The following is a 72089-nucleotide window of genomic DNA, read 5'->3' on the forward strand; positions in this document are numbered from 1 at the left end:
ATAGTTTCTTGCCACTTGTCCTTAAGGATAAGGTTTGGAGACTTTAGCAAACTTGGAGGCTAAGTAAGATTTTTGGCCAATCACGCAATGCCACATCAGGGGGTCATTATGAATCATCGTGTGACCTTATCTTATCTTCCAAGTGACCAATGGTTTCTTGCCATGTGTCCTTCAAGATAAGGTTTGGAGACTTGGAGCCTAAGTCTTGGATTTCAAAATGATCAAAAGGTGGATTTAAATGTTGTTTGAAATTCAAAGCTAAATTGAAATATAAACTCACGTACGCACCTTCTCAGCTATTTACACCTTTGCCCTGCCACCTCATGCTTTGATTTGTGTGCCTTATCATGACATCTAATGGTTAGTTGGCTTAGTTCATTACTCCAATGATCTAGCTACAGGTTTTAAGAACTACACCTTGGCCCAAACTTTTCAGGTAATTTGCACTTAAGCCCTTGCAACTTGGTCCCCGAGCCATTTTTAATTGCAATTTTTGGCCCTTGAAAAATGGATAAATTATGCTAATACCTCAAGATTTTAGGTAAATTACATTTTTTACCCAAGCTTTAATATTTACGATTTTTCCACTGACTCAGAAATTGAACCTTTGTCTCATGGCTTCTATATTCCCTTAAAAGGACCTATTTCCTCAAGTATTAAAACCTAATAATCTCAGGTGTTACATCATATTTGAGTTTAAAAATCTAAGGTATTGCACTCACAACTAACAAGGGATTTGAAAAATCAGGCTGGAGGCATGGATGAAGTCAGGATAATGCATGATGTCCTCCCTCCGTCCACCCTTGCCACATGCCCTAGCTTTCGATTGTAAAAGACGACAAAAAGATCACGTATTCGCGACTTGTGCAACATGAACGATTGATCACTCGTAAGGAGCTATCAACCATTTCTCTTAGAATCGATCGATCGGTTCCCCAGGCTGTCGACTATTTTGGTCCCTTATCCAAAATTTCCAAAAATTGCATCTAGGCCCCGCCAAAAACACTTAATGACACTTTCACGATCTCATGATGAAATTGAGGCCTTAATTAACTCTTAATGGCATGCCTCCCAACTTTTGATGATTGCTCCTTATTAATTTGATCATTGAACCCAATCTATTAACTCTTAAAGGTAAACATCATTAACTTTTAATGATGGTTCCAAATTTAATCACTCAATCAACCATGACATCCGAATATGTGTATGACCTTCTAGGTTCACTACTAAGTAACAATCAGGACACGTCAACCACCTTGACGTTGACCAAAGACTTTTGGTTTACAACGAGGTTCTCTCCATCTCCTCGAAGTACCCTAAGTGACAACTAGCATTATGTCAGGGCGATCTTGCCAGTAATGAAGTCTTACTTCAAAATAGAACCTATGTACTATAATCCCTCCATCTGTTATCATCTCAATCGAGTGAAAGTCATGCACTAATCAAACTCACTAACTTGATGACTATGCCAAAATTAGTGTGGTGAGATTGAGATGACACATCGAAACTCTTTCCGACATTGGAACACTTTCCAATTAAGTGTACACTGGCTGTGGGTTTCTACAATCGAGATCACCACTAATCGCATAGAATGTTCACCTCACACCGGAGGTCGATGGATCCTATTAGTAATCACCTGCCTTCATATGCCACTACACAGGGACCACATAGTGCATCTCCCACCCAGTAACCAGATGGTTCTTAGCAATGGCAAATCCTTGGCACTGACACACAAGACAATTGTGTTGCCTCTGGTCAAAGGACTAGTAATACAATCGAAACCTGTGATAGACCATAGATTCTTTAAGCCATGTGATTTATCACGTGCATCATATTCAGTAAATGCTCCACTTGTTAGAGTTATGCCCCACAAGCCAATTATATTTACATGTAATTAATCATACTTTACATTTTAATTCTTTATCTTCAATCAATTATTATTGCAAGGCATTATGTTTATTTGTCATTGATGGTTGTCATCATTATTTATTGTAATCCATACTTGACAAAGTCCATAGATCAAATAGGCTCATGGAATATGGTCATGCATAGAGATGATGATCATGAAACATATTCCTTTCAAGCCTTGATCTTAAATGTTCCTAGTCATAGAGTTATTAGGATTGGACACTAATAACTCGGATAGACTAGCACATATGATGCATGCTCAATTAGGAGAATGTCTCGTTTCATGGACATTGGTGTGAGAACACTAATGCATATATGTGGGTGCTTATTATAAGAATAAATACACTGAATTGACCCGCTACAGAATTCCTAATGGTTATTATTTAATGTCGAATTGAAATTCTTGTGTTGCAATAGTGCAGATTGATCCTTAGACTTGAGACATCATGGTAGTCTTATATTTGACTAGTTACGCTTTGGTTCTTTTTTGGATTCTAATGGAGTCATTAACAAATTATCACTAGGCATAATCTTATCACATATGAATGCTTGTGAATGTCGAAATAGGATTCATCACTTATCGATAAGATGAGAAGATGTCCTATGTATTCCGATGATTTCATGACTGAGAAAATCCTTGGCCAAGGTGAGGTGAAAATCAAAAGGTGCTTTGATTTCACCTATCAAGTCATAAATCTGGAATAGATACATAGTTATTGAATTATTAGAGTTTCGTCATAAAACCATACCCTAAGTTCAATCGAGACATAGATTGATGAAAGGATTTTACTGCACGGTAGCTACAATTGAAAAGATTCGTGTTTTTCCATTGTTGGCTAAGTATTCATGGCATGTTGCTAAACGTTAACCATGATATGTAGGGTTTTAGAACTAATATGATTAATTCTAAAAACTACTAATTAAAGAGTTTAATTAAGAAGCCCATGAAATGTGCTAATTAAGAAGCTCATAAGTTTAATTAAAGAGTTTAATTAATATAATAAGTTGGGCCTTGAAAATATCCCAATAGAATTGGCCCTACATCTATCCCAATGGTGGACCTAAGGGGTCACACACTTAGGTCGAGCCCGTTCCACAATTTAAAAGAGAGATTCGGCCTAATGTGATTAAGGGCCGAGTCTAAAATGTTTACGGGTTTTCCAAGGCACGATTAGGGTTTTTTAACTCTATAAATATGCCACTTAAGAAGCTGGAAAAAAAAAAAAAGAAAAACAAAATCCGGATCTTTCTCAAGTGGCACTTAGGGTTGCTAGCACTACTCGAGGCGTTCGTGGAAAGGGTCGATTGTGTGGACCAACGTGGAGGAGTTCGCGCTTGCGACTCTACGGATTGAATAAGGCAGAATCGAAGCTACGCGGTCAGCTGGTTTTCTAACACCACTAACATCCACCCACATGCGTACTATATCCATCTCATAGATTATGGCATGCAACTCACCATCATTTATCATTAGCATCTCATACTAATCAAATGTAGTATCCCATGTGCCAGTTCGTACTCGACTGATCATAGTCCCCATCTAAGAAGTCTAAGGATTGGGAATTATCATTAAAATATCCTTATTACAAAAATCAATTGTCACACATTCTTAACACTTAAGAATAAGACATTCAACAAGAAATCTGAGGACTCATTCATATGTAATGATTGAAAAGCTATTAATGAAGATATAACCTCAAAATATGAAAACACATTTTGTTATATATATATATATATATATTGCAAGAATTACATCATTAGTTCCATAATTATAAATGTCAGATGCCATCTAAGTCTAACATTAGGGCAGCAACACTAACATGCCAATCTGAACCCACTTGTTATGATGTCTACCTATCTAAACTCGCCTGTTATGACACCGCCTTCAGCCACAATGCCTTCAGCCCAGCTTTGCCTACTGTCATGCCTTTAGATCCTATCATTCCTTCCACATCGCCAATTCTCGATGTCACATTTTTTGACCCTACCACTGCGACACTGCCTGATGCCTAACAGTACTCTCCTACACCCAACACCTGCCTCCGGCAACCCACACAAACACCCAGCTACCTTCAACAATACCATTTAGAAGCTTATTTGCCTACTTAATCTCTACCATCGTCTCACTCGGTGTTGATTGTCGTCGTAGGTATTCCTCACCCATTTTCTTATGTTCTTACTTATGACAGACTTTCTCCCATCCATCGTGTTTTCACCACTTCCATTTCAGCTATCAAAGAATCTACCTCATTTACCAAGGTTGTTAAAGATCCTAAATGGCGTCTTGCAATAGATGAAGAACTTCGTGCTCTCCATGATAGTGACACTTGGTCTCTCCAACCTTTTCCTTCAAACAAGAAACTTGTAGGTTGAAAATGGGTCTACAAGATCAAATTTAATCCTGATGGCACTATCCAACGCTATAAAGCATGCTTGGTTGCAAAAGGTTACAATCAAATTGAAGCCTTTGATTATCATGAGATTTTTGCCCTCATTGCCAAGCTTGTTACTATTCGCTTACTCCTTATTGTTTCCTCTTCCATGAATTGTGTAATATCTCAAACTTTAATGAATGAATAAGTCATAATTACGTGAGTTATGGCATTTTTTGTGATGCTAAGAAAAACTAAGAGAGTTTAAAGATCTCAAAATAGCCGAATCGATAGAAAGAAATACCCCAGGATGTACATGTCCAAAAATAAAGAGATATCCATAAAAAACGTTTTAAGATAAGATTTTTAACGCCAAAATAAACCAAATCGGATATTGTTTTTGGTATAGCTTTGATACAGCCTAAAAAATCGAATTAGCGTAAGAGACTTTTGAAAAGACAACGAAACCCTATAAGAGTTAAATTTTGCATAAGGAACAATCCCGAAGAGGATTCGGGATAAAACGAATGAGTTTTCAATTAAGCGTGATTTTTCATAAGTTTCGGGCCTAAGTGTAATTTTTGAATTTTAGACAAAAAAAATGGTAAAATGAAACTCGGAGTACATTTTGTGAAAAAGGAAACTCTAAGGGTCGTAGGGGAATTTTCGGGAACTCAACGGGCATTGTAGGAAGGCCTAAAAGAGACTTAGAAAATTAAGAGGGTCAAAGTGCAAAAAAAAAAAAAAAAAAAGAATAAGGTGAAGTAGCCATGGCCATCAGCCACCATTGCCAACACCAGCCAGCCTCTAGTCGGCGCGGTAAAGGCTGTCTGAGGCCACAAAAATGGACCCCACGGCAAGGGGGTTGATTGGGATAGAGTATAGGCCAAGGAGTGGCTGAGAATGACTGAGACTTAACAGGTACAATGAGGTATGGTCGCGGTTGCTGAAAAATTGAGGAATGGAGAAATCGAGGAAATCATCATGATTTGAGGCAAGGTAAGGCCAAATCAGGCATTTAATGGTTGGATTAGACTAGGTATGGCTCATTAAAGCTCCAAAAACTGGTATAAATAGAGGTTTGAAGGTAGCCGAATGCATCAAAGTTTAAACTTTGGATTTCTCACGTTTGGGAGTGAATTGAGAGTTTGTGATAAGGTGCGTTTGTTCTTGAGGGTTAAGGGAGCATTTCTGGAAATTTTTGCGAGGTTTCGTGTAGGTTTTGAAGGGTTTTGAGCTTGGCCAGAGTCTTAGTAGGGTTGCCAAGAATCAGATTGGTTTTGGCCGATTTGGGGTAATTTTGAGTGTTGTTTAAGTCAAGAAAGGTGCCAAAGTGATTGACAAAAAAAGGCTTTCAAGTGGTATAAGAAAATTCGGGATTGGGGTGTCACCAGTAACCAAAATTTTGAGAAAGACGACCGGCGCGTAGCTATGACGTGCTAGTCAACCTCCCAGACCACGCGCCAGAGCGTGGGGGGCCATGCTAGGTTGGATTTTTTTAAAAAAAAAATTCATTATTTTCATAATATTATTTTAGAATTTATGGTATAGAAAAAATTGGAAAAATACTTGAGTATGTATTTATTTGGGAATTTTTTTAGAAGAAAATTGGAGAAAATTATGAAAAATAAATTATTGAAAGTCTTGAATAAATGTAATGGCCAGGGGTTATTGAGGTGTCAAGATTTTATCAAAAGTGTGGTTATTAGATCTCAGCACGCAAATTAAGATCATCGTGAATTTCGATGTCTTAGTGATAAATCTCTTTGAAAGGTAAGTGGTCCCTCCAAAATTGATCCAATTTCATGCAAATATTTTGTTATCATATTGTCATGTCTTGGTATATTATGCATCACATAGTGCATTTACATTTTCTGATGATAAAATATGCATATGTGCACGATGAGATTTTCGGTTATACGTCGCATGGGTGTGGGATTAAGGACTGGCACCGCTGCTCTGCCAAGGGTGCACCCATACACCTCGGCCTGACAAAGAGACTATAAAAATAGAAGGCAGCAGTTGGGTGCAGTCGACCCAAACACAGAGTAATGATGATATGTTACATTGCATACATACATGAGTATTAAATGATGTACTCTTACTTAAATGATTCAGCATCTAACGTGGGCTTTGCTCTTGGAATATTCAAACGTTCCAGTTGGGGTTTACAGCGAGGAGACAGAAATGGTTGAGATGTAACGACTCAAGGTGTCATGGATTTGATAAAGTTATTTCCTACATTTTGCTTCCTCACGAGGATTCAAATATGTACTAGTCATATTATATTTTCATTCATGTTGAGAATTTATGTTTCATTGATGAACCGTCTTGTATTATGGATGATGTTTAAGGAATGGTCATGTAATGTCATTATGATTCGATGTATGTTTAGGTTCAATTCTTGCTTTCACTTTGATGAATACCTAGTCTAACATATATGATGTATGAGGAAACTAATGTTAAGTAGGTAAAAGGGAAATTTTGGGAGTTTATCATGTTGAGTTATTTCAAAAAAAAATAAATAAATAACCAAAATTTCCTCAATTATAACATGTAAGAGAAAGTGGGGTGTTACAAATTGGCACCTTCGACAACTAGACGTCAACAATGCTTTCCTCCATGGTGATTTGAAGGAAGGTGTCTACACGTCATTACCTCCTGGTTTTGGACAAAAATGAGGAGACATGCGTATGCAAGCTTCACAAATCTTTGTATAGGCTTAAGCAAGCTTCCCGTCAATGGTTCATCAAACTATCCAAAGTTCTCACCCTTGCGGACTTCATACAATCCAAATCAGATCACTTCTTATTCGTTTGACACCGTGGTACTTCCTTTACTACCCTCCTTATCTATGTGGATGACATCATTCTAGCAGGCAATAATCTCCAAGAAATTGAAGAAGTTAAAGGTCATCTCATGTAATAATTTAAGATTAAGGATCTTGGCAACTTGAAATATTTTTTGGACATAGAGATATCTCGATCGAAACAAGGAATTGCTATTTTACAAAGGAAATATGCACTTGAAATATTAAAAGACATGGGGTACTTATAGTTGAGCTCTCCAATTCTCCAATGGAGCATAATTTATCTTTTAGTAAGGAAGAAGGTGATTGTATTAAAGATCCCTCCTCTTATCGAAGACTCGTTGGACAATTAATTTACTTAACCATCATGAAGCCAGACTTGATCTATTCCGTTCACATTCTCAATCAATTTATGGACAAGTCTTGGGTTCCACACCTAAAAGTGGCATAACAAATTCTATGCTACATCAAGAGTCCCAGACAAGGTATATTTCTTTCATCAACAAGTTCATTATAGTTGAATGCCTTTTGTGATACGAATTGGGCTCGATGTCGAGACACATGAAAATTAACTACATGATACTATATTTTTATTGGGAGTTCCCTTATTTCTTGAAAAACCAAGAAGTAAGCTATCGTCTCTTGCTTAAGTACAGAGGTAGTATATAACCATGCCATTTGTTTGTTGTGAGGTTATTTGGTTTCAAAACATTTTATATGATCTTGAAATAAAACATTCATAGCTGGTTAAGCTATTCTATGATAATCAAGCCACTCTACACAACTTCCAATTCAATATTTCATGAACGAACAAAACACATGAAAATTGATTGTCACCTTATTCGAGAAAATGTTCAAACTAAGGTTGTCAAGACTTGCATATATTACAATGAAAGACTTCATATATATATATATATATATAAAAACCGTGCAAAACTTCATCAACCACCAATTCCCACTACTTGAATCAGTCCTTTTGATTTTTCTGCTAATTGATAATGGGATGGAACTCTAATGTTGGATACATTAATTAAGCATTCTCAACGTACGCTCTCTGTTCTGTTGAAGCAAAACCAATGCCCATAACACGTTAATTTGCTCATGCATACACACAAAACATTTCGTGGATCATGCATTCAAATATAATAGGATGACGAGGCGCACGGGGCTATGTAGTTAGTTGCCGGATAAGAAACAGCTTCTAACTTCCTGCACGAGAGAACACATTTATTTCACAGTTCATGCTTTGCGCATTATGAGTTGGGGGCTTATAAGGCACACAAGGAACCCAGTAAATTGAGCGTCTGGTGCAAAAACTAAGGGCGAGCGACAAAAAAAAATTAAGGGGCCAGGAACATTCCAACGAGATTCTGACAATAATTGTTGGGTTTCAAACCAGAAACTAAAATGAGGATTAGCTTGAAGGAAAAGAACAATAACAATAAGCATGCTACAAAGAAACAAACAGCTGAATTCCCAAAGGCAAGACAGGAAAGACCAAGTTCACTGATATGCTGCAACACTGCACTGGAATTATTAATAGGCCATAATAGATCAGGCCAATGAAGAGTGCATCTAGTTAATCCAAGTTTTTCCATCATCATCTCGGAAGATAATTCAATGGGAAAAACTACCCACTTTACATCTGTGAAAAAGGACGCAGTTCTAGCCTGCAGAAAGTGAGCAAAAATCTTGACAGAGAAACCATAACAAAGCATTCAAACTGAGCACAATCAAGACAATTCTTGGCTCATTGGCATGACAAAAGATCCCAAGATTACTCAAAACTATCAATTATCTTTGCACCTGGCGTGAAAGATCAAAAAGATGTTCTTCGGCTAGCCTACTTAGCTGTCCAACTCACTTGTTGCCTGCTAATGCGAACACAGTCTGCATAATTTTTTACCAGATTCGCACATTTCAGGGGGGCCTTGACATGTTCCTGGTAGCATTCAAAGCAAGCATCTTTCTCCTCTAAACAGGGTGGGGGCTTCTGTTGCGGAAGCTTGAACTCCTTATCACGGAGATCCTTAGCTCTTTGTGTTACTTCCTGCACCATGACTTGCTCCTGCTTCTGCAATCTCTCCAAAACTTTCTCACTTTCTTGAACAGCAGAACGGATGGCATTTAACTCTGCATTAGCAGAGTGTGAAGGAGGGGATACGGGCAGAAATAATGGAGGCTGAACCCGCCAATCCAAGGCTGCAGTTCCTCTTGGAGTTTCAATGTCATCTGAAATCTGCTTTTGCTGTACTTTAGGTTGAGCTTTTTGTGAGTCACGTGGTATCCTCGTTTTTGATTTCCTTGTTTTCTTCTTCTTCTCACCTTCATCTGCAAGCTGTTTGACTAGTTTGCTGCTAATCTGAATAGTAAAAGATTCACCCATTCTATAGCAGCTTCCAGATAAGATAACTGCCTGGTAACCAAAATAAGATCAAAATCATAAAACAAGCTGAGCTAAACTATGACTATCAGTACAGTTTCAATATAGTGACTGTGAATATTACATGATTTATAAATTGCATGAAGTACCCTACAAAGTATAAGAGACTTGAAGCTGAAGGTAGCAATGAGGCAGATGTAATACTCCCAACTTTGCCTAGAAAACAAACCAAACATATAACCAATTTGACTAAGATCTCTTCTGAGATTAGGACCTATTGAACTACTGAGCAGCAGCTTCTGTAACTGGCTAGCTTTAGTTCCCCATAAAATTACACTACTTGAACAGAGAGCAACCAGACATGCTAGTGTTTTAGCCAACTGCTGACCATCAAATGCCAACCATCAACTTAACTGGCAGGTGCTGAAGGCCAAGTGAAGATGGTAACATGCCCTAGTGGGCATACAACTTAACTGTAATGCCCCACTTTTTAAATATACAATGATGCTATTACCCACGGGCATTATAGAAATCCTTACTGACGGAAGCGAAGAATCGAACCTGATAGCTAGCTAAAGCTAGATAATAAGGATTTTCCCTATATAGTTGTGAAACATAAAACCTCAAATTTTCAACAATTAAACCTCTAGTATCAATATAGCTTCCTTATACAACGTCCACGGTGCATCATCCGAGATATGTACATAGTGACACCGGTACAACCGTGGGACACAACCTTAACATAACGAAACCAAAATAGTAGTCTCTTTCATACAATGTCCAATTGATAAAAAAAACCCAACAATTTACAATAGCTCTTTACACAAAAATCTTCACTACAAGAACAATAGAAAACTAAATCAAGTTTCGGCCACCGCTTTGCCTTTTTCGCTTGCTTGTCTTCGAGATACCTAGCACTTTGGACATACCTAGGACGTTGAATATTCTTGGGTTTGAAACACCCAAGTTAGATTGTTACATCTAAGTGAGATGGTTCCAAAAGGAAACAATGCATGGAAGAGCAATATGCAGTTATGCCAGAAAATATGTAGAATTAAGAACGAAATCTCCCAAGATCATGTCAATATAAAACCTTCCATGTGGTAGCAAGGTCAAGGTGTTGCAACCACCCTCACAGTCATCATGGTAGCTCACCGCAAGAGCACGAGATCTCTCGTGATATCTTGCAGTCATCATGGTAGCTCACCGCAAGAGCATGAGATCTTGGCTCATCGCAAGAGCATGAGATCACCTATGATGTCCTAACAACTAGCCACAGTCACCAAAATGACATAATGTATGACAAAGCAGAAGGAATATGCATAAATCAAAGGAAATATGACATGCAAGCCACAAAAGCATGATATGTAAGCCAATACCCACACACAAGTGAAGCAACAAATGCTCAAAGTGTCACAAAACATGCAAAAACCACTCACCTTAGCTTCTTACCCTTCGGTTGCACTGTTTATGGTACAAACACCGTTCATCGAGGCTGTTTCTGCAGAAAACGTAACTTTTTGTAAATCAATCTTAATTATTATAGCATAGAGTGGTGGAGAATAGAAAATAGGGGTAAGACTGCAAAATGTCAGGGCCAGAGGGGCCAAAAGGGTGGTCATGCGCTGCCACTTGCAGCAGTTCAAGGCGTGTGTTACACGTGCCGCTGCCCCCTTCCATCGAATTTTCGGGCTGTCGTTTAAAACGACCATATCTCCCTCATCCGAGCTCCATTTCGCCTCCCGTTTGAACTTATGGACTCCACTTTTAGTGCTCTACAAGATTATAATGAGAAATTGGACTTACCTTTTGATTTTTCCGACAGTTGCGGGCATTTTCTGGCAGCTATCCGTTTTCAGGCGAACCTCTTGTTCTCCTTCGTTTCTTCACCGATTTCCCTCATTTTTCTTGTAGAATCTCCCCCTCTTAAGAACAGAATCCTCACTTAGAAACCTCTCAAATTCACAAAGGTTTGGCCCAAACTCCTCATCGATTGCTCAAATCTTTCACCCAAAGGCCCTATTTATAAACTTTCTCGACCAATCACGTGTTGCCACTTGTCCAATCATTATGAGTCTTATCTGCCACCTCAAGGGAGTCATTATGAGGCGTCATCATGACTCCCAAGTGGCCCAATAGTTTCTTGCCACTTATCCTTAAGGATAAGGTTTGGAGACTTTAGCCAATCACGTCGCCACTTGTCCCGTCATTATGAATCTTATCTACCACCTCAAAGGAGTCATTATGAGGCGTCATCATGACTCTCAAGTGGCCCAATAGTTTCTTGCCACTTGTCCTTAAGGATAAGGTTTGAAGACTTTAGCAAACTTAGAGGCTAAGTAAGATTTTCTGGCCAATCACGCGATGCCATATCAGGGGGTCATTATGAATTATCATGTGACCTTATATTATCTTCCAAGTGGTCAATGATTGCTTGTCATGTGTCCTTGAGGATAAGGTTTGGAGACTTGGAGGCTAAGTCTTGGATTTCAAAATGATCTAAAAGTAGATTTAAATGTTGTTTGAAATCCAAAACTGAATTAAAATGTAAACTCACATACGCACCTTCTCACCTATTTACACATTTGTCCTGCCACCTCATGCTTTGATTTGTGTGCCTCATCATGACTTCTACTGGTTAGTTGGCCTAGTTCGTTATTCCAATGATCTAGTTATAGGTTTTAATAACTACACCTTGACCTGAACTTTTCGGGTAATTTACACTTAGGCCCTTGCAACTTAGTCCTCGAGCCATTTTAATTGCACTTTTTGGCCCCCAAAAAATGGATAAATTATGTTAATACTCAAAGGTTTTAGATAAATTACACTTTTACCTGAAATTCAATATTTACGATTTTGCCACAGGCTCAGAAATTGAACCTTTGTCTCAAGGCTTCTATGATCCCTTGAAAAAACCTATGTCCTCAAATATCAAAACCTAATAGTCTTAGACATTACATCATATTTGATTCTGAAAAATCTCAGGTATTACATTAACAGACCAATTAACAATGAGGGAAGATAATTCAAACCCAAGGTTTGGTTTGAGTTAAATCAATTATAAGTGTATAGGGATCAAGGAATACAATGGAGTTGAAACTTTTAAGTACATAATCATGGCGCACAGAAAAATGATTTTGCCACTGAAGCATGGATCGACAGATTTTTAGGATTTGTTAGTTGGCATCAATGAGGTCAAATTTCTCACTTCATAGTCATGCCAATAGAAGAAAAAAGTAAGGGGTTATTATGGGAAAATATTGGTTAAACAGGAAGGATAGTGATGTCTTGGCATGATAATCAACTCTGGAATGTGGATAGTTTTTCATTATAAGAAATGATAAATATGAAAAGAAAATCACCAGATAGGAGCAATCAGTGTACAGGAATGTGAGGATCATCTTTTTTTGCATTGCCTAGTGGCTCAAGAGTTTGCGGAGGTCTCTCATATTCTCTGTTTTTAGTATTCCTTGGGTTATCCTGTACATAGTTCAATACCTTGTACACTTTGAGGAATCTCACCACAACGCATGGCAGTGACCCTTCTCTTGTGATGTGCTGCATGCAATATTAGATGATTTATTTTCTGAGGCACTGTCACCATGGGGCATGGCAATGGAAACTATTTTTGTGATGAACTTACAGGAGAGAAACAGAAATTAGAGCACTAGTTTTATATTCTCAATTTGGAGGGAGAAGTCTTGGTTTCCTTCTCTTGATTCATGGGGTATACTCTGTTTTCTTTCTTCTCTTCTATAGCCATTTTTTGGTGTACTTCATGCGTACCATGCCCCTTCTGGTACTTTTTAATAAATTCCATAATATTCCTACTCAGCTTTGTCAACCATTGAACAGTGAAGTTTGGAATAAAAAAATAGATATGCAGTACGTTGTGTTTATTGATATTTTTTGCTAGACTTGTTCCCCAATAACTACATAGCCCTTGACCGGGCAATCCCAACAAAATGAGCATTAAAGGCATAGCGAAATGTTAAGTCCAACATATGACATCAGAAAACCTACAGCCCAGAAAATTTGTCAAACTCACTCCTACATATGACCCTCCCAACCTTTTTATCGTGGCATCAAGCATGGCTTGTTTTGAGCTCATTCATGTTGAATTGAGAAGCTAGCAAATCATCTTGAACCCTACCAATATTGCTAATTTCATAAGCAACCAAAGCTTGTGTTTCGGCATGAGTAGACTTGAACTTAAATGAAATGGCCTGAAACAGGGAGGAGCCCTCAAACTTAATGACACATTGTGACTGTGAGAATCCCATGTCACCTCAGCAAGGAAGACTTGGACTATATATAAGGAGGAGGATCCCTCCACCTATTAAACTGGATTTTCAGGTTAGAGTTCTACTCTTGACTTCTCACATAGTATCAAAGTCAACCCTTGGCTGGGAAACTACCCTCAATTGTGGTCATGGACCAATATCCTGCCCGATCACCTGGGCATGTATCAATTACTGGAGGAGCTTCGGCGTGGGGGGGAGTGTGAGAATCCCACATTGCCTCGCCTCAGCATGGGAGACCTGGGCTGTATATAAAAAGGAGGATCCATCCACCTCTTAAGTTGGCTTTTCAGATTTGAGTTCTACCTCTAACTTCTCACAGTGACAAGATTGGAAGAGTTATTAAGGAAAATTCTGAAGAGTAAAAGAACAACTAAAAGCAACACATTAGTATTTCATCCATATTTATCAAAGGCCCACTAAGGCATGAGAATGCTTGGAGCCTAGGTGCACGGCACAAGCCTTTCGAACACTAGGAGCAAATTTATTAAGAATCTTCCAAAACTATTTATACATCATTATTTTTTTATATATAGCCATAAAGAGGTAAACACAACAACAACATATCAAGCATTTATCCCACTATTTGGGGTCGGCTACATGAATTCTAAACTTCTATGTGAGTTACGCGCTAACAGATAGTTTGTCTAGAATTCATATTTGGCTCCGACTAGGTTTTACGCTAGCTGTCGACTATCTAACGCAACCCTCCTCCTTTATCCGGGCTTGGGACCGACAGTGGATAACATCCCCTAACGGAGTAATGATGAAATGAAGTTTCAATACCATCTTCATATGGAGAAGTTTCATGAGATGGTGGTGAATGAAGATAATTGATATAGTTGTGTTCCATCACTTAGTTGACATAGTGAAACCAACAAGTATAACATGGAAACACAACAGATAAAGAGGTAAACACAAACTTAGAAAATCATAAATAACAAATAACAAATAGTATATTACTATAATAACAACTAATATTATTTCAACCACTATAATAAGTTAATAACAACTAATATTAGATAGCTAATAGGGTCTTTTTATTGTTTTTCAATTTTATTTGTTAAAACTAGGAGCACTGTTGGTACCCAATAACTCACTCAATCACTCACCAACATAACCACAAATTGTATACAAATCAATAAGTAAATAAAAGACAGAATTGAAATAGAAAAGAAAGATCAAACCACAATGTTGCACGTCGATTTTTACCCTAGTTCATGCCACAGCAATGGCACTACATCTAGCAACTCCACCGAGAGAACAATCCACTAAGAATGAAAAGAAATCAGTAAAATGAAGCTATTCTCCCTCTCATACAACCTGAGTACAATTCTCACTAAAGAATCCAAGAAATATTCCTCTCACAGCTCTCTCTCTCTCTCTTTATCACTGCACTCATACAAGAGAATAGAATGATTGATTGATCAATCACAACTGATCCCCCTCATAATTATATACTATGGGGCAGACCAACCTAAGGATATAACCAACTCTACAAAGTCTAAACTACCCCTAGTATATCCAATTAATTACAAAAATGTCCTGCACACTAATTGCCACCCGATCATCATTCTCAACTCCTCTAATTTCTTCTAAGCTTCCAGCACACTTAACTCGGGTAAAACATCAACAGATCTCCACCATTTTGCCTAGAGTAAAACCTATAACTTTACCATTCTTGTTATGTTCTCCCTGGAAACCTGAAAAAAATTATCAATCAAACACCATAAAACTATAACAACCTTAAACAATGATGCAGTTTGGACATGGAAACAATTTTCGTGAACATATCAACTGCATTGCCATCACCTGCAACTTTAATCAGATTAATCTCCTTCTCAAGAATTTCTCCGATAAAATAGTACCTAATATCAATATGTTTAGTCCTCTCATAGTGGTTTTGATTTTTAGCCAAGTGTATAGCACTTTGGATGTCACACTTTAAAATAGCCTTCACATTATTTCCTAGGAGCTCACTAACCAATCCTTTCAACCACAATAACTCCTTAACAGCCTCGATCACTGCTATATACTCTGATTCGGTGGTTGAAAGAGCCACAACCAGCTGAAGATTTGTCTTCAAACTAATTGTTGAGTTCCATAATTAGAACGCATAGTCGGTGGAAGACCTTATCCTATCTGGCTCTGAGCATAATCTGCATCTGTATATCCTATAATATTTGGCTCTTCTAATTCCTTAGCTCCACCATAAACTAAAACCTTATTAATTGACCCCTTTAGGTATCTAAACACCCACTTTACTACTTTCCAATGTTCCTTCCCCGAATTAGCCATGAATCTACTTACCACACTCATGTGATAGCGAAAATGCTATACACCTGGCTAAAAATCAAAGCCATCATGAGAGGACTAAATAGATTGACATTAGGTACCATTTTATAAGAGAAATTCTTGAGAAGAAAGAGATTGATCTTATTAAAGTTGCAGATAATGATAATGCAGCTAACACGCTAAAGTTATTCCCATGTCCAAACTACATCATTGTTTAAGGTTGTTACAGTTTTATGTTGTTTGATTGATCATTTTTCAGGTTTTCAGGGAGAGCAAAACAAGAATGATAAAGTTCCAGGTTTTACTCAAGGAAAAATGGTGGAGATTTGTTGGTGTTTTGCCCGAATTAAGTGTGTTGGAAGTTTAGAAGAAATCAGAGGAGTTAATGATGATGATCGAGTGGTAGTTAGTGTGCGGGATGTTTCTGTAATTAACTAAATATACCAAGGGTAGTTTAGACTTTGTAGAGTCAATTATATCCCTATGTTTGTCTGCCCCATAGTTTATAAATATGAGGGCAGGGGATCAGTTGTTATCATTAATCAGAAATCATTTCATTCTCTTGTTTGAGTGCAGTGATAAAGAGAGAAAGTTGTGAGAAGAATAGTTGTTGGAGTCTTTTGAGAGAATTGTACTTGAGTTGTAAGAGAGGGCGAGTGATTCATTGTACTGATTTCTTTCATTCTTAGTGGATTGTTCTCTCGGTGGAGTTGCTGGATGTAGTGTCATTTTCATGGCATGAACCAAGGTAAAATCGGTGTGCAAGACTTGTGGTTTGATCTTCCTTTTTCCTATTTCAATCCTATCTTTCTTTTACTTTTTGTTCTGTATATGTATTGTGGTTGATTCGGTGAGTATTTGAGTGAGTTATTGGGTACCGAATGTGCTTCAGTTTTAACACATGCCATCTACATAAAACAGGATATAGATTGCTACTTTAGAGGAAACATGCCTAAGGTAGACACAACAATCAAATGAGCTTCTTTTAAAACCTTAACTTATCATAAATGAATCAAATTTCTAATACCACTATCTAGAAGACTGTTTTAGTCCATATAAGGACTTCTTCAATAGACAAACCTTATCTTCATTTCCCCTAATTTCATACCCTCTAGGCTACTCCATTAAAATTTCCTCTTCTAACTCACCATGGAGGAATGCGGTGGTAACATCCATTTGCTCTAGGCATAGGTCTAGATGGGTTGTCATAACTAGCAAGGTTCTTATAGAAGTGTCTCACAACAGGAGAAAACACTTCATTGAAATCTACCCCTGCTACTTGTCCTCCTTTTCCCTAATTTCATACCCTCTACGCTGCTCCATTAAAATTTCCTCTTCTAACTTGCCATGGAGGAATGCAGTGGTAACATCCATTTACTCTAAGCATAGGTCTAGATGGGCTGTCATAGCTAGCAAGGTTCTTATAGAAGTGTCTCACAACTGAAATAAAACACTTCGTTGAAATCTACCCCTCTTCTTGGGTAAAACCCCTGGCTACTAGCCTAGCTTTATACCTAGGCTTAAGGCTATCTCTAGCTCTTTCTTTCACCTTAAATAACTACCTACAGCCTACTATTCTTTTTCCCAAAAGTCTATTTACCAAAACCCAAAGTCTCATTTTTCCTCAAGGATTCCATCTCAGCTTCCATGGCAGCCTGCCATTTCTGAGATGAGTTTACAGCCTCTTCATAGGACTGAGGCTCTTCTCCAGCCATCTCATCCGCACTTAGCAATGCATATGCCACCAAATCAAAGAAACCATATCTCACCGGTGGCCTACTAACTCTTCTTTGCCTATCTCAACCTACATTATACCTTTCTTCAATTAAATCTCCTATTGTATCTGTTGAACTAACATTGTCCATCTATTGGTCTTCATCATAACTCGATGAATCCCTCACATCTATAGATCTGTCAAGGGTATTTCAGATTAAGGATCATTTACCAACACTTAGCTGGTCCTAAATAGATTCCAAGGGAGTATCATATGCAGCAACATCATCTTGTTGATGTTGTTCAAAATTAACAACATGGTGTCCCTACCATGCTTTAGAATGTCCACAAAATGCTCATATGACTTAGGTAATAAATGCAACAAAATTATCCGCTTCATATGATTTTGGAGCTTTTGCCCTTCTTGCATTTTGAAAGTAAAGAATTTAGCTTTTAAATATAACCTACTTGAGAGAGACTTAGTCATATAGAGACTTGCTAACTTAGACCACAATGCCTCGGCATTTTTCATCTTAGACACTTCCCTTAGGACTTTGTCCCCTAAACTCAAGATTAGGGTATTGAAGGCCTTTTCACATATTTCTTGCCTACGACTATTTGCTTCTAATTTATGTTCAGAAGTAGTTGTTTCAGGCAATGGTTTTTGGGGTTCTAAGACTTCTTTTAACCCTAGATTTCCTATCAAGGCTTTCATCTTTATCCTCCAAAGTCCAAAATCGTCAGTGCCATCAAACTTTTCAAATTCGTATCGGGCAGCAGGGGCTACGAAAGCCATGACAGACAATTATTCTATAGGTTTCTTGGGGTTCTTGGTGGTTTTTGATTGAGTGATCCGGCTCTAATACCAGATTGTTAAAACTGGGAGCACTGTCAGTACCCAATAACTCACTCAATCACTCACCAACACAACCACAAAATGTATACAAATCAAAAAGTAAATAAAAGACAAAATTGAAATAGAAAAGAAAGATCAAACCACAATGTTGCACGCCAATTTTTATCCTAGTTCATGCCACGGAAATAGCACTACATCCAGCAACTCCACCGAAAGAACAATCCACTAAAAATGAAAAGAAATCAATACAATGAAGCCATTCGCCCTCTCATACAACCTGAATACAATTCTCACTAAAGAATCCAAAAACTATTCTTCTCACAACTCTCTTTCTTTATCACTGCACTCGTACAAGAGAATAGAATGATTGATTGATTGATCAAACACAACTGATCCCCTGCCCTCATATTTATAGACTATAGGGCAGACCAACCTAGGGATATAACTGACTCTACAAAGTCTAAACTATCCCTAATATATCCAGTTAATTACATAAATGTCCTGCACACTAATTGCCACTCGATCATTATCCTCAACTCCTTTGATTTCTTCTCAACTTCCAGCACACTTAACTCGGGCAAAACATCAACATTATTTATATTTTTTTCTGGGTTATTACTAGGTAGATTTTAACCACTCCATTCTAAAAAACAAAACAAAAAACAAAAAAAAAAAAGAGTCATAGGTGCAAAAGGAGTGCCTCAGGTAAGGCAGGTCTTAGTGTGCCTTTGATCAGTGTTTCTAAAGGCTTTCAGCACACTCAAGTGCAAAGGCCTCCTGCAGTTTTAACTGCAAAGTGCAAGCGCGCGCTTAATCAAAATAAAGCGCAAATGATGTGATTGGAGATCAGGACCATCAACAAGTGAGGAAGCAACCCACTAGACAGAAGCACGTTCCTTGTCGGTACCTGGATCATGCTCAAGTCAATAAGCACAACTTGGTTGCTGAGCTGTGCAAGGTTTAATGAGCTGTCCAGATAATGTTATCATTGGAGCTGATTTCATCAAGTTAGTTGTACCATTAGTTAGTTGTGATGTTAAGCAAGTTAGTTAGCCAGCTGGAAGTTAGTTGGAGGAGTGTGAGTTGGTTAGCAGCATAGTTGTTAAATCGAGATTCGAATCGAGAATCGAAATCCTTATTTTATGAATCGTGAATCGAGAATCGAATCGAATCGTAAGATTCGGTATACATTCTCAATTTCAACTATAAATAATATATATCCATAGAAAATAAATAATGTGCCCACCATGATCAATTCTTTTAAATATAAATAGATAAATAAACTTCTAAATATATTTGTTAAGTTTAAAATTATACCAAAAGGTCAAAGTATATTCATGTTGCCTTTAAATTCAAATTACACCAAATCAAACCACTTTCAAAATAACAAGCTAGGAAAAAAAAAAAAAACTACAACTATAAGGTTACTAATAAACTCCATTGTCCATAATCATCACTAGTTATCAATCATCTTCATCTTCAAGTTCAAGAGCATCATCATCTTCATCATTTTCATCATCTTCTTTGTTTTCAAAGATAGCCAAATCGAACGAATATTTGATTAAAGCGCGCATGCAATCGAAGTCGCACAAATTGGATGAATCGGACGAATCGTGCTATTCATGAAATTCACGGTCGATTCGTCCGATTCATAGTTAATTCTAAGGGATTTTCGATTCGCCTTATAAATTCGACTCGATTTCTATATGAATCGAATTGAATCGTGTGATTCGAATCGTGAATCGTACGATTCTAAGGGATTTTAGATTCACCCTATAGATTCGACTCGATTTCTATATGAATCGAGTTGAATCGTATGATTCGAATCGTGAATCGTAAGATTCTAACAACAGTGGTTAGCAGATGTATAAAAGCTACAGCTCTTGAATTTTTTTTTTTTTTTTCCTTGTAAATACAACTCTTGAATGTTGAGGAATAAGGAAAACTATATTCTCTTTAGTCTTTTTATTCTTCCCTAAATTCTCTTCAGTCTTTTTATTCTTCCCTTTCCTTCTCTGATTTCTCATTCCTGAACTTGCTTTTGATTCTATGTTCCAGAGATCCACTGAGCCATCAGCATATAAAAATAAGGGATAATATGATACCTGCAAATAAATTACTATATAATACAGTCAAGACAATAATTTATGCTAAAGAAGTACAAAAGAGGGCTTTTCAATGATTTCTAGATTGAGAAAGTTATCTTCATCATTGGAGTTATGGTTCTCATTATCTTCCTCATCAGCCCCATCTAATTAACTTCTTCAACCAAAATTGGTTGTGAACTAGAAGTTGAACTTGGTGTTCCAGTTGTTGTATTGTCTCCTTTGCTTCTCATATTAAATCTAGACTATTGAACTCTTAACTATATTACCAACAACACCCTGTGTCAAAAAAACATGACCAAATACCAAATTATTCTCTTTTACAATTTTACAACACTCGAAGGTGTTTATATAATGGATGGGTGTGTTCTAGTGTATAATGGTATGCAGTAACAACTTTTTATTTTATTTTACATTTTTACTGTAAGACAATAAAAAATCAAAATAATAAATAACCAAAACGCATGAGCTTTTAGAGTTTAAGCTGCACTTCACTTTGACATAAAAAAGCACTAGAACTGTACTTTGCACTTTCTTTGCACATAAGCGCACTTTTAACAACACTGCCTTTGACAATTATGACGTTATCCATGCAAGTATATCAAACATCACTCTTAAATAAATCTCTCCAGTACTACAAAATTGCAACATCAAATAAGAGATAAAAATTGATGACTTAGCAAAACATATATATATATATATATATGATATAAAAATTCAAATTCTATTTTCCCCTCTTCAACTTCATTCTTTCTTTTTTTTTTTTTTTTTTTGGTACATTCTCCTCTTCAACTTTGACAACTATAAGCCCCATCTTTTTAATTGCCCAATTGGTCTTTAAGCATTTATCTTAATTCAGGCAAGCAGTGTATCAAGCCTGTAGACAAGCAATAACCGTTAGTCAGTTTGAGTCAGTTTACTTACAAATTACTGTCATGTGCCAAGGGTAGCCCTTGTAATTTTTCTTTTTCTTCTGTTATGGATATTTGTCCATTAGCTAGAGGCAGTTATATTTCTGTTTGTACTGCACATGGGTGCATGTGGGTGGCTGTGAGGGTATATAATGAGCCACAGCTGAGGATGGGGATTCATGAATGGATTAACTTGAATCTTTTCCCTCTAAATTTCTCTTATCTTCTCTTTCTCTCTCTTACTGTTCTCCCTCTTTTTCCCTTTCAATCTCCCTTCCCTCAATTTCCATTGGTTTATGGGAAATTCACCCAAAATACTCACTGTCAAATCCAGTGATCTGACAATTGGTATCAAAGCCCGACGATTCCCGGCCATTTAGTTCAGATTCCCCCAATGAGGTTCCGAGCAATCAAAATTCTGTGCAATCACGGTCAAAATTGTACACCGATTAGGATTGGTTGGAGACCACCTCAATGAAGACAAACGATTACCTCTATCAATCGTTCCAGCGAGTTGCGTAGCAAGCGACACTAGTGATGGCAAAAGGAACATAAATGAAACAATTGGAGCCTCAATTGGATGTGATGGAGCTAGGCATTTGATAGAACCGGGAGCAAATAGAGGAGAGACTAGAGACAATGGAACTTGGCCTCCGCCAGACTCAAGAGGAAGTGAGTCGAGGCCGAGCAAAAATGATGGTAGGAGAGAGGAACCTGAGAGAAGATTTCTCCCATCTCTGGGAGAAATTTTCTGAGTTCAGACAAAAGCTTAGCACAGTCTTAACCCTGTTCTCTAGCTCCCTAACATGAGCCTTCCAGCGGATTTTCCCCCAAGGAGCAATCCGGCTCCGATACTCCTCGAGGGCCGAGCCAGGCATTGCACTCCGGACCAGGTGGAAGCAGAGCAACAGCTGAAATTAGTGTCGGAACCAATGATGAGAGGCACCTACATCAATCCTAACCCGATATATCCCGGTATTTGAAGGGGACAAACCGAGATGATGGTTATGAAGGTGCGACCGTTTCTTTTACCAATATCGAGTGGCAGAAGAACAAAAGGTGAACATAGCAGCTACCTATCTCAATGACATTGGGGATGATTGGTTTCAAGGAGGACAACACTAAGTTGGCTATAGAAGACTTTTATATGCGGTTCGAGGAAAGAAAAATGATGGATGTTATTGAAGAATTTAACAAAATGAAGCAGGAGGGAATAGTGGATGAGTATTTACTTGAGTTCGAAGAGCTCAAGTCGTTGATAGATATCACCCATCCCTCTTTGGATGAATCCTACATTGTGTTCAGCTTCATCAGTGGACTAAACGAGGAGTTAAGGCCAATAGTCTAGATGATGCAACCCACCACCGTTAAACAAGCTACAAAGAAGGCTAAATTGCAGGAACTAGCCGTAGAGGCAATTTTCAGGAAGCATCAAGTAGTGTCAAGGGGCCAAAGCAAAAGCAACCCGATGGTAAGGGGTGGAGGAGTATTCAAGGCTGCCAACTTGGTTCCACAAAAAGGAAATATGCTGCCCAAGATTGCCCCAAATCCAGCTCCAATAAAGTCCCTGTCCATGGAGTAGAAAAGGCAACTTGGGTATGTTTCCGTTGTGGGGAGTAGTATGGCTCGAGTCACCAATGCTGGAGACAATTGCTTTAGATGGAAGGGCTAGCAGAAGAAGAAAGAGAAGTAGAAGCTGCTGGGGAGGAGGTGGCTACTAGAGAGGACGGTGAGATTTCCTTGCATGCACTACAAGGGAGTGCATCAAGGAAGATAATCAAGGTGAAGGGATTAGTGGGGAAGAAGAGGTTGATGATTCTCATTGATAGCAGAAGCACACACAGCTTCCTAGATGAAGCTACAGCTGAGGATTTACAATGTCCAACACAAGAAACACTCCCTCTGTCAGTTCCAGTAGCTAATGGCAATAAAATGATGAGTAAACTGAGGTGTCCAAGGTTTAAGTGGACGATGCAAGGTGAGGAGTTCACAGTGGATCTGCAAATTCTGAAGTTGGGAGGCTGTAATATTGTCCTTGGGTCAACTAGATGAGGACGGTAAGCCCTCTAGTCTTTGACTTTAATAAGTTAGAGGTCACTTTTGAAATGGAAGGGAAAAAGCTGGCATTAACAGGAAGTTGGGAGGCCGGAGAATGCAAACTATTGACAGGTCAGAAGATGCAGAAATTAATCCAACAAGGGGAATCCTCAATAGCTCAAATGCACTCCATTTATGCAGTTGAGGTGGAGGAGGGCAAAGGTGAGGAAAGCAGGGAGGCAGTAACATATTTGGGGGATAACCCATGGCCTACATTGACATCCACTCTGCACTCACTCACTGAGGTACACTTTTGTGATCCCTTACACTCACTGTTGAATGAATTTGAGGATGTATTTGCGGAGCCCTCAACCCTTCCCCCAACCTACTTCCTTGATCATGCCATACACTTGAAACCCAATGTGGAACCTGTCAACATTTGATCCTATAGATACTCACCCAAACAGAAGGCTGAAATAGAAAAATTGGTGAAAGAAATGCTGTCTAAGTCTATCATTCAACTAAACCAAAGCCCATTTGCCTCCCCTATCCTATTAGTTAGAAAGAATGATGGAACTTGGCAGTTTTGTGTTGATTGCCGTCAGCTGAATTCCATCACGGTAAAAAATAAATTTCCTATCCCAATTATTGAAGATCTACTAGATGAACTATCCGGAGCCACCATTTTTTCAAAACTTGACCTAAGATTCGGGTACCATCAAATCTGAATGAGTCCTAAAGATGTTCCCAAAACAGCCTTCGAGACTCATCAGGGGCTCTATGAATTTCTAGTTATGCCCTTCGGCATAACTAATGCCCCTATTACATTCCAAGTCTTAATGAACCACATCTTTAATCCTTACCTAAGGAAATTCATACTTGTGTTTTTCGATGATACCCTCATATACAGCTCATCTTTGGACCAGCACTTAATCCACTCGAGGGCAGCTTTTGAAATTCTGAGATCCAATCAATTGTTTGTGAAGGGGTTCAAATGCACCTTTGCTGAGGAAAAAGTGGAATATCTAGGCCATATAATCACTAGAGAACAGACCCTAAAAAGATTACAGCCATGTTGGAGTGGCCAAAACCGCAATCTGTCAAAGAATTACGAGGTTTCTTAGGGCTGACAAGGTATTACAGAAGATTCATCTGGAACTATGGGATTATTAGTAGGCCATTGACTAATTTATTCAAGAAAAAGAATTATTGCCGCATTTCAGACTTTGAAAAAGGCTACGACCCAGGCTCCAATATTGGCCTTGCCTGACTTTTCAAAGCCCTTCATCTTGGAGACAGATGCTTGTGACTCAGGAGTAGGTGTTGTTTTGGTGCAAGAGGGCAAGCCTTTGGCTTTCTTGAGTCAAACTTTAGCCCCAAAACACTTGGGCCTAAGCTATATGACAAGGAATTGTTAGCAATCTTAATAGCAGTAGAAAAATTGAGATATTCTTTGGAGGGCAATCAATTTATAATCAGAACTGATCATAAAAGCCTCAAATTTCTGTTACAACAGAGGCTACACACACAGCTACAACAGAAAGGGGTGACTAAGTTGCTGGGGTTGGACTATACCAAACAATATAGGAAGGGTAAGAAAAATACAGTAGCAGATGCAATGTCCAGGAGGGAAGATGCAGTTTGCCAAGCGACATCAGTAGTGATTCCCAATTGGGTTTAGGAAATTACAGCAAGTTATGAGCAGTCCACTTGGGAAAAAGATATCATCCCTCGATTAGCAGTTCACCCTTCAAATCAGTCTGGTTCATAGTTCTAAAAGGTGATAGGCACATCGAGGCGCAAAGGGTCCTGGAGCCTAAGGTGCAAGGCAAGGCGTGAGGCGCGCAAGGTAAGGCGTGCCTTTGCGAAGGGAGGCGCGCCTTTTAGAAAAAAAAAAAAAAACTCAAAATCTTGTAAAATCATAAACAACTATCACATTATCAATAATAATACATGCATATCATTCATGATTCATTATCTTCAAATTCTAAACTAACAACATCAAAGTTGATTCATTCATCATGCAAATTCTAAACTAGAAATATCAACAAAGTTCAAACTCAAAGTCTCAAACATTGTAAAAATACTATACATAATATTAAAACATAAATATATTATGTCTATATAATTTTTTTTAAAAATAAAGCTTCAGGGATGGCTTCAAAGACTGGGTGTGTTGGGGATGATTCAACACTCCACCGATTTGCTGGGGTGCTGAATCACTTGTGTAATGAACCCAGCAAATCACTGGATTCATCTCATCCTAGTGATCTAGTGGGTCCATCTAATTTCATTGCCACTACAAAAACTAGAAGCAAAAGATAAAATCCATATCTGATTTCATTCCCAAAAGCCAGATGTAACTACCTATGTCTTGGGATGCCCCATTTGCCAACGCTGCAAGCACGAGCAGGTTCCTTACCTAGGCCTACTGAAGAAACATACCAGAGCAAGCATGGGAGCAAATTTCCATGGACTTCGTAGAAGGATTACCTAAGTCGGAGGGGAGGGATGTAATTCTTGTGGTGGTTGATCGGTTAACCAAGTTTGGCCACTTCTTGAGCTTAGAACACCCATTCACACCCTCGGAAGCAGCTAGAGTGCTATTAGACTCGATTGTTAAATTACACGGACTGCCACTATCAATTGTTTCAGACAGGGATAAAATATTCACTAGTAACTTTTGGCAAGAATTATCCAAGAGTTTGAGGGTGAAGCTGCATATGTCTACAGCTTATCACTCGAAAACGGATGAACAAATGAAGAGAGTATATCAATACTTGGAATCTTACCTACGGTGTGTTTGTTTTGCTAAACCTAAGAGTTGGAACAAATTGCTACCCCTAGCCCAATGGTGGTACAACACCAGCTTCCACAGTTCACTGAAAAGGACCCCCTTTGAAGCTTTATAAGGTTATAACCCCCCCCAAAAAAAAACCCCCAATACTACATGCCGTTATGCAGTACTCAAATGTGGAGATGGCAGTGGATCAATACTTATAGTAGAGGCAAGAGGCTTTGCAGGTGATTAAAAGGGAATTAACTACAGCACAAAACAAAATGAAATAGATGGCAGACAAGAGTAGTGAAAGGACATTTGAGTTGTGAGATATAATGTACTTAAAGGTCAAGAGGTTCCAATAGCATCTCTTCTCTAACAATCCTACTTCAAAGCTAAATCCCAAGTGCTATGGTCCCTTTCCCATAGTAGCAAAGGTGGGAGAAGTGGCTTACAGATTACAGTTGCCGGACGGAGTGTTAATCCACCTTGTTTTTCATGTCTCTCTGTTAAAGAAATCCATTGGACCTACGAACAGCACTAGCAGTGAATATGGAGCCCTTAGCAGTGTTGGATAAAAGGGTGATCCACCAAAACTCCCTACCCTTAACTCAAGTTTTGGTGCAATGGACTCACCTACATCCTGATCATACCACTTGGGAGTATCTATCAGATCTCCTCAAGAAATTTCCCCGAGTGGCACAGCTATTATGATTTCTTGGGGACAAGAAATGTTTCATTTTGGGGAGGGGGAGGGGCGGGTATTTGTCACGTGCCAAGCGTAGCCCTTGTAATTTTTCCTTTTCTTTTTGTTATGGATATTTGTCCATTAGCTACAGGCAGTTATATTTCCGCTTGTACTGCACATGGGTGCATGTGGGCGGCTATGAGGCTATATAATGAGCCCATAGTTGAGGATGGGGATTCATGAATGGATTAACTTGAATCTTTTCCCTTTGAATTTCTCTCTTATCTTCTCTTTCTCTTTGAAACAAGCCTTAGAAAACCGTGATTGCTTGCCTATATTGATATTGAGAGAGCTTGAAAATATATACAGGTTATATTCTAATCTTTCTCCTATAAAGTAGGAGAAGATTTAGGTAATCTATCCCTAAAAACTAGGATGAACTATCTTCCAAATTTTAGGAGATAAAACAGAAATAAAAATACAAATTTACAACAATATCTACAACTTGAAAAGTAATTAAACAACTTTAGGATAATCTGTTTTTAATCTGTGCCCAGGAGTTAATAAGCTTCCACTTGAAATTTCAATCTTGTCCAACACTCCCCCTCAATCTAGTTAATAAATGCAAGTCATTCCCAACTTGCTAATTAAGGACTCAAAACATGGTCTTGCAACTATTTTTGTTAAAATATCAGCCACTTGATCAGAAGAAGATATATAGGATAGACTTATCCCTCCTTCTTCAATCTCCCTCTTTATAAAACTTCTATCTATTCTCACATGCTTCATCTGATCATGCTGCACCGGATTTTTGCAATACTAATAGCTGATTTGCTATCACTAAATACATTTATTGGTTGAAATAAAGGTATCCCTAAGTCTTTCATTACCCTTTCCAGCCAAATCACCTCACACATCCCTTGAGCTATTTCTCGGAATTCAGCTTCAACACTGTTGCAAGCCACCACCGATTGCTTCTTACTCCTCCATGTAACAATATTCCCCCATACCTTGGTACAATGTCCTGAAGTTGACCTGTTGTCCTCTCTAGAGCTTCCCAAATCTACATCGACATACCTCTCAATTCCCCTATTCTCAATTTTCTAGAACATTAAACCTTTCCCAAGAGTACCTTTTAGGTATCTTAGAACATGAAACACAACCTTCATGTGCCTTTGAGTGGAAGAATGCATATATTGACTGATTACACTGATTGCATAGGCTATGTCTGGCCTAGTAAGTGACAAATGAATCAATCTCCTTACTAACCTTTGGTACCTTTCTTTTTCTATCAAAATATCATCATCTTTTTCTTCCATTTTCCAGCCCTTTTCTAAGGGAGTTCCAGCTGGCCTACAAGCTAGCATCCTTGTATCTTCTAGTAGATCAAGGGTATATTTATGTTGTGATATGAACAGCCCTTCTTTGCTTCGAGCTACCTCCATGCCTAGGAAGTATCTCATGGTTCCTAGGTCTTTTACTTCAAATTCAGCTTTTGTTGACTCTTCAAGTTGTCAATTTCCTATAAATCATCACTTGTCACAATAATATCATCAACATATACAATTAATATAACCCTTTTCTCATTTCCAGTGGGTTTTATAAACAATGTATGATCTAATTGTCCTTGTTTATACCCTAATCGGTTGAGGGTTATGCTAAATTTCTTGAACCATGCCCTTGGGGATTGCTTTAATCCGTATAAAAATTTCTTTAGCTTGCACACACTCCCACTATCAACCTCATGTTCAAAACCAGGTGAAAACCTCATATAGATCTCCTCATCATCATCAAGGAAGGCATTCTTAATGTCAAACTGGAAGAGTGACCAATCTAAATTCATAGCAATAGACAGTAACACTAGAATGGAATTCAACTTGGCAAGCAAAGCAAATGTCTTCCCATAATCAATCCCATAGGTTTATGTAAGCCTTTGGGCAACCAATCTAACCTTGTACCTTTCAATACTACCATTAGCATTATATTTTACAGTAAAGACCCACTTACATCCTATCACTTTCTTGTTCGAGGGAAGTTTCACAACACCCCATGTATTGTTCCCCACCAGGGCATTCATTTCCTCCATAACCACAGCCTTCCACTTAGGATTATCCATGGCACTTTGAATATCCCTTGGAATTTCAATGCTATCAACATTCACAATAAATCCTCTGAATTGAGGAGAGAGCTGTGCATAATTTAAATGGTTAGCAATAGGGTACTTGACACATGATCTTACCCCTTTCCTTAGAGCAATCGACGTGGCCCAATCCATATCATCTTCCCTAGTTGTATTGCTGTCACTATTGTCTTCCCCTTTTTCATTTGATGGATCAACTAGACCAGCCTCTAGAATAGATGGCTGACTTTGCTGAGGCTCTAGATGGCCTTTAGGGCGTCTGGAATAAACAAGCAAGGGGCTATTTAGGTTTGAATGGGAAGGACAGTGAGGCACAGTTGTTGTTTCAAGTTTAGAGGTAATAGGAGGATCAATAGGAGGGTCTAGACTAGAATCTGTCAGTATATTCTCAGGTGTAGAAGATGAAGATGCTCCCCCTTGAGAACATACTAAACAGTGAAAGGTCATGATGAGGTAAGGGAAAGATAGGTTGTGAGGAATAGGCACCTCTTGAGAACAATCGGATTGATAGAATGGTAAGTCCTCATAGAAAATAATATTAGTAGAGACAGAATTTTCTGGTTGTAGGGCAGTAACACTTTTACCCTTTTTGAAAGGGTGAGTACCCAATAAAGATGCATTTTTGGGCCTTAGGATCTAAGTTTGTCCATGTGAGGCTGTTGTTGTGCACATATGTAGTACACCCAAAGACTTTAGGGTCAAGTTTAGAGAGATAGGGAGCATGAGGATATATATCACATTGGATGCTAAGAGGAGTGTGGAAGTTCAAGGTTTTAGAGAGAGGCCGATTGATCAAATATGCAGCTGTGAGAATAGTTTCCCCCCAATAGGAATTAGGAACATGAGAGGTAAATAGCATAGCTTGTGTCACTTCTAGAAGATGTCTATTTTTCCCTCCGGCCACCCCATTTGTTGAGGTGTGTAAGTGCATGAGTTTTGATGAAATATTCCATGTTTAACTAAGTAATGAGTGAGATCATTAGAAAAATACTCTTGGTCATTATCAATCCGAAGGATTTGGATAGAAGTTTGAAACATATTCAAAATGAATCGATGGAATCTTTTGAAAATGTTGCTAGTTTCTGATTTTTCCTCCATTAGATAAACCCAACAGGCTCTAGAATGATCGTCGATAAATGTGATGAACCATCTTGGGCTGGTAATATTATGATGTTTAGAAGGACCCCAAATATCACCATGTATCAAATGAAAAGGTTTTGAGGGTTTATAGGACTGAATAGGATGATGAGATCTAAGTTGTTACTGTTTTGCCTAAAGTAAAGCTGGATTTATTGAAGAAACCAGAAAGAATTGAAGATGATGTGGCAACAGTTAGATAATAGGACATAAATGTATCTAATTGCTTTAGTAAGGGTAGTTTAGACTTTATGTAAAGTTAGTTATCTCCTTTAGATATTTCCGCCTCCTTTAGTCTATATATAGAAGGGTCTAGAGGTCGGTTTTCATCATCAATCAGTCATATTCTTTATTCCTTGGGTTCGGGTACAGTGAGAGGCGTGAGAGAGAGCTGGTTGTTTCAAGTTCTTGTTAGCTTCGGTTGAGTATTGTATCCGAGAGTAAAGGAAGAGGGAAGAGGGGAATTCTTGTACTGGTTTCAGACTTGTTTCTAGTGAATTGTTTGCTTCTTGGATTGCTGGATGTAGTGCCATGTAAATGGCATGAACCAGGGTAAATTGTGTGTGTTGCAATCTGGTTTGATTTCTCCTTTTTACATTCTGTTTTTATGTTCTATTTTCAGTATTCATTGTTGTTATTGAATCGGTGAGTTTCTTAAGTGTTTCTTGAGTGATTATAGTCTCGGTTTTTACAATTTGGTATCAGAGCTTTAGGTCTTTTAAATCAAGAAACATCAAGAAACCTTTAAAATCCTTAGAAACCTATAGAAGAGTTGTCTTCCATGGCTTCCGCAACTCCAGCCGCTCGGTATGATATTGAAAAATTTGATGGCACAAATGATTTTGGACTTTGGAGGATTAAGATGAAAGCTTTGATGGGAAACTTAGGGTTAAAGGAAGCTTTAGTACCCCAAAAGCCTTTTCCAGAAACTGCTACTGCCGAACAAAGATTAGAAGCTAATAATCGTAGGCAAGAAATCAGTGAAAGAGCTTTCAACACCCTAGTCTTGAGTTTAGGAGATAAAGTCCTAAGAGAAGTGTCTAAAATGGAAACTGTCGAGGATTTGTGTGCCAAGTTAGAAAGTCTATATATGACTAAATCCCTTTCAAGTAGGCTGTATCTGAAAACAAAATTCTTTACTTTCAAAATGCAAGAAGGGCAGAAACTTCAAAATCATATTGATGAATTTAACAAATTGTGTCTTGATTTGGAAAACTTAAGTATATCATATGAAGAAGAAGATAAAGCCCTAATTCTGTTGCATTCATTGCCTAAGTCATATGAGCATTTTGTAGACATTCTAAAACATGGAAGAGATACCATATTTTTAGAAGATGTTATAGGTGCCCTAAACTCTAAAGATTTACAACAGAAAGTAGAATCCAAGAAAATAGTTGCTGATGCCCTGTCATCTAGGTATAGATCTGAAAAGAAAGACTCTAAGGCTAAAGGAAAATCAAGATCAAAATCCAGAAATGGCAAGAAAACATTTAAATGTTTTCATTGTCATGAGGAAGGACATATAAAGAAAAATTGTCCTAAAAGGAAGCAAGAATTTTCTGATAAAGGTAAATCTGAGTTTTCTAACTCAACTTGTAAATTAGGCTATGACAGTTCGGATGTCCTTGTAGTTTCAAAACATTCAGATGAAGTGGTATGGGTTTTAGATTCCGGATGCTCCTTCCATATGTCACCTCACATAGAATGGTTTCTGAATTATAGAGACATGAGTGGAGGGAAGGTTCTTCTTGGTAATGATCAAGACTGTGGAATAAAGGGGATTGGGGATATTATGCTAAAAATGTTTGATGGATCTATCAGAATTTTGGAAGCTATTAGGTATGTCCCAGAACTTAAAAGAAATCTGATTTCCTTAGGAGAATTAGCTAAGAATGGCTACAGTTATAGTGGCTGTGGGGATATTCTTAAAGTAGCCAAAGGATCTCTTATATGTATGAAGGCAGTCCTTAAAAATGGGATATTTGTTATGATAGCCTCCACAGTATGTGGAGATGCAGCCATAGGGGAAGAAAAGACCTATGAACTATCAAAACTGTGGCATTTTAGGATGGCTCATATAAGTTTCCAAGGGCTTAAGGAATTAGCCAATCAAGGGATCTTAGGTTCTGAAAAACTGACAGATTTAGATACTTGTGAAACTTGCATCTATGGAAAATCTGTGAAAACTAAATCCCCTAAGAAAGCATTGCATATCACTAAAGGTCCTTTAGAATATGTCCATTCGGATTTATGGGGCCCTAGTCAAACTCCAACTCATGGTGGAGCTAGGTATTTTCTTACAATTATAGATGATTTTTCAAGAATGATTTGGGTTTCTGTTTTAAAAACAAAAGATAACACTTTTGATGCTTTTAAAACTTGGAAAATCATGATTGAAAATCAAAAGGGTGGGAAATTAAAAGTCATTAGAACTGATAATGGCTTAGAATTTTATAATAAGGACTTCACCCAATTGTGTAATGAAAATGGCATTTTAAGACATCTCACTACCCCTGGAAATCCTAAGCAAAATGGCCTGGCCGAGCACATGAATAGAACCCTCCTTGAGAGGGTAAGATGTATGCTATTTCATGCTAGGCTTTCAAAAGCATTTTGGGGAGAGGCTGTTGTTTCAGCAGCCTATTTAATAAACAGATCACCTTCTTCAGCTTTAGATTTTAAAACTCCTTATGAAATGTGGTATAATCATAAGCCAAACCTAGATCACCTTAGGGTTTTTGGGTGTATAGATTATGCACATTTAAAACAAGGAAAATTAGAACCTAGGGCAAAGAAGTGTGTGTTTATTAGTTATCCTTCAGGAGTTAAGGGGTATAAGTTGTGGAATTTAGAAAAAGATATGCCTAGAACCATGATAAGTAGAGATGTAACCTTTAAAGAAAATTCATTTATTGATCTAAGAAGTGAAAATGAGGATAGGGAAGGAAAAGATAAAGCTGTAAATTTTGAACAGCAACAACAAAATGATATTGCTATTCAAAATTCTCCTTTAGAACCATTCCAGGACCAGCCAAGTGCTAGTGAAGAATCCTCAAGCCAAGATAGTCTTGATAGATCTATAGAAGTTAGAGGCTCATCCAGTTATGATGAAGATCAGCACATGGACAGTGCTGGTTCATCCAGTTCAGTTGGGGATCCTATTGGAGATAGGTATAATGTAGGAAGGGATAGACAAAGGAGAATAAGTAGGCCACCAGTGAGGTATGGGTTCTCAGATCTGGTTGCATATGCACTCTTAAGTGCAGAAGAAACTGCAGGAGAAGAACCTCAAACCTATGAAGAAGCTATAAATTCTAAAGAAGCTCAGAAATGGCAGGAAGCCATGGAAGCTGAGATGAATTCCTTAAGAAAGAATCAAACATGGGTGTTAGTGGATAGACCTTTGGGAAAAAGAATTGTAGGCTACAGGTGGCTGTTTAAGGTAAAAGAAGGAGCTGAAAATAGTCTTAAACCTAGGTATAAAGCTAGGTTAGTAGCTAGAGGCTTTACCCAAGTAGCAGGAATTGACTTCAATGAAGTGTTTTCACCAGTTGTTAGACACACTTCCATAAGAATACTGCTTGCAATAACAGCCCATCTTGACCTATATCTAGAGCAGTTGGATGTCACCACAGCATTCCTTCATGGTGAATTAGAGGAAGAAATTCTAATGGATCAGCCTAGAGGGTTTAAAGTTAGGGGAAAACAAGACAAGGTCTGCTTATTGAAGAAGTCCTTATATGGATTAAAGCAGTCCCCTAGGCAATTGTATAAGAAATTCGATTCTTGTATGATAAGCCAAGGGTTTACAAGAAGTTCTTTTGATTGTTGTGTCTATCTTAAACATATTTCCACTAAAATAGCCATTTATCTTTTGCTTTATGTTGATGACATGCTCATAGCAAGCCAATCAACAGCTGAAATCCAAAGTTTAAAACTTAAACTCAAATCTGTTTTTGAGATGAAAGAGCTTGGTGAAGCCAAGAAGATTTTAGGAATGGAAATATGTAGAGATAGGAAGAACAAAACTCTTCAGCTATCCCAGAAAACCTATTTACAGAAAATTATGAGAAAATTTCATATGTTGGATGCAAAAGTAGTAAATATACCATTTGCTCAACATTTTAAACTTTCTCATGATCAATCCCCAACCAATGAAAAGGATTTATCAGAAATGAAGAGAATTCCCTACTCTAATGTTGTTGGCAGCATTATGTATGCAATGGTGTGTTCTAGGCCTGATTTAGCTCATGCCATGAGTGTGATAAGTAGATTTATGGCAAATCCAGGGAAAGAACACTGGACAGCAGTTAAATGGGTGTTTAGATATCTAAAAGGATCAATAGATAAAGTTCTGATTTATGGTGGAGCTGATGATTTTAAAATTCCAGACATTATAGGATACTCTAATGCTGATTATGCTTCAGATTTAGATAGGAAAAGATCTACAACCGGCTATGTATTTAAATTGTGGAAGTCTACAATTAGTTGGAAATCTAACCTTCAATCAGTTGTAGCTCTATCAACAACCGAATCAGAATATATAGCTGTAACAGAGGCTGTTAAAGAGTCTTTGTGGCTGAAAGGCTTAATTAGTGAACTCCTAGGATATAATGTGAGGATTATTTTAAAGTGTGATAGTCAAAGTGCCATACATTTGGCCAAAAATCAGAGTCATCATGAAATAACAAAACATATTGATATTAGATATCATTTTATAAGAGAAGTCCTTGAGAAGAAGGAGGTAGAGCTTATAAAAGTTGCTGGAAGTGAAAATGCTGCAGATATTTTCACTAAGGCAGTCCCATTGTCCAAATTACTTCATTTCTTAATGTTGTTACAGTTTGATGTGTTTTGATTGATGTGTTTTCAAGATATCCAAGAAGTAAGCAAGGCTAGAAGGCTGAAATTCCAGGATTACTTAAAGCAAAATGGTGGAGATTTGTTACTGTTTTGCCTAAAGTAAAGCTGGATTTATTGAAGAAACCAGAAAGAACTGAAGATGATGTGACAGCAGTTAGATAATAGGACATAAATGTATCTAATTGCTTTAGTAAGGGTAGTTTAGACTTTATGTAAAGTTAGTTATCTCCTTTAGATATTTCCGCCTCTTTTAGTCTATATATAGAAGGGTGTGGAGGCCGGTTTTCATCATCAATCAGTCATATTCTTTATTCCTTGGGTTCGGGTACAGTGAGAGGCGTGAGAGAGAGCTGGTTGTTTCAAGTTCTTGTTAGCTTCGGTTGAGTATTGTATCCGAGAGTAAAGGAAGAGGGAAGAGGGGAATTCTTGTACTGGTTTTAGACTTGTTTCTAGTGGATTGTTTGCTTCTTGGATTGCTGGATGTAGTGCCATGTAAATGGCATGAACCAGGGTAAATTGTGTGTGCTGCAATCTGGTTTGATTTCTCCTTTTTACATTTTGTTTTTATGTTCTACTTTCAGTATTCATTGTTGTTATTGAATCGGTGAGTTTCTTAAGTGTTTCTTGAGTGATTATAGTCTCGGTTTTTACATAAGCTATTTAGCAAAAGTGCATGATTCACACGAAAAACTATGCTCTTTATTGATAAAAATTTCAGAATACAAAGATTTAAGATAAGGAAAGCTCGGATGCCCTAAACGTTTATGCCATAACAAGATTTTGGCACTGGAAGTTACATTTAGGATTGATTTATTGGTAGGAAGGTTGAGAGGATCTCCTTCCAGATAGTAAAGACCACCCACAGCCTTAGCACTGCCAATCATCCTCCTCAAGACTTGATCCTAAAACAAACAATAGGAGGGTGCAAAAATTACACTGCAATTCATATCCTGAGTGATCCTACGTACAAATAAAAGGTTGCATTTTAACCCCGGCACATGTAGGACCAATTTCAGCCTTAATGATGATACACACACTGTTCCAAAACCCATAGCAGGGAATGTTGCGTCATCAGCCATGGAGATGTTAATAGGTAAAGTGCACGAAGTATATCATAGCTGTTAAAGGAGCACCTAGGCGCCAGTTCAGCGCCTCGCCTGGGCCGAGGCGAGCCTCATGAAACTTAGGTTTTAATTAAAACCTGGCAAGCCCAATTCCTCCTCTCTTCTCGGTTCCAACATGTATACATTACAACATATTTACATTTCTTTAGTTTAAGTAAATGGAAAGTAAAATATAAATAAAAGAAGAAAGTACTCCCATTTGGATTCAATAAAAATATCTAAAAAATCAAAATTCAAAACAATAAGAAAATAGAATTTTGGTTTTAGTACAAACTTGGGATGTAGCGATTTTATCACCCCCAAAATACATATCTACTATTTCTTGAAAAATTCATTAAAAATCATTTTAACAACAATGAATATTAGCTATTAAATTACTGGGAGATAGTTTTTCAAAATAAAAACATTTTCTTATATGTTTTCTTATAATGCGCTAATATTCCAGACTTAGAAAAATAACATTTTTCAAAATGAAAACATTTTCTTGATTGTGGACTTGTAGTGTTTGTATGTTTGTTTAGAACTTTGCATGATGATTGATACTTGTTTGAGTTTGAGACTTTAAATTTGAACTTTGATGATGTTTCTAGTTTAGAATTTGCATGATGAATGATTTGATGTTGTTAGTTTAGAATTTGAAGATAATGAATCATTAATGATATGCATGTGTTATTATTGATCATTTGATAGTTTTTTATGATTTTACAAGATTTTGAATTTTTTTTCCTAAAAGGTGCACCTTGCCTCGTGCGCCTCACGCCTCATACTCCAGCACCCTTTGCGCGTCACGCCTTTCAGAACTATGGTATAATCAGTCATTAAGGTTTCAGAACTTGCCATATGGTCAGATGCACCCGTGTCTACCACCCACATATTTTTCAGAAGTCTATTTGAATTTGAGGAATAGAATAAAGAGTTACCTTGCAATGCTATAGATGTTGTGGTCTGAGTAGCAATACCTTGATTGGGTAGTGTGGTCTGAGTAGCAATACCTTGATTGGGTAGCCTATACACGGTCTGAATTTGTTCCTCAAAAAGATTCAAGTTGGTACCAATTTTAGGTTCTGTAGGAGTTTCACCAACATATGTTGATCTTGGTATTTCCTTCCTGTTTTTTGCCTTCCAATTAGCTAGTTTTCCATGGATCTTCCAGCATGTCTCCTTCATGTGGTGTGGTTTCTTACAAATATCACACCACAATTTGTTCTTTCCTTGATCTTTTAGAAAGATCTCCCCCTGCCTAGCAGTGGCTAGTGCTGAGTTTTGATGGTTTAGGATAGGATCAGGGTGTTGAAACATGACTTTATGCCTGTTTTCTTCCCTCTTGACTTCTGCAAAAACTTCTTTAAGGGCTGGTGGGGTTTTGAACCCAAAATCCTTCCCCTGACCTCATCCAAATCAGTGTTAAGCCCATATAGAAAATCAAAAATCCTATCCTTTTCTACCATCTTACTGTACTTTTGGCTATCCACAGGAGAATCACAGCTAATAGAGTGAAATAGGTCTATTTCATGCCACAATTCTACCAAAATATTGAAATATTTAGTAACACTTAGATTACTGTGTTTGGTAGACCTTATAGCTGACCCAATTTCAAAGCATTGGGATGAGTTTTTCAAGTCTGAGTACATCTCCTAGACTGGATCTCATATCTCTTTTGCAATTTTGCAGAAGAGATAAGTCCTGCTAAGTCTAGGCTCCATTGAGTTTATCAACCACGCCATGATTATCGGGTTCACTGCCTCCCATACGCCATAGGTGGCTGCATCTGTTGGTGGAGTAAGAGTAGATCCTATCAAATATCCTGACTTTCCCTTCCCTTTAATCACCAACATTACAGATTGAAACCACTCCCTGAAATTACTCCCATTTAGTTTATGTGGAGTGATTTGCAAAAGGTGATTATCAATAGGGATGACAAGAAAATTTTGCTGAGAAGGAGGAAGAGTGCTCGAAGAGCTGGTAGCGGAAGCTTCTATTAGGGTAGGGTCAGGTTGTGGGTCGACCATGGTTGGAACAAGCAAAAATTGAAAAACAAGCAGAGACTTGTTATGATTGTAAAGCAGGCTCTGAGACCTTACCTGCCTTAGAAAATCGTGAATGCTTGCCTACATTGATATTGAGAGAGATTGAAAATATATGCAGGTTATATACTAATTTTTCACCAATAAAATAGGAAAAGATTTAGGTAATCTATCCCCTAAAAACTAGAATGAACTATCTCCTAAATTTTAGGAGATAAAACAGAAATAAAAATACAAATTTACAACAATATCTACAACTTGAAAAGTAATTAAACAACTTTAGGATAATCTGTTTTTAATCTATGCCCGATCGTCTATAGGCTTCCACTTGGAATTTCAATCTCGTCCAACACTCTTTCTCTTACTATTCTCCCTCTCTTTCTCTCTCAATCTCACTTCCCTCAATCTCTGTTGGTTTCTAGGACATTCGCCCAAAATACTAACTGTCAAATCTGATGATCTGACAGTTACTTCTAATCTGATGATCTGACAGTTACTTCTCTCACCTCACCCTCCCATAGTAGAATGAACTCAATAATCTTTTGATTCACTAAGCTAAAGTATTTCTGACCTCCATCATAAAGATCGCCTTATTTCACTAAATCCATTCTACTTAGCTCTAATCCCTATCTTCTTTCTAGTCTTCTCCCTAGCAACCATGCACTTCAAAAGTGAAAAGACCATTTTTTTTCCCTTTCTAACTAATTAGAAACATACAAATTGGGTGAAATATAAGGGTGAGCAATTGGATTTCGGTCAATTATTGGCCAGAATGGTTTATTTGGCTTCTTCAAAAAATTCGGTTTGGTTTGGTTGAGTTGGGTTGCATTTTGAATAAATTCAATTAATTCGGTTTTGTTACTAAAGGGAGTTGTGAAGATAGCTAAAGCCTACCTTGCGCGGAAACATAAATAAAAAAAGGAAATGGGAAAACGACATTTTTCAAAAAAGTAGGAAATGAAAACACAAGGGAAACGCGTAAATAAAAAAATTTATAGAGGCCTTTTTGTAAATATAATTTTTAATATAAAAAATTATAAAAAATAGTTATTCAATCTAAAAATAAATATAAATTCCATAATGCAGTCAAACAAACGTAAATATAAATTCTATCATCCATGAACCAAGACTTACTAATTAAAAACAAACAATAAATTTAAAAAAATAATAATAATCAAACATACTACAATTTATAAAAGTTCCTCCACTTCATCATTCTCTTTCTCTATGATCTCTTGGACGTCAACCAAGTTCACACTTCAATTCATTCCCAGATTAAAGCCTAGCAACTTGAATCAGTACAATTGACAGGAACAGGGAAGACAGAGAGATGACAGAGTCGTTAAAAGCATAGCAGTTGACGGGTTGCAATGGATAACACAGTTCTGAAAGGAGCGAGGCGCAAAAAGGTTCTGGAGCCTGAGGCGTGTCTTTGCGAAACAAGGCACACCTTTTAGAAAAAAAACTCAAAATCTTGTAAAATCATAAAAAAAACTATCAAATTATCAATAATAACACATGCATATCATTAATGATTCATTATCTTCAAATTCTAAACTAACAACATCAAAGTTAATTCATTCATCATGCAAATTCTAAACTAGAAACATCATTAACATTCAAACTTAAACTCTCAAACTCAAACAAGTACTAATCATCATGTAAAGTTCTAAACAAACATATAAACACTACAAGTCCACAATCAAGAAAATGTTTTCATTTTGAAAAATTATATTTTTCTAAGTCTGGAAGATTAGTGCATTATAAGAAAACATATAAGAAAATGTTTTCATTTTGAAAAACTATCTCCCGGTAATTTGATAGCTAATATTCATTGTTGTTAAAATGATTTTTAATGAATTTTTCAAGAAATAATAGGTATGTATTTTGAGGGTGGTAAAATCGCTAAATCCCGAATTTATACTAAAACCAAAATTCTATTTTCTTATTGTTATGGATTTTATTTTTTTAGATATTTTATTGAATCCAAATGGGGGTACTTTCTTATTTACATTTATGTATTAAAGTAAATGGAAGATAAAATATAAATAACAGAAATGTAAATATGTTGTAATGTATACATGTTGGAACTGAAAAGAGGGGAGGAATTGGGCTACCCAAGTTTTAATTAAAACCTAAGTTTCATGAGGCGCGCCTCTCGCCTCGGTACCTCACCATGCAAGGCGAGAGCCTCGCTGAAATCGCCTCACCTCGGCCCAGGCGAGGCGCCAAATTGGCGCCTTGCGCCTAGTCGCGCCTTTAACAACTATGGGATAACAGAGTCAGCTCAGCTAAATGTTAAGCATCTATTGGGTTGAAATGAGAGTGGGCACATCCCTTTAACTGTCGCCTGACAAATTTCACTTTCAAATTAAGGAAACCAACAATAATTCAGTTTGTAATAATTTTGAATGAGTTTATTTGACCAAGTAGAGGCAACCTAAAAATTAGGGTGACACAAATCAACAACCATAGCAAAAAAGGTTCCCATCACTCTGAAAGATTATAACTACACAATCAAATTATCACAATGAAAGAAAAATCATTAGCTTACGGACAGGAATCAGATCCTTTCAAGACAAGATGAAGCAATACGAGAATCACCAGAAATAAGACCAAGAAACAGACACAAGAAGAAAAACGAAAGAAATCAAACCCCTTTCAACTGAATCGACAGCTGCACCGAGCAATCGGAGTTTGTGTTTGTGAATCGATGGCAATAAAGGGTAGCGACGATTCAGCTTGAAGCAGCACTCATATGAAAATCAATAAATATATGTATGCTTCTTGTTTATGGGTCGACTACTTTGATCGGAAATATTTGGAAAAAACAATCAAGAGAAAGGAACGGTAAAAAGAAAACAAAAGTTAAGAAATAGCAAAAGGAAGGCACTCGGAAGTGATTGAATTATAGAACTATAAACGAAACTTACCCAAGTGAAACAAACTTGGGGAGAAATCTGAGAAGAACGTAGCTCCGGTCAAATCTCAAGGAGAAATTAAATTTGCTAGGGCTTTATGTTCAAAGGGGAAAAATGGGAAAGAGGAATTTATAGATATAGTGAATGGCAATTTTGTAAATAAATATACTTTTATGAATATTTTAATAATATATTGATAAAATTTTGTTTTTTAACCATTTTCTTTACTAGAAATAGAAAACCAAATGCTATGTAAAATAAACGAGCTGACCAAACCGAATTAATAAAAATTGATTAACTCGATTAAGAAATTTGATTTTACTCACCTTTACAAATTATCCAAATATTAGACTATCTCTTTGTGTTAAGTAAATAGAAGAGTTTACATAAAAACAACTTTTATCCTATCTTTATAAAGCACATAACCTCATGCATGTGAACTTTTTTTTATCCACATTAGGTTAGTAAGAATGCTAGAAAATCATTTAAAAAAGGCCCTTAAATTATTAAGAAACTTAGTCCTTAGTCATTTAATTAAAATTTTGTCATATTTTGCCTTTCAATCATTTGATTTTGTTCTTTTTAATCCTTCGATTAATTAAGAGTTAACTATTGAATTAACAATAACATGTAAGATGAAACGTTGATTTATTTTTTTAGGCTAAATACATAAAAGGTCCTTAAACTACTAAAAAATGTGACATTTACCCCTTCAACTAAAATTTTGACACATTCTTTTATTCAATCATTTGTTTTCGTTTCCTTTAATTCTTCAATTAATTAAGAGTTAATGATTGTGTTGTTGCCAAAATACAATAATCTATTTTTTTTCGTGGGTTGGGCCACTCACCCACTCGGTCATGACCGAGTGGGTATCATTTAAGCCCTTGCGGATGGGCTCCGAGAGTCTCGGATGGGCCACAAAATCTACGCGAGACTCTCACTGCGATTGCCGCACGTCTCCCCTCTCCCTCCTCTATAAATAGGAGGCCACGCCTCCGACATAAGGTATGCACTCTTGGGCCCCTCAACACAATTTTGCACTTTTGCTCTCGAGAACTGACTTAGGCATCCGAGGGTTTGCGCGGGGACCCCCACCAGCGCCCTAATGGTACTCTCGTCTTGCAGGCCACTCGATCATCTTGGGGCACCTGATCACCGGACCCACCTGATCATCAGACCCACTCGTTCATCAAACTCTTAGCACATAGTGACGAGACTCACAGTGCATTGGTGACGAGACTTTCAGCGCGTGTTGGTGACAAAACGCTCACGAGGCCTGAGTGAGACTACCGCGATCAACCACGCACAAATTGTATTCTCCCACGAAAAAAAAAAAAATAGATTGTTATATTTTGGCAACAACACAATCATTAACTCTTAGTTAACTGAAGAATTAAAGAAAACGAAAACAAATTATTGAACAAGGGAATGTGTCAAAATTTTAGTTAAAGGGGTAAATGTCACATTTTTTAGTAGTTTAAGGACCATTCATGTATTTGGCCTAAAAAAATAAATCAACGTTTCATCTTACGTGTTATTGTTAATTCAATAGTTAACTCTTAATTAATTGAAGGATTAAAAAGAACAAAATCAAATGATTGAAAGGCAAAATATGACAAAATTTTAATTAAAAGACTAAGACTAAGTTTCTTAATAATTTAAGGGCCTTTTTTAAATGATTTTCTAGCATTCTTACTAACCTATTGTGGATAAAAAAAAGTTCACATGCATGAGGTTATGTGCTTTACAAAGATAGGATAAAAGTTGTTTTTATGTAAACTTTTCTATTTACTTAACACAAAGAGATAGTCTAATATTTGGATAATTTGTAAAGATGAGTACAATCAAATTTCTTAACCGAGTTAATCATTTTTTATTAATTCGGTTTGATCAGCTCGTTTATTTTACATAGCATTTGATTTTCTATTTCTGGTAAAGAAAATGGTTAAAAAACAAAATTTTATCAATATATTATTAAAATATTCATAAAAGTATATTTATTTACAAAATTGCCATTCACTATATCTATAAATTCCTCTTTCCCATTTTTTTCCTTTGAACACAAAGCCCTAGCAGATTTAATTTCTCCTTGAGATTCGACTGGAGCTACACTCTTCTCAAATTTCTCCCCAAGCTTGCTTCACTTGGGTAAGTTCTGTTTATAGTTCTATAATTCGATCACTTTCGAGTGCATTCCTTTTGCTATTTCTTAACTTTTGCTTTATTTTTACCGTTCCTTTCTCTTGATTGTTTTTTCCAAAAGATTTTTGATTGCCATTTCCGATCAAAGTAATCGACCCACAAATAAAAAGCATACATATATTTATTGATTTTCATATGAGTGTTGCTTCAGACTGAATCGTCGCTACCCCTTGTCGCCGTCGATTCACAGACACAAACTCCGATTGTTTGCAAATTGCTTCATCCGATTTTGAGAATTAGCCAGCTCCTCCTTAGTCCCCTACAGAGCTTGTTACCTCTGCAGTAGGCATGCATCGAGGGAGGCCACAGTTGAATTATCTGTTAGGGCTGGTAGGAAGGGTGGTTTGTAACCGTAAAAGGCCTCAAAAAGGGACATTTTTATGGCTAGATGGCGGCTGGAATTGTACCACCATTGAGCCATCGAAAGCCATTTGTGCCATGTCTTCGGTTGAAGGAAACAAGTACACCTGAGACATATTTCCAAACACTGATTAACCCTTTCAGTTTGCCCATCTGATTCAGGGTGGTATGCACTGGACATCTTCAATTTCAACCCCAACAATCCCATCAATTCCTTCCACAGCCGGCTAGTAATGATTTTATCTCTGTCAGAGACTATAGCCTTAGGTGTTCCATGTAGTTTAACCACTTGGTCTAGGAATACTTTAGCCACCTCTTGGGCAGTGTATGGATGAATCAGTTCCATAAAATGCCCATACTTGGTAAAGCAATCCACGACTACCATAATGCAGTATCTACCTTCTGATTTGGGCAGCCCCTCTATAAAGTCCATTGAGATATCTTCCCATGGACCCTCAAGAATATTCAGAGGCTGGAGTAGCCCAGGTGTTGCCACATTCTTTGGTTTGCACCGCCTGCAAGTATCACACCTGATCACAAACTCCATAACATCCTTCTTGAGTCCTGGCCACTGGAAGAGTTGTTTGACCCGATGATAGGTGTTTACAATACCCGAGTGTCCCCCAATAGGAGAGGCGTGCAATGCCTCTATAATTCTCTTTTTCAATGCTTCCTCTTCCCCAATCACCAGCTTCCCTTGGTGTCTAATCATCCAATTATTTAAAGTGTAGCCTGGTTTAAATGAGGGATCAACTACCAACTGCTATAGGAGCTCCCAGGTCTTTTCACTTGAGGAATAACTAGCAGCAACCTCTTGGCACCAATCTGGGACAATAGTTGAGATTGTAGCTACACTTCCCTCTTCAAGACATCTAGATAGAGCGTCTGTTGTTAGGTTTTCTTTACCTTTCCTATATTGAATCACATAGTTCAAACCCATTAATTTAGTCATACTTTTCCGTTGTAATTGTGTATGCAGCTTCTGTTGCAGCAAAAAATTGAGGCTTTCATGGTCAGTCTAGATCACAAAACTTCCCCCTTCGAGAAAATGGTGCCACTTTTCTACTGTCATTAGCATTGCCAAGAGTTCTTTCTCATAGATGCTCAACCCGAGGTGTCTTGAGGCAAGGGCTTGACTGAGGAAGGCTATGGGTCTGCCCTTCTGAACCAAGACTGCGCCAATCCCATTGTTGCTTGCATCGGTTTCTAAGATGAATTGCTTGCTAAAATCAGGTAAGCCTAAAGTTGGCACTTCGTTCATAGCATGTTTAAGTTTGCAGAAAGCTTCCTCAACCTCAAAATCCCACTTGAACCCATCTTTCTTCAATAGGATAGTAAGGGGTCGATTGATTATGCCATACCCCTTGACAAACCAGCGATAGTGTCCGGTTAATCCTAAGAATCCTTTCAACCCTACCTTACTTGGGTTAGTGCTTACCCATGAACTGGAGACGATATGCCCAAGGTATTCAACATGTTGCTTAGCAAAAGTACACTTTTGACTCCTTAACATACAACTTATTGATTCTAAGGACCTCAAAGGTAATTTTCAGGTGGTTTACGTGTTGTGCAAAGCTAGGGCTGTAAATTAAGATGTCATCAAAGAATACTATGATGAATTTACACAAATATGGTTCGAAAATTTTGTTCATTAACGCCTGAAAAATTGCAGGGGCGTTAGTTAGGCCAAAGGGCATTACAAGAAACTCGTAATGCCTTTGATGAGTTGAAAAAGATGTCTTAGGGATATCTTCAGGGCACATTCTAATTTGATGGTAGCCTTATAGGAGATCTAACTTGATAAAGACAGAGGCATTTTTAAGTTCATCAAGGAGATCTTCCACAATTGGAATGGGAAACTTGTTTTTGATGGTCATGGCATTAAGTTGACGATAGTCAACACAAAACCTCCATGACCCATCATTTTTCTTAACAAGCAATACGGGTGATACAAAGGGGTTATGGCTAGGTTGAATAATGGACCTTTTCAGCATATCTTTGATGAGTTTTTCTATCTTTGTTTTCTGTCTAGGAGGGTATTGATAGGCTCTTAGGTTAACAGGCTCTACATTAGGCTTAAGGTTGATAGCATGGTCATAAGGTCTCTTGGGTGGTAGGGAACTTGGCTCGAAGAAGAGGTCCTTAAATTCAATTACCAGTATGTTAAGTGAGTCAAATTCTTGTACCTGCCATGGACTATGAGAGTTACTGCCCAATGTCCTTGCCAGCGGATGCTCGGCTCCTTGCTCCCCGAGGTTAACTTCCATGGCATGACTAGAAAATAGTTGAGCCACCAGTGATAACTTGCTCGAGTATCCTTTGTAACCTCTTACCCGAGATGATTTTGCACACTCCCAGCTCTGGATTGCCCGTTAGAACCTTTTTGCTGCCATCTTTTTCGAAGGTCCCCTCCATTTTATTGAAATCAAAACTGAGTGGACTAACTCCCTTCATCCAATCTACTCCCAACACAACATCACAGCCTCCCAGCTTTAGCAACCTCAGATCAGTTGAGAAATTTTCTCCATTCATCTCCCAACAGAAATCCTTACAGGATGACTAACTCAACACCTTGCTGTCGTTGGCAACCGTTACTGATAAGCGAAGGGAAGGACTGACTTCACACCCTAATTTTCTTGCCACAGCTTCATCCAAGAAGCTGTGGGTACTCCCACTATCAATGAGAACCGTGATCGAATTACTGTTTACCCTTCCTTCTACCTTGATAACCTTACTATGGTTAACCCATTTCAAAGCAGGTAATGAAATCTCCCCTCAGTCCTCCCTCTCATTTTCCGATAGTTCCTCTCCTTCCTCATTGTCCTCATCTTCCCCTTCCAACAGCAATAGTTCTCTTACACTTGTGGCCCACAAAATACCTGTCTCCACATTTGTAGCATAGCCCAACTATTCGCCTTTGCTCCATCAATTTACCTCCAACGATGGAAGCAGGGTTGGTGGAAGGTAGGGCCAGGACACCTCTACCTTGGAACCCACCTTTTCTGGGTGGCAATCTATTTCTGGCTTGCCAGCCTCCAGTGATCACTCCTTTCGCCTGATTCCTCTGTTTATTGGCCATTGCATCAGCAATCATCTCTTGTAACCTCACGCTCTCCGTAGCTTGTTTCACCGTGTGAGGCTGCATCATCTTCACCATGGGTCTGATCTCATCCCCTAAGCCACTAATGAAGCTCGAAACGTAGTACCCCTCGAACAACTAAGGATTATGTACCATCATCAACAACCTCAGCTCCTCGAATTTCTGCTAATAGACCTGGACCGTCCCCTCTTGTTGAGTTTGTTAAATTCTTCGATTATGTCCCTCATGCATTTATCTCAGAACCTTACACACAAATCTTCTACAAACACACCCCAGGGGCTTCCCCCTTGACCGCAAGCCACCCTTGATACCAAGCATCTCCCATATCATTCAGGTAGGCAAAAGCCACAGTGACCTTCTGTTGTTCCGGAATTTGATATAAGGAGAATACTCGTTCACATCTTCTCGACCACCACCTCAAGTTCTCTCCTTTAAACAATGGAATCTTGAGCTTCAGCGTGGGGTAGTTCGGGTGGTGTTGATTAGCCGAAGCTCCCGGCCTCCTTTCCCTTATATTCTCCCCCATTGTGTCCGTATCAAACTCGAACTCCGACGTTCCCACCAGCCGGGGTTCTACCCCTACTCCCGGAAAAATGGGCTCCGTTCTGTCTCTCGGAGCCTCGGAGGAAACTCAGGAGAGAGCCTTGACGGTTGTTGTTGGGTGAACCGCAATCATTTGCATTTATTCCATCATTTGCTCTCGAAGCAAAGTGCTCTGCTCGCAACTCTCCAACCTCCAACATTCCATTGCCTGGTCAATTCTAGAATCGACTCCCGCTCCAATAGAGAGTTCGAGCGTTCCCACTCGATTCTACACCTCCGCTATTGCCGTCACCACTTGTTGTAGCTGAGATTCTATCTGCTTCACTCTTGTCTCGTTGGCCATGGTTGTCACACGACGCCCAAGAATGTTGCTCTGATACCAGATTGTTAGGTCCCGAGGGTCTGAATTAGGATTTAGAGAATGGGAGAGGGAAATCAAAAAGAATTGAGAGTGGGAAAGAGAGAGTTGAGGGAGAATTCAATAGATGAGTGATAATATTTCTCAATCATTTCCGAGAGAGAGAGAGTATCCATATATAGCTGGAATTCTCTTCTCACGTGTTGTAATCGATTACAGCTATAGGGAATGTACAAGCTATCATAGCAGCAACAAATTCTGTACTACTACCTCAGCAGCTAACTAACTCTACCTATATTCTTTCTTATCCAATCCCTCTACTACATTTAATTGCAAAACTACCCTTATCCCCACGGTATATGACAAAGAGGTTTGTATTTCTCCTAGCGATTAATGCTAGAGGGCCTACCAGCTTTGGTAGGAGGATTAGTGGATTGGTTTACAAAATCCTTAGTGAGGAGCTAAGATAGTAGATTAGGCTTGGTTAAACCGAACCACTATAAATCTTTGTGTTCTCTTGTGCTTGTGTTCTTTGATCTATTTATCTTTCCAAGCATTTCAATAATCCTCACTTGCATTATATTCTTATTTGTTTTGAAAAAGATTTTAAGTTTTCAAGTAAATTTTTAAATAATCCAATTCACCATCCCTCTTGAATTGGTGCCATAGCATTTCAAACCTATCATTGCATCCCTCTCTTTATTTCCTCCTTGGTGTATCATTTCCGACGTCTGACGTCCTCGCCTGCTTTCTTTCCTTGTTCGTCTTTCGCCTACGACTTTATCTTCAGCTTCTTCTTTTTCGTCTTCTTATTCTTCTTCTTCCTTCCTTGCTTCTTCTTCTTCTTTGAGTTGTGCTTTGGGCTGATAGGAACTTCAGTGGAAGTGAGGAAATGGGTGATTCTTCTTCACACTTCATTATCAGGCAAGTTCCTTCCGCATCCTCTTTTAACATTCAACAAGTTCTTCTTGCACTTCCCTTTATCTTCAGTGCAAATTCTCTTATACAATCTTTTTACAGTGCAATGCTTCATGGTATTCTGCCTATCTCACATATATATATATAACTTGTATAAGATCTTGTCATTTCGTGGTTTCTGTGATGTCTCGAAAGGGGATTCATGCATTCCCAAGCCTGTTCGTGAATGGTATTTTATTGGGTAAGAGAAGATACAAAGTTCTTGCTCGTTTGTATCTATGTAAGATTCACTCCCATGCTATATCCGAATGTTCAACCAGATATCCAAATACAAGAGTCACATATATCTAAATCCATCCGAATACAACATTTCATATTCGAACATAAGACTCAAAGAAAAATAGTCTCATCCTAATGTAACCACCCTTATCCAAATAAAAGACATATATATACATGAAGCCATCCGGATGTAGCCTCCCTTATCCGAATAAGAGACCTATATATATATGAATTCATCCAAATGCAAGACTCCAATCCAAATGATAGAGACTTTTAATGAAAAACGCATATTCTGGACAAATTTGATATCCTTTAGAATTTTTGGCATAACTCTCTCGTCTGAGCTACGATTAAGGTGATTCAAGATGCTATACAACGACAAGAGAAATATCTATAACTTTCATGTTTTGAGTTCTGATATATTTGGATTAAATCGTGGTCAAAATTGGGATTCTGTTATATCTAGGGTTGCTGGAACTAATTTCTTGGATAGAAATTCTACCACACTTACTCTCACACACTCACGGATTTGATCTAAGGAACAGATTTAATAGAATCAACAGAAAATAAAATAGAAAACAGAATTAAACCAAACAAGAAACACAAACCACACATCCACAAGAACATCAAGATTATCCTGGTTCATGCCATGTGAATGGCACTACATCCAACCTCTAAGATCCTCCTGAGAGCAGTCTTTATTTACAGAAAATGATCAGTACAGTAGCGGCCCTTCTCTCCCTTTTATTCCCGAGCGCCCCAATTGTTTTCCCCCAAGATTACAAAGCTAACAACCCTAGCCTTTCTCTCAGAAACAATCAGCACTCGTTACAAACAGAAAAATGAGAACTCTCTCTCCATTTGCTACCCCTTGCCCTCTATTTATAATAGGAGGCAGAACCCCAATGAAGACTTTCAAATATTGACAGTTTACACCCCCAACTTATCACTAATTACAGTTTGGGTTATAACTTCTATTTAATACGTCATTGGCCCTCAAAAAACACTGCCATAACTGATCTTATTTAACCTATACTGTAGACAACATTTTAACAATTCTCCACCATTGTCTTGAGTATACTTCAACCTTCATCCATCAAGCCTTGGCCTTCCAATAGATGAACTTGACTTGCTCTCATGGGTTCTTCCTGCTGCACCTGATCACTCAAAGAACACAAACACATCAAAAGAAACAAATCAATGCTGTAAAACATAACAATGGATCACCTTTGGATAAAATCAGCTGCAATAACTAAACCTGCAACTCTCATTAGATATTATCTACCTCCTCAAAGGTCTTCCTAATGAGTAACTTTTCCTAACATCAATATGACTGATATACTCCATGGTGGGACTAAAGACTAAGCCAAATGGACTGCCCATTAGCTGTTTCAACTCCTCCTACCTAGACTATATTGTAGGGTTCCTGTTGCATACAAAATACAACATATACTCCCTAAATGCATAATGTCCAGCTAGGCACACTCCACCATAAACCAAATCCATACATGATGTTATTCCTTAATCCCAAAAGGGTCCAAACTTCTTACACAGCATCACATCAACAATGCACCATACCCGGATTGGCCTTAACATTGCTAGACTTCCTCCTAGCTCCCAAAACCGGCCTTTAGGATTTACCACTGACTTTCTCTAATGTTTGCTTCAAACAATCAGAACTGCTCATCTCTACCTATCAGTCTACCAAGATATGCTTAAGACTATGGTAACCTAGGCTGCCATAAGCTGTCCTATTCTTATTCCAACCTCTATGCCTTATCATTCCAGCTTCTCCTCCTTCCAACAATCTCAAACACTGAATTACCACCTCAGCTACACCTTGAGATTCCCATTGGATAACTATCAATGAAGCTGCCTTACTCTTCCTAGGCATACCATTGAAATTGACACAGCTACTCCTATGCACTCAATTTTAACCCCTTGGACCATCATAAGAGACACCAATTCTTATAATAGTTTGGCTTAGGAATTACTTAACTCATAGAGAAACCTTCTAAGCAATAAACCTTGCTTACCTTTCCCTCTAACCTCTAATCCCTTGGGCTACTCTATAAGATCACTTTTCTCTCTTAATTTTTCATGGATACTAGCTGATTAGTGACACCTATTTGATCCAAATTAAACCTTCATGTGCTGCTATAACCAATGGCCATGTCTAGCCATTTCCCTAGACTTTTCCCATTTCCTAGCACTTCCTTAATTTACAAATAGACACTGCAACAGCACTCCACCCCTTTAACCTAAGGGATATTTCATCTAAGTCCAAGCCTCTCCCCAAATTTACATGGCTCCATGCCATTCATTTGGACATGAGTGCATCACCTTTTCTTATACAAGAGGTTCTATATCCCAGTCTATCCTTAGCACTCAAGGCAGTGCATAAGCTTCATAAACCCAGCATTCCATACCTCACTGGAGCCTAACTTAAGACCTATCACTACCCATCCTAGGCAGCACTCTAAACCTTCTATTCCCTTGCTCATTTCCTAGAAGATGATTCTATTTCCCTTTCCTTGCTTAATCCTGGTTTTGATCAACATGGACTACACCATACAAGACAACACTTGCACACACCCTTTTCCCCTCATTGTTTACAAGGACCCTCACTGCAAGAGCCAAAACTATCTTAAACAATAGCTTCCTCCCTCTCACAATTCAGCCCAAGCTTACACAATGAATCTGATCAAAACATTTTCCAGATTTCCCTATTGCTATATCTTGGTTCATAGGTTAGTTCAGGACATTCCCAAAGGTTTCTCCTTGCTGGCCAGCATTCCAAATTCCATCCCTTGGCCTTGGAATCAACTAATTCCATGTCCTATTAGTAGAGTTTTCCTTCATAGGTAAGAACCCTAGCTTTAGGAGACCTAGGTATACCTATTACACAACTCCACACACCTAACACTTCACACCAGAAGCAATTTCCAGCGATCTTCCTAAATTCCAGCAAGCTCATATACGTTCGGGAATTCCTTAGGAACACACCATCTTCACTAGGTTCACCTCACCTAGCTCCACCATGAGACAAGGCCTAGATAGGTTCCCAAAACATCCTAGAAACTGATTTCTAATGGGATTTACTGATTTTGGAGACTTCTACATCTGGAGACCTAGTCAAACTACCTGGTTTCTATTCCTATACACCTGCAAATTTTCCCCTCTCCTAATATCCCTAGCCTTAGATACCTTTCCTAGTCCTTGCTCACGATTGTGAGCCATCCTCAACAAATGACACAGCGTAACCTTATCATAGGCTATCCTTTAGTGGCTGCATCTTATCCACATATAAATGTAAGCATGCACCACATAACCTTCATTCTTGAGGGTTGCTACCATCTCTCTAAGAGATCCTTGCAACTCTTAGGACTTCAATTCTCACTATCTAATTATTCCTAAGGACATTAGGCTTTCTATTACAACAGGGATATATTTTACAGCTTCTTAATAATCTGGAATAGATCCACCATTCTTCCTAATTTCTCCCATCTCCAAATTCCCTTAACCTTACTTTGATGCCTAGACAAACCATTCCCCCCTCCACCATGACTCTATGGGTAAATACCCTTTTCCTATGAGAATTACACCCTAACCCTAGGACCTATGCTATTTTTACTGCATACCTAGAAAGACTATAGGACATCTGCACTCTCATAGCCAAAACCACACATGGTGTTTGAACATTTGGGGTTGGTTCTTTCTTGGGATTCTTTCTTCCTATTTGGGCAATTCTTCTTCATATGCCCTTTCTTCATGGCAATGAAAGCATTTAATCACTTTCTTGTTGATTTCTTTTCTCTTATCACAGATTTTCTTTTTCTGTTCATCCGTAAGGGATTCTGGTGGTTTTTCCTCACTGCCTAAGGCCTCTTCCAGCCCAAAATTTCCTTGTAAAGCCCTCATCTTCATCTTCCAAAGGCCGAAATCATTCTGGCCATCAAACTTCTCTATGTCATACCTAGTGGCAACCATTATTTGACACTATTCTATGACTGAGAATCAAAACAGAAGAAATCTTGATGAATCTTGATACTAGAAATAGGCTCTGATACCAATTTGTTATATCTAGGGTTGCTGGAACTAATTTCTTGGATAGAAATTCTACCACACTTACTCTCACACACTCACGGATTTGATCTAAGGAACAGATTTAATAGAATCAACAGAAAATAAAATAGAAAACAGAATTAAACCAAACAAGAAACACAAACCACACATTCACAAGAACATCAAGATTATCCTGGTTCATGCCATGTGAATGGCACTACATCCAGCCTCTAAGATCCTCCTGAGAGCAGTCTTTATTTACAGAAAATGATCAGTACAGTAGCGGCCCTTCTCTCCCTTCTATTCCCGAGTGCCCCAATTGTTTTCCCCCAAGATTACAAAGCTAACAACCCTAGCCTTTCTCTCAGAAACAATCAGCACTCGTTACAAACAGAAAAATGAGAACTCTCTCTCCATTTGCTACCCCTTGCCCTCTATTTATAATAGGAGGTAGAACCCCAATGAAGACTTTCAAATATTTACAGTTTACACCCCCAACTTATCACTAATTACAGTTTGGGTTATAACTTCTATTTAATACCTCATTGGCCCTCAAAAAACACTGCCATAACTGATCTTATTTAACCTATACTCTAGATAACATTTTAACAGATTCAATGGGATAATCGCACACTGGAAACCCAGCCAATCCGAATCACTAACACCCCAATCTGAATCACTCACTCCCTAATCCGGATCACTCTCACCAAAAATTCAAGAAGCCATCCGAATGAGTTGCTGTAGCATCCGAATGACCCTGCCACCACTGACCAAGCTTCATTCTTTTAGGTATATCTCCTTGTGATGATATCCGATTTAAGATCCGTTTGATGCATTGGAAACTAGACTTCATAGGCTTCGATTCGATGTATTATTCGAATGATTTAGTTAAATTTTGAGCCTGTATCAAGCAAAATCAATCTAATCTAATCTAACCCATGTCCAATTTGTTTCTTAATCAAACAAACTAATATGTGAAATGCATTAGAACACACAATCATTAACAATGAGCAAGGCAATTAAGAATCCATAAATCTGTAAATGAAATTGTCTCATCATCAAGAAGGCCAACATATGGATAAAATGTGCTAAAAAAACTTGGCCAGTGTTTGATCTATAAATTTCATAATCCTAATCATGTGAAATATTCCTTGGCACAAGAAATGTTAGTTCAACAATTGCAAATTCCCTAAATAGTAATATTACAAAACATATCATAACATTAAATAGGAACATTAAATTCGTGGTAACATTAAATTCCCTAATAATTACAATCTTCGGTTATTAAATAAAATTAAGCGTGGTTAGTAATTGGTGAATACAAACCAATTATTGGGATCAAGTCATTTCCACCCAAGTCGACAACTTAATTCATACCCTAATGCAACTAGCACACAACAAAATGAAGAAGACATAAGCATTACAATTTACACGAAATTATATTTTCTTAAAGATTTTGTTTAAGAAGTGGGTTGGTTCACATACCATCCAGGGTATCCAATTATTTATAATTTCCCGCCTCATCAAAAAGAAGAGCATAGGATTGAAGTTGTTCAACCAATTAATTAACACCCACACCAAATGTAATTAACTTGCATATTAATTTGCTACATTCAGTGTTGTTTTTTAATCATTCAGTAGAGGTTATGAACAACAGTTGCAATAGTTGGAAGAGAGGGCTTAACCAAAGCAAGCTTTGAGCCTATTGATTAATCAAAACACAGTAGTGGCCAACTCCAACCACAATTTGTTAGGCAAATTGTTGCCAGACATCAGAGCAGAGTCAATATATAATCAAGGTTTTAACTGGAAGTGCAGCAGCAACCCACCCTTTTGGGAAAACCACGATTAATTTCCCCAAATTGCTGTGGTGATGATATGATCCCACTTTGTGTCAAGGAAGATTAGCTTTAATTACCTAGCAGTTGAGGCAAAAAACGTTGATCAATGAAAGGAACTTTGATAATGGTTGCAACAAAAATTCTATTTTCTTTTGTTTTCTTTGTGCAGTAGCCAACAAACATATAATGGTTAAGGGTCAAACTCTCAAGGCTAGAAGCCAGTCACAAGCTATTCAATGATTTCCTAATAATCTTCCCGTGAATTCATTCTTCTCTTCCCAATTGGAGCCATCAATAAATAAATAAATTATTAGCACCAACAACGATTTTAATGAGAGGTTTAAATATCATTGTCGTCAACAATTAAAGAGAGTTGCATATCATAATCCAGATGCTAATTAGATGATCGGTAACTCATCAACAATTAAAGAGAGTTTAATAAACATCTTAAACTTCAAACAAATGTTAAAATTCCATAAGGTAACTCATCAACAAAATCAAAATGAAACAGAGCATAGCGAGGAGGAGATCTATAACTTAAGGAAACAGAGCATACCGGCAGCTTTTAGAATCGAACAACAGAACGCGGCGAGGACGACCGGAGACGACGACGACGACCAGAGGCGACGACTGGAGACGGAGATGGAGGGGTCGACAGCGGGAGTTCAGAGAGAGAGAGAGAGAGCGGAGGGAGAGTGAGAAAGAGAGAGGGGGCAGAATGGGTGACTTAGGGTTTTGGCAAAGGGAAATGGGAAAGCGGGGAGGGAAATAGTTTTTTTTTTTTTTTAATATTTTTATTTATTAAATATAAAATAAAATAATTTAATATTATGATAACTGATAAAATTATTTAAATTATGATAATTATTAAATAATTTAAATTATAATTTATGATAATCATCTAAAATATGATTATAAAATAATTTAAATTATTGTATTAAATTAATATTTATTTAAAAATTTAATTATATAATAAATTTAATAATTATAAAAATTAGTTTTATATATTATATTTTTTTTAATATGTTTATAATTTTTAATATATTGTATTATCAATAAATAATGAATTCTTAATTATAATAACTTAATAATTATATTTGTGTATTTACATAATTATATTAGGAATTGTTTATAATAGTGTTAATTAAATCTTAATAATTTTTTTCTTGTTAGAATTAACGAAAATAAATTTAATAAGAAAAGATTATAAATATAACCCTAAACACACAAAAAATCAAAGATAAGAGAAAGAAGAGAAGAGATAGGATTATAAACAAGGTTAAAAAATATCGAGATAAACCTGAAAACTAATAAGTATGAGAAATGTTGCAAAAAATGAAAAAATGTCCAGAGTTTCGCAATTTTGTCCCTATTCTTATAGGAACTTTTTATGAGGTTAATGGTACCATGCATTTGTTAAAGTTTTAGGTATTTTAGAAATGAGCAGATGAGCAAAAGAGATATTTTAGAAATTAAAAATTAGAAATCAAGTAGGGATTTTATTTTAGGGAAGGTGGAATTTTAGTGTAAAGATTTAGTTTTAGGTTTATTGTTTGTATTTGTAAATAAAATAAAATAATAAATTATTTTAAATTATTATAAAAATTAAAACAACGTAGTTTTGAATTTAAGTATAAAATTATAGATACGTGGATACCCACACATATATAACATTTGTAATTATGTATGGGTAAGTTTATAAATAATTACCCACATATACGTAACATTTATTAATATGTGTAGGTAATAAAATCCAAAAAACTACCGCATCAACTAATACGTAAATACCCATACATATATAACATTTGTAATTATGTGTGGATAAGTTTATAAATAATTATCCACACATGCGTAACATTTATTAATATATGTGGGTAATATAATTCAAAATAAATGCCACATCAACTAAAATTTTACCGAAAAATATCCCACCAATCTCTGAAAGTGAAGGGAATTTTTTCAGTTAAAATAATTATAGGTATATAAATTTACCCACACATAATAAATGTGGATAATATAACGAGTTTGTCTAATTTAATCACTCACACATATTACCATTATATGTGAGTAAATACCCATGTATAATATATGTAGGTAATTTATGTGTGGGTAAATTTATAATAATTACCCACACATATGTAACATTTATTAATATGTGTGGGTAATAAAATCAAAAAAATTGCCACATCAACTAATGCGTGAATACCTACACATATATAACATTTATAATTATGTGTGAGTAAGTTTATAAACAATTACCCACACATGTGTAACATTTATTAATATGTATGGGTAATATAATCCAAAATAAATGTCCCATTGGCTAAAATTTTTTCGATAAATATCCCACTAATCTCTAAAAGAGGAGGAAATTTTTTTAGCCAAAATAAGTCTGGGTATATCAATTTACCCACACATAATAAATGTGAATAATGTAACGAGTTTGTCTAATTTAATTACCCACACATATTACTATTATGTGTGGATAAATACCTATATATAATATGTGTGGATAATTTATGTGCAAGTAAAACCCTCAAATTCTTGTAGTGTTAGCAGATTTGTAATATGTTGTCTTGTGCTTGGGTCACATCTGGCTTGTTGTGAGACAAACTGAAGAAAAGTGAATCTCACTCGGGTTTCGGGTCCCGTTATGCTGTATTTTCTTAATTGTTTTAGGATCAATTCCTCGAGTGGAACGGGGAAAATGACAAAGCCTAGTCCCTACCTAGGGCGTTTCTTGTTGAAGTATAGCTCATCTCTTCAGTTATTGGGTTGATGTGTGAGTAATGTAGTCGATTATTCACTGGTGGCGTCCGTAGGTGGGAGCGGTGTAATATCCTTGATGAGCCATGATAAAAATTGTCAATTAAGAGAATAATGGTATATGAAAATTTTCATAATTGTCTTGAATTAAAGATAAGGCACATAATATATAGGATGCCTTAGGAGGGGCAAAATGGTAATTTGTAGTTTTGTCCCGTAAAAGGGTCAATTATTTTTGGAGAAATTATTTATATTGGAGAATTAATTTTGGGAGAATTTAATTCTTGTTTAAATGCATGGATAATTATGAATTAAAATGGAAGCCAAGTAGGTTAGATTGGTGACACTTGGCAAGATCTCATGGAATGAGATTTAATTTAATTTGAGAATAATAAATTAGTTTGATTAAGTATAATTGGTGACACTTGGCATGATCTTGTGAAGCAATAGTAGGATTTAAAGGAAATTCAAAAAAAGAAAAAGGAAATTAATCTCTTAAGCATTAAATGAGAGTTATCATGATGTGAATTAAAGAAAATGAAAAAGGAAAATAGAAATTAGTTATGCATTTATGTGGAAAAATAGTAGATTAAAATAAATGCCAAATAAAATGGAATTATGTCTTTCAAGAGCAATTTAATAAAATCAGAAAGAGAAAGATATTAGTCTCCATTAAATGCTTGAAAATTTATGGGATTTAAATTAAATAAAAAATGGAGAAAATGATCAATCTTGAAATTAGTCTATATTTATTAATTTTGAAAATTGGAGAATTATGAGAATTGGAGAATTGATCTAATGGTTGAGAATTTAGCTTGACAAGGATTAAGATCTAATGGCTATAATGAAGTCTTGAAAGTGGCATGGATTGCCAAATTTACAAATTAAATGAATATCTAATAAGCCTAATAAAAGAATGGTTGATGGAGACGTGGTCTCTAGTTTATCATCAAGTGTGGAGATTTAAAGAGGCTTGATGGCAAGGATTGTGTTTCTTTAGAGAGTAGATATTAGTTCTCTCTAAATCAAAGGCTAGGATTAAGTTATCCAAAAGCACAAGGATTGTGCTAGTTTCAAGAGTAGGGATTTACTCTTCAAAAGATTAATCAAGGGCTAGAAATTAGTCTTGAACTTGTGAGATGTCAAGACTTAATATATAAAGGAAGAGAAATCTCTAAGAGGAGATTTTGCTTGGTGAAAGAAATTAGAGAGCAATGAGAATTCTCTTGTGAGCTTCCAAAGGAGAGAAAGGTAAGTCTTGATTTAAATCTCTTATAGGAAGAAAGTAAGTCTTCATTCTCCTTTCATTTCTCTAGTCTTCAAGATTTTTAATGCTTTAAGAATATTTTTCTTAAGGTGGTTGAAAGCCAAAGAAAGAGTCAAGGCAAAGTGAAATGGGCATGGGAAAGCATGGGAATGAAGACCTAAGAGCTTATTATGGCTTATATATGGAAGCCTATTTTGTTGTGTTTGATTTATGAGATGTAAATTCATTTGGTTGGTAATGGCTTGTTCAAGCCTAAGATCATGTGTGTAATTTATATTTTGGAATATTTGATTTTATTTTGAAATGAGGCATTGGCTTATGGCATGTTGAAGCCTAGGTTGGGTGAAAGCCTCATTGTTGGGTGTGTTATGGGAAGCAACCAAGAAGTAAGATAAAATGATTTTGTTGGAAAAATAGAGACAAAAATTGGATGAAAGTGAAGTCTTTTTATTTAATTAAATTTCTGGAAAATTTGGGGTTAGGAAGCCCAAATAAAATATATATATATATTTCTTTTTAAACCCAAAATTTTCAGAATGCTTAAATACATTAAATGCCTTTCAAAACATCTAAGTTTTCCACCATTCATCCACATTAAGCATTCATACATATTTAACTAAAATAAATACATCATCTATACACAAAACCATACACCAACATATACATTCTTCTTGCTTCGTTACCTTCAACCTTTCAAAACTCCATTTCCTTTAGAAGATTCCCCACCTACATAGAGGTCAAAGACCTTATGAGTCAATGCTCAGTAAGGGTGCTATGCAAATGTAAATGTAAATGGGAAATAAACATGTAATGCAAATGCAATGCATATAATGGGTAGTCCTCCATGCCCTCATAACCACATAAGTTAAGGCATCAACTAATCCCTCCCTCATCACTAGTCCTCCATATGGCAATAGGTCCACTAGAACATAAAACATACAAATATGACCATTACATGCAACTCATACAAACAATTATAAATGCAAGCAAACCCCACCACTTGGGGTCATCTCTTACCTCTTTTTCCTTGAAGCTTCAAGCCCTTACTTGCCAAGACTCTCTCTTTGGCTTTAAACCATCTTAAGAAAAATATTCTTAAAGTATTAAAAATCTTGAAGACTAGAGAAATGAAAGAAGAATGAAGACTTACTTTCTTCCTATAAGAGATTTAAATCAAGACTTATCTTTCTCTCATTTGGAAGCTCATAAGAGAACTCTTCTTGCTCTCTAATTTCTTCCACCAAGCAAAACCTCATTTTAGAGATTTCTCTTCCTTTATATATTAAGTCTTGACATCTCACAAGTTCACAACTAATTTCTAGCCCTTGATTAATCATTTAAAGAGTAAATCCCTACCCTTGAAACTAGCACAATCCTTGTGCTTTTGGATAACTTAATCCTAGCCTTTGATTTAGAGAGAACTAATCTCTACTCTCTAAAGAAACACAATCCTTGCCATCAAGCCTCTTTAAATCTCCACCCTTGATGATAAACTAGAGACCACATCTCCATCATCCATTCTTTTATTAGGCTTATTAAATATTCATTTAATTTGTAAATTTGGCAATCCGTGCCATTTTCAAGACTCTATTATAGCCATTAGATCTTAATCCTTGTCAAGCTAAATTCTCAACCATTGGATCAATTCTCCAATTCCCATAATTCTCCAATTTTCAAAATTAATAAATATAGACTAATTTCAAGATTGACCATTTTTTCCATTTTTCATTTAATTTAAATTTCATAAATTTTCAAGCATTTAATGGAGACTAATATCTTTTTCTTTTTGATTTTGTTAAATTGCTCTTGAAAGACATAATTCCTTTTTATTTGGCATTTATTTTAATCTACCATTTTCTCACATAAATGCATGACTAATTTCTATTTTCCGTTTTCATTTTCTTTAATTCACATCATGATAACTCTCATTTAATGCTGGAGAGACTAATTTCCTTTTCTTTTTTTTTTTTTGAATTTCCCTTAAATCTTACTCTTGTTTCACAAGATCATGCCAAGTGTCACCAATTACACTTAATCAAACTAATTTATTATTCCCAAATTAAATTAAATCCCATTCCATGAGATCTTGCCAAGTGTCACCAATCTAACCTACTTGGCTTCCATTTTAATTCATAATTATCCGTGCATTTAAACAAGAATTAAATTCTCCCAAAATCAATTCTCCAATATAAATAATTTCTCCAAAAATAATTTACCTTTTTACGGGACAAAACTCCAAATTACCATTTTGCCCCTTCTAAGACATCCTATATATTATGTGCATTTTCTTTAATTCAAGGGTAATTATGGAAATTTTCATATACCATTATTCTCTTAATTGATAATTTTTATCATAGCTCATCAAGGGTATTACATTTCACCCCTCTTAAAAGAATTCCGTCCTTGAAATTTTATTTCCATTAATATAATTGATCAATACATCAAAGCTATTCTTCCATTACTGTAATACCCGATATTATATGGTATTGAAAATAAATAAATTTGGGTCATTTTGTCATGACCTCGGGACTAGAATGTCCAGGGAAGAGGGCAAGGGATTGGTGAGCGTCTCGAGATGAGGATAGTGATGCTGGTGACGATTCGACCGAGAATAACTTGTGGAATAATTTTGGTATAAGCACGAATGGGTGCCAATCTCGAATGGTAGCAGGAGACCTCCTGGAAGCTGAGGAGACCCTAGAGGTGGTTTGGTTTTCTGAGTAAGGCAACCCTTAAGTGCTTCGGGGTAGAGTAAAGGTCCCGTGCAGGCGCAGGGACAAGGTCGGTATTCCCGAGTAGCGGTCGGTTATTAATTTCGAATAAACTGACATTTTGAGGGGCTTAATTATAATTAATTTAAACATTGGGAGGGCCCAAGTGTAATTATAAAAATCCTAAAGTGCAATTAATAGTTCCCAAGTGGAAATAGTGATATTAAATGGGGTTAATGTGTTATTATGTAAATATATATATATTTATATATGTGGGCGCTCGTGTATAAGGAAGCTTCCTTGAAGCTTCCTAGCCTCTGATGTTCTGAAATGAGAGAGTAGAGCCGAGAGGGAGAGTGAGATGCAGAAGAGATGTCGAGGGAGAGAGGGATCGTGAGAGTGCGAGAGTGAGCTCGCGAGAGAGAGAGCGAGATCGAGAGAGAGACGGCCGAGCTCGGCCATTGAAGAAGCAGCTTTGAGCTGCTGTTGAAATAGCAGAGGCAAAGGCGGCCATGGAAGCCGACGATTGGAGCAGCAACCGCGAGGCAGCCGGATGCTAGTGGCAGAGCAGCTGCAGTGGAAGGCGTCCGGCGGTGGAGCACGCAGAGGCAGCGTCAACTTGAGGCGATGGTGGCCGAAGGTGTGGCTGCGACTGGTTATCGCGGCCATGGCTGCAGCGAGAGGTGGGGCTGCAGTGTGGCTGCTGTCTGCGCTGGAGGCTGGCGGGGGTTGCTATTCACGATGGCAGTGACACGGCAGCTGGAGGTGGCTGGAGGCAATGGCAGCTCAAGCAGGGGCGGTGGCCGGTTGCAGTGGGCGCGCGCTGGAGGTTGAAGGCAATGAACAGTGCGTGCAGGAAGCTGGAGAAGAAAGGAGGAAGAAAGAAAAAAAAATAAAAGAAAAAGAAAAAGAAAAAGAAAAATAAAAATAAAAGAAATTATGGAAAATGGGAAAATCGGAGAAAAATTCCAGAAAATTCCAAAAAGGTTCTGAAAATTATTTCGAGACTCGTGGAACGTATTGGAAGCTCGAGAATGGGATCTTGGGCATGAGACGACAGTTAATGAGGCAATGTCGGCGTAGGTGATTGTCTGATTTTCTTCTCCAGATTGATTGAGGTAAATGAGTTATGTTCTTTGAATTAATTTATTCAGAGAGTTAGTAATTATTTGTTGAATTAAACCCTGTGTTGGGGTTATTTGAATTGTTGATGGTTGGTTCTGATGGTGTGTGCGGCGTAGTTGAGGGCATTGGTTGAATGCCGGATGTTAATGGAGTTGGGGTTTTGTGTGTTTGCCTCTAGGTTTGACCTGGGAGGCGGTGATTCTAGAAGAGCTCGGAGTGCGAGCTAGCATTCTCGCCAGGCAGAGATGAGGCTTCGAGCCAGGTAAGGGATGGCCCCACGTGGAGGTGGCCTTGCAAGTTGGTAAATATGTTTGATAATATTTTTATGTTACATTGGCATGTAGTGGTTATATCTTGTGTGATGCAAGACCTAGTGGACCTGTGGCCATATGGAGGATTAGTGTGGTGGGGGCTGATAGGTTGATGCCTCAAACCTTAGTGGGTTGTGAGGATGAGTGGGTCTAGCCTCATTTGCATGCATTTGACATACATAAACATGATTATATTCATATTTACATGCATTGCACCCTTACTGAGTCTTTATGACTCATGAGGTTTTACCTCATGTGTAGATGATGCAAGTCCGAATGCAAGCAGGGATGGCGCCGGGAGGCCGTTGTGGCAACTAGCTGTGTTGCCCGAGTTATGTATTTTATTATTGCTTGTATGTAGCCAGGGGGCGTTGTGTATGTATACCCTTGTGAGTAAATGTCTGTGTTATTGAGCTTAAATGTATTTAATTGTTGTAATCATCATAGTGTGATAGATGATTGTGAGATTGCTTGTTGAATGTGGCATAGTCGGTACAGCCAAGTTTCGAATCGAGTAAAGATCAGCGAGGTATGTTCTCATAAATCCCCAATACTCAGCGAAGTGTTTGTACGCTAGCTTTGTGCCTGGGTCAGTTCTGGCGGCGCGCGCTGGCCGCCCGGCCGCGTGCGCGCTGACCGCCCGGCCCCGCGCGCGCTGGCCGCATGCCATGCTCGTGCGCGGCCCGCGCGGCCGTGCGTGCGTGGCCGGCGTTGGGGGGCGCGGCTGGCTGCCGCACAACCCCCCCTGCTATTTGGTTTTCTTTATTTTTATTTTATTTTTAATTTCTATTTATTTAAATATATTATGTTATTTTGGAAATTCTGAAATAAATTATATTTAAATAAATAAATAAATGAGTATTTAGCCTATAAATTAATTATTAAATTAATATAAATTTGAGGCAATTGTGGGAAAATTTTTATATTTTGGGAAATTAAAATAATGGAGTATTTTCCTTAAATTTTGAAATTGGATGAGGATGCCTTGAGGTTTGTATTTCAAAAATTAATTTTCTAATGGTTGGAAAATTATGATATTTTGAAATAATTAAAGGGAAAATCAATGGAGATTTAATGAGGAAAATTTATTTAAATTTTTTCCAAAGAAATATTAATCCAAATATTTTTCCAAAGGAATTGGAAGTGAGATAAATGGGTTAGTGGTTGGGGCAAAGAAAAGAAAAATTATTTTCTTATAATTAAGGCGTTATGCCATAATTTATTTGAAGCTAGAGAGTTAGCTTATTTCTTTCGATCCTGGGAGGTCACCCTTAGCTCTTCATTAAAGAGCTTGAGAAGGGGTGATGATTGCGAGGTTTCGGGTTTTAATGGGTTGTTTTGATAATTCCCGGACCCTCGAGTGGAGAGAAGAGGGGGCAAAGCCTAGTTCCCACCTAGGTCGTTTCTCGTTGAAACGTAGTCATCTCTTCATCTTTGCCCTAGCGTGTGAATAGTAAGTTGGCTATTCGTGAGTAACACCCGTTGGTGGGAGCGGGGCGTTACAGTTTTGGCTTGCTATGGGCCGAGCTGAAGAGAGGTGAAGCTCACTCGGGTTTCGGGTCTTGGTCCGTTGGATTTTTCTTGTTTGAGTTGGGACCGATTCCTGAGTGGAGCAAAGGGAAGGACGAAGCCTAGTTCCCACCTAGGGCGTTTCCTGTTGAAACATAGTCCAACCCTTCAGTTGTGGTTTGTCGGGTGAGTAATCTGGTCGATTATTTATTGGTGGCACCTATAAGTGGGAGCGGGTCGTTACAATTACATCAACAAATAATTCGGGAAATTGGCACCTTAAATTTTCTTCTAGCTCCCATGTTGCTTCCCGATTAAAGTGATGGTTCCACTGGACTTTAACTAGCGGAATTGATTTGCTTCTCAACGTCTTCTCCTTGTGGTCTAAGATTTTCACTGGCCTCTCAATATAGGTTAGGTTCTGACGAACCTCAACCTTTTCCTCTGGGACTGCCATGGATCTAGTATGTACTTCCGCAATTGAGACACATGGAACACATCATGAAATCCAGCTAATTCGTTGGGCAAGGCCAATCGATAGGCCAAAGGACCCACTCGTTCAATGATCTTGTACGATCGCATAAACCTCGGACTAAGCTTCCCTTGCTTTTGATTCCTCATGGATGGTCTTTGTGGTGAAATCTGAAGAAATACTCTATCCTCTTCTTGAAACTCCAAATCCCGCGTGCGGTGATCCGCATAGTACTTTTGGCGATCTTGAGCAATCTTCATACACTTTCTCGCCACTTCAATCTTCTTAGAGGCTTGTTGCACCAATTTAGTCCTGGCCAACTGTCTTTCGCCCACCTCAAGCCAGATACCAAATTGTGACACCCTATTCCCACTTACGAGTGCCACTCGTGAATAATTACCCGAATTGTCCATCTGTCCGGCCTTTGGTGAATGGCGAACCATGTTTCAAGACGAAACGCCCTAGGTGGGAATTAGGCTCGTCCTTCCCTTCCCTCAACCCCAGGATTCACTAGCAGAATTGGGCTTAACCATTCCGCACTTGGCTAAAAAGAAAATCTCATTAAGATGCCCAATTGCCATTTTCTCATTTATTTTTAATTCTTTTTCCATCCAAGAATTTCACTGGGCTCCAAAAATCCACCATTACAATCCATACATTGGTTGATTGCCAATTTTGGAGGAAAAACTCAAAAATTTCTATTTTTCAGAATTCGACATTTATCTCCAAAAATGCCTGAAAAATCCATTTATTTTGAAAATTCCTCCCAGGCCCAAAATTAATTTAGAAATGCCTCAAAATCCCTATCTTTTTGGATTTTTTAAAAAATTCGGCTAGCGGGGCCCGCGACGCGCCCCGGGACCTGCGCGGGGCCCAGTTGCGCTCTGGCAGCGCGCACTGGCCGTGGGCCGCGCGCGCAGTGTGCTGGGCGCCAGGGCGTGGCCGGGCGCAGCCGCGCGCAGCATGCTCGCACACGTGCGCATGACGAGTGGCTAGCGCGCGCGCGGCTGGCTGCCGCTGCCCGCCCCTGCTGCTGTTTGAGATTTCTTTTTTTTTCTTTTCCGTTTATTTAATTATTTATGACATTCTGAGAATTTTTGAAATAAAGTATGTTTAAATAATTAAATAAATGAGTATTTAAGCCTCTAAATTAATTATTAAATTAATATAAATTTTGAGGCAATTGTGGGAAAATTCCTATACTTTGGAAAATAAATAATGGAGTATTTTTCTTAAATTTTGAAAAATGGATGAGGGTGCTTGATGTTTGTATTTTGAAAATTTATTTCCTAAGGGTTGGAAATTTGAGGTATTTTGAAATAATTAAAAAAAAATCAATGGAGATTTGATAAGGAAAATTTTATTAAATTTTTTCAAGAAATATTAATCCAAATATTTTCTAAAGGGATTTGGAAGTGAGAAAATGGATTAATAGTTGGGGCAAAGAAAAATTATTTTCTTATAATTAAGGCCTTATACCATAATTTATATGAAGCAAGTGAGTTAGCTTATTTGTCGAATCCTGGGAAGTCATCCTTAGCTCTTCATTAAGAGCTTGAGAAGGGGTGACACTTTGCGATGTTTCGGGTTTTAGTTTCGTGGGGTCGTTTCGATATTTCTCAGATCCTTGAGTGGAGCGAAGGGAGGGCAAAGCCTAGTTCCCACCTAGGTCGTTTCTCATTGAAACATAGCCGTCTCTTCACCTTTGCCCCAGTGTGTGAATAGTAAGCTGACTATTTGTGAGTAACACCTGTAGGTGGGAGCGGGGCGTTACAAGCGGGTTGTCACAATCTACTACCGAATTATCGCATGGTATCCAATACCCATTATCTAAAGATGTCATCCAGTTGAGCCTTGTTAAAGCTTTAGTCAATGGGTCGGTAACATTCTCTTTGATGCCACCTTTTACAACTGCTCATCCCCATGTGCTACAATCTCTTGAAAGCTTTGACTTTTGGTGAGACCTGGGTTCCTTAGTCTATGCAATAGCCCCGTTGTTGTTGCAATACAAAGGTATCAACAACTCAATAGCTGGAACCACATCTAGTTTAAAAATGAACTTTCTCATCCAAACAACTTCCTTGGTTGCATCACATGTTGTTGCATACTCTGCCTCCATGGTGGAACTCACAATTATATCTTACTCGGAACATTTCCAGCTAATTGCTCCACCATTCAAGACAAAGAAAAACCCATATGTGAATTTCTTATCATCCACTTCAAATTGAAAGTACGAATCTATGAACCTGTCTACATGGAGATCATCTATTCCATAAGCCAGTAGCATATCCCTAGTCCTTTGTAGGTACTTCATGATTTGTTTTACGGCTACCCAGTGCTCCTCACCTGGGTCAAACTGATGTCTACTAGTGACGCTCACCACATAGGCGATATCAGGCCTCATACATAGCATAACGTACATGAGGCTTCCCACACGCCTAAGCATAAGGAACTCTCTCCATGCGCTGCCTCTCCTCTGAAGTCTGCGGAGACATCCTCCTAGAAAGTAGAACTCTATGCCGAATAGGTATCAACCCTTTCTTGGAGACAAGTGATTGCTAATAGGATCCGTCGACCTCTAGCGTGAGGTGAACATCCTATGCAATTAGTGGTGGTCTTGATTAAAGAAACCCCTGGCCAGGGTACACTTGATTGGAAAGTGTTCCAATGTCAGAAGGAGTTCTAATTTGTCATCTTAATCTCACCACACTGATTTTGGCATAGTCATCAAGTTAGCGAGTTTGATCAGTCCATGAATCTCATTTGATCGGGATGATAATCGATGGAGGGATTATAGTACATATGAATTGAAAGCCTAAATATGTTCTATTCTAAAGTAAGACTTCATTACTGGTAGGATCGCCCTGACATAATGCTAGCTATCACTCATGATCTTTTAGGGTATATCAAGGAAATAGAGATATCCTTGTTGTAGACCAAAATGTTTACTCAGTGTTAAAGTAGTTGACGTGTCCTGATTGTTACTTAGTAGTGAACCTAGAAGGTCACACAGATTTCCAAGTGTGGTGGTTGACTAAGTGATTAAAGCTAAAATCTTCATTAGGAGTTAAAGACGTCACTGTTAAGAGTTAACAGATTGATTTCAATGATCAAGTTAATAAGTAAAAAATGTTAAGAGTTAACAGGCATGCCATTAAGAGTTAACAGATTGAGTTCAATGATCAAATTAATAACGGATAGAGTGATTCATGCCCCCAAACCATTGCAGATATGATAAATTGATAGAGCAATTCACAACCCTTTGCAATAGAAATGATTGATCTTTCAAAAGGAACCGTCGACCATTTGGCTCGATTGGTCAACAGAATTAGTTGACAGTTTCCAAGAGTTGTCAACCATTTTTCTGCCACATCTAACCAAGTTTACATAAGCTGCATCTTAGTCCACTATTAACACTTAATGACCCTTTCATCATCCGACCAAATTTGCATAAATTGCATCGATCATTTCTATTACAAAGGGTTTGTGAATCGCTCTATTGATTTGTTGTATTTGTAATGGTTTTGGGGCACGTGGCGTGGGAGTACAAGAGGGGTAATGGCCTGGGTCCTTGTTATTCCTTAGTCCCCCCCCCCCTCTCTCTCTCTCTTTTAATTAGTTTTGTCCAATTGGGTGCGATATGGGCATCTAGGGTTTATGTGTTCCATATATCAACCAAAAGGAAGAAAAATAAGAGAAAGCTTCGAACTTGCAATTTGTTGCAACGTTTTCTCTCACCTTTGCTCGTTTTCTTTCTTTCTTTTCATAGCCCATGCCCCTTCTCCATTGCTGTAACACCCCAAAATTTTCAAGCGTGTTATAACTTAGGATTTTAGGAATATAAATTTTTTTCCATATCACAATCGCTGACGTACATCACACAAATTCTCAAAAAACCTAATTTTTACCTTCTCAGCCTAACAAACCCAATAATCGAATAGCTAAGATAGGTGTTAAAATTTCAAATGCGAAAGCTAGATCGAACCTAATATGGTTCACAACCATAATGCTTTATTTATCATAAATGAAATTGTTCAAGACGTTTACAAAATGTATTACATGGACATCATCTCTCGCAAGTGATAACTGAACGTCTTAAACATATCCAAAACATACATAGGTTCGCACATAAGCAAAAATATGCTAAACATGCTATAAGTAGTAAATTAAGTTTATTCTTCAACTATCACATTTCCCTTAGAGCCCCTCTTTGAACCTGTAACGTTGAATATTCCAGGGACATACTCCAATTAGAAGATGAATCTTCTAGTGAGAAACTCCAAAACAGTTTATATCAATGCACGAACAAGTATAAAATGTATGAGGAAAATAACGAGGACTACTCCGAAGTGCCTCATGAACATGTCAGCCTCCTCCAATGAAAGCTTTCTCAATAGCATATGCATAGCGCCTCTTGGGAGGTCCCTAACCATGTCACCTCAGATCGACCTCATAGAACTCATGCAAACACCACATCCGTTGTCTCTTAGACTCACGGTTTTCCCCACGACAGCTTTCTCGATAGTGCACACATAGTGCCTCTCGGGGGATATCTGACTTTTGCCCTCGGCCAACAACAAATAAATGCAACAGTATGGCCACACGAATTTTATAGATGCAACAATTAAAAAGCTCACATCATATATTTTTTAGAAAAATACATTTCATATATGCAACATGATTTCACGTAAAAGAACAACAAGAGTTTATGTATAAGAACTTCACAAAACATGTTTCATGTAATAGAAGTCTCTCATAAGAGAACAAAAAATAGGATTTGGAGTATAGGAGTCTCACCTTGTTGGTTTATCTCTTAGAAGATACAATTTTACAACAAAGGGCCTAGGTTTCTGTAGAAAATACACGTTTCGATAAACTTGACCTTAAATATTTTTACATAGGCTTGAAGGGCATTAAATTAGGGACGAAACTGGAAAATTTGAAGAAAAATAGGCCCCTCACATGCCTTGGGAAAGTGGCCCACGTGCCTTCACGCACAGGCACTTTTCGGCGCGTGTATCTCACTCACGGCCCACCAGTTTTGGACAGCTTCGCCTTGGTTTGGTTTTTCAGTCATAACTTCCTCATTTTAACTCCGATTCGACCCTCGTTTGAACCCACGCGACCCTCTCTTCCCCCTTTATAGGATTATAAAAAAAAAAAAAATAGACTTACCTTTCTTTTTTTCTAACTGATTTTGGCGAACTTCGGCGAAAACCCACAACTCCGGCGAGGCTCGTTCTCCCTTGCTTCTCCTTTGATTTCCTCCCGCCTTCTTGCAGAATTTCCTACCCTCTCTCAAGAGCAAGCTCCTCAACTCAATCCTCAAACTCCCTTGAATGATTTGAGAACAACCCATGGTCTCTATTTATAGATTACTTAAATCAATCACATGGTGCCACTTGTCTCAAGATAAGCTATGGACTCTAAAGACTCAAAGCTATAATTGAATGGGTTTTCAAATCCAAATCTAGAATGGATTTAATTTTTGAAATCCAAGCTAATACCCCAAACTTCTTCCAAATGACACTTTAGCCCTTATTTCAAGTTCTCAAACTTTGATATTTTACCACACGAACTCTTAATTTCATCCTTACTTCGTTTGGATAATTCTCTAATTACAATTACACCCTCAAACATCAAATTTATCGAGATACTTAAAATCCAAAATTAATAACTCAAAATTACTTGATAGGTATGATTTTATCCCAGCGCCTTCACGAGACCTTTGTTTCATCCCGAAACCATCTCAGGGTTGTTTTTTTTACAAAATTAGAGCCTCCTCAGGGTTCCATCAATTTCCCGGAAGCGCTTTAGCACCATTCATTTTTTTAGGCTACAACTTAGCTGAATCGAAAACCGTCTCTGATTTGATTTTTTTCAGCATCATAAATCTCGTCTTGAGACACTCGTTAAAGATATTCCTTTGTCCTTAGATATATAAGCTCCAAGGCACTCCCTACAGTTGATTCGCTCACTTGTTGGCATTTCAAGTATATTTTTCGGTATTTTAAACTCACTTAAAATACGTGGTAACTTCATGAAAATATGGGTAATATTCTCCACCCTTAAAAGAATTTCGTCCTTGAAATTTGGCACATACTCGAAATTATTTAAATAATTATTACATTTTGGAATACAATTTCTGGAAGAAAATACAAAAATTCCTACTCTATTTCCATTTCCTCGAACAGATGAGGATATTTCTTCCTAATTGTTTCCTCAAGTTCCCATGTTGCCTCATCATCCGTCTGCTTTCCCTATTGAACCTTCACTAACGGGATCTCTTTATTCCGCAACACTTGAGTTTGACGATCTAAAATTGCTCCAAGTGATTTTGGGTAGGTTAAGTCATTCCTTAGCTTAATTGTCTCCACCCGAACTTTGAGGGTTGGATTTGGCACATGCCTTCGAAGTTGGGAGATATGGAACACATTATGAATTCTGGACAAACTAGGTGGAAGCTCCAATTGATAGGCCAAAGGTCAGACTCTTTCCACAATCGGATATGGTCCTATATACCTTGGCTTCAGCTTTCCTTTACTGCTTCCTCACATCACCAGATGCTGGGGTAACACTTTGAGATACACTAGATGTCCCAGCTCGAATTCTAGATCCCTTCTTCTTTGATCTGCGTAAGATTTCTATCGACTCTGGGCAGCTCAAATCCTTTCTTGGATTATTCGAATCTTATCGGTAGTCTACTACACAAATTCGGGCCCCAACATCTGTTGTTCCCCTACTTCGGTCCAACAGATAGGCGACTGATACTTTCTTCCATACAAAGCCTCATAAGGAGCCATCCTGATGCTGCCGTGGTAGCCATTATTATACGTGAATTCTACCAATGGAAAATGCTCATCCCAATTTTCTCCAAAATCAAGGCATAGGAT

At 37.7% G+C, this 72089-nt stretch overlaps 2 protein-coding genes across 4 annotated transcripts; both read right to left on the reverse strand.

The window, feature by feature from the left end:
- Positions 1-8601: 8601 nt before the first annotated feature.
- LOC127813202 (uncharacterized) lies at positions 8602-55767 on the reverse strand. 3 transcript variants are annotated; one of them, XM_052354033.1, is made up of 3 exons: positions 55592-55767; positions 55024-55112; positions 8602-9505 (listed from the first exon to the last, which is right to left on the reverse strand). In XM_052354033.1, the coding sequence occupies exon 3, from the start codon at positions 9473-9475 to the stop codon at positions 8933-8935; it is 543 nt and encodes a 180-aa protein (XP_052209993.1). In that variant the 5' UTR covers positions 9476-9505; positions 55024-55112; positions 55592-55767; the 3' UTR covers positions 8602-8932. The 3 variants fall into 3 exon arrangements, with proteins under 3 accessions (XP_052209993.1, XP_052209994.1, XP_052209995.1); XM_052354034.1 differs by lacking the exon at positions 55024-55112; XM_052354035.1 differs by lacking the exons at positions 55024-55112; positions 55592-55767 and adding an exon at positions 10912-10951.
- A 9371-nt stretch (positions 55768-65138) lies between these two features.
- Positions 65139-65609, reverse strand: LOC127812737 (uncharacterized). Its single transcript, XM_052353260.1, has one exon. It carries the CDS (start codon positions 65607-65609, stop codon positions 65139-65141), a length of 471 nt encoding a protein of 156 aa, XP_052209220.1.
- Between the last annotated feature and the right edge of the window lie 6480 nt (positions 65610-72089).

The sequence above is a fragment of the Diospyros lotus genome, chromosome 11 (assembly GCF_014633365.1).
Source record: "Diospyros lotus cultivar Yz01 chromosome 11, ASM1463336v1, whole genome shotgun sequence".
Taxonomy (NCBI): domain Eukaryota; kingdom Viridiplantae; phylum Streptophyta; class Magnoliopsida; order Ericales; family Ebenaceae; genus Diospyros; species Diospyros lotus.

What these genes read in the sequence shown, in the direction of transcription:
- LOC127812737 (XM_052353260.1), bottom strand. Translation starts at nt 65,609, where the DNA reads ATGGACAATTCGGGTAATTATTCACGAGTGGCACTCGTAAGTGGGAAT.
- LOC127813202 (XM_052354034.1), bottom strand. Translation starts at nt 9,475, where the DNA reads ATGGGTGAATCTTTTACTATTCAGATTAGCAGCAAACTAGTCAAACAG.